We start from the raw sequence: 72,089 nt of genomic DNA on the forward strand, positions 1-72,089 counted from the left end.
TGCAACGAGCAATATGGGTTGCTAATATATCTAGGATTGTGAATGCTGACTCCCTCCACTCAGATTGTCCTGGTGGGTGATGATGTATGCTGTGCCCAACAGGCCAACTGGGCCTTTCTCTCCGCTCTTGGGACCATTTGATCTGAATGAACTGTGCCTTGAGTCTATCAACAGAATCAAGCCTTTAGATGTTCATGTTAATTATCCTACATTATAATTGTCAAACGTGACTGGCATTTAGCCTATATTTATGTCATTAAAAAGTCTCATTAAAGTTTGGCTACATTTTCTGGCGCCTCCCTCATGTCAGCATCGGTATGGACACAAGAGGCTGTAGTTAATACTATAATCTAGGCTACACTTTTAGATGTAGGAGGCAGAGCATGAAAGGGTTATAACGAATCCAGGTGTTTGTGTTGTCTGTTTCGGGAAAGTACCTGCGTAATTGTGCACCCAGCTCACTCAGGTGCTTCGCTATATCACATTTTAAATTGTCCATAAGCTTGAGTTCATGTGCACACAAAAAAAAAATCATACAATGATGGAAAGACCTGTGTGTTGTCCTTGTTAATGCAGACAGAAAAGAGCTCCAACTTCTTACATCATAGCCTAAGTTTTGTCCAGGACATTGAATATAGTTGCGGAGAGTAATTCTAGATTCAGATCATTCAGGGCGAGAAAAAACATCACCCAGATAGGCCAGTCGTGTGAGAAACTCGTCATCATGCAAGCGGTCAGACAAGTAAAAAATTATGGTCAGTAAAGAAAACTTTAAGCTTGTCTCTAAATTTAAAAAAAAACCTGTGTCAATACTTTGCCCCTTGATAACCAGCGCACTTCTATATGTTGTAAAAGCGTTACATGGTCGCTGCCCATATCATTGCATAGTGCAGAAAATACACGAGAGTTCAGGGTCCTTGCTTTAACAGTTTTTCACTGTAGTGTCCAAAACATCTTTCAAGCTGTCAGACATTCCCTTTGCAGCAAGAGCCTCTCGGTGGATGCTGCAGTGGACCCAAGTAGCGTCGGGAGCAACAGCTCCACTCCACTATGTCTCCCTGTCATGGCTTTAGCGCCATCAGTACAGATACCAACACATCTTGACCACCAAAGTCCATTTGATGTCACAAAGCTGTCCAGTACTTTAAAAATATCCTTTCACATTGTCCTGGTTTCCAGTGGTTTGCAGAAGAGGATGTCCTCCTTAATTGACCCCCCATAAATGTAACGGACATATACCAGGAGCTGTGCCAGGCCCGCCACGTCTGTTGACTCATCCAGCTGTAACGCATAGAATTCACTGGCTTGTATGCGAAGCATTAATTGTTTCAAAACATCTCCTGCCATGTCACTGATGCGTCGTGAAACAGTGTTGTTTGATGAAGGCATTGTCTGTATAGTTTTTTGGGGTCTTTTCTCCCAGCATTGTTCCAGCCATATGCCAGCAGGAAGAATTAAGTCCTACACAATAGTATGGGGCTTGCCTGTCCTAGCCACTCGGTAGCTCACCATATAAGACGCTTCTAGCCCCTTCTTATCACTGGTATCTGTTGCTTTTATACATGTCTTACTACTCAAAAGTCGTCTTTATTCTAGCTCAAAAAACTATGTGGCTTATTTTTCAAATTGTCATGTTTCGTTTCTAAATGTCTGCGCAAAAGTGAAAAAAAGTCACCCAAATGTATAGACCCGTTGGAAAATATAAATGTACTTTTTTATTTATGTGAATCACATTTTTATTTGGCGTACCCCCGACGGCATTGCTCGTACCCCTGGGGGAATACGTGCTCTAGATGGATGGATGACTGGGACATCAGGACACACACGAATTATAAAATAAACCAAAAAGCACTGTTGGGGCTTTTTGAAAAAATAAAAAATTGCAATGTGACTTCACATTGTGTTAACACCATTTCAAAATAATGTTTTCTGGCAAGAAAAAAAAACATACGTCTTAACCGTTAACTATCAGTCACTTCTATAGTTCAGATTAAATATTTTGATGTGATGAAGCAATAACAAAGGGAGAAACGCAGAGAACATTTAGATTGTCATTATAGAGACACCTACTGGATGAATGTGGCAACTCCTCGCTTGTGGCGGAGAAAGGGGCTCGTTTTCAGGCCTTGTGGGCGGGTATTGAGTGGTCATTGACATTGGCAGAACATTTCCCTTACGCGCCACTGTGTTCCTGAGAGTGTGAAGGGACACAAAGATCAGCACGGGGAAATGTCGAGAGTTTATATTGGAAGATTGAGCTATCGAGCAAGGGAAAAGGACGTCGAGAAGTTCTTCAAGGGCTATGGGAAGATACTTGAAGTTGACCTGAAAAACGGGTAACAAAATGAACGCCTCATCTCGCTCTGTGGTAGCTAGCCGCGTTGTGTTTGTGGCCTAGTCCTCGTAGTCAGGCCCAAGCCTCTTGAACCAGTGTTTTTAATTGGCGTTTATTGAAGATTCTCGTAAATTACTTTAGTTTGAAGACCTAGTTATTATATTATTATTTACTTAGTTAGTTAAGAATTTTTGAGAAGCGTTTTGCCAGAGAAGCAAAGTTGACTAGCATGGGTTAAGGAGTTAACATACTGTAGCTAGCGTCAACCGTGTTTTGCTAGCTAAGCTGCTAGGGCCACCTCGTTGTCGTGTTTGTGTTTAGACCGAGTAAACCATGTTGTTAGTTAGCAAGCCAGCTTGAACATACTAGGCGCTCTTTTCTTTGAATGAAATCGCAGCCACGTGTCAGAAGAGGTAACCTTAGTTTCACTTGTATGACTTATTGATAACTAAGCTAGCTAACTAGTTAGCATCTTCAAACAACAGTTGTATGCTAAATTGACTTGCATAACGTTACGAAAACGATTTTACTTCCTAACTGGCGGCGTGTAGATAGATACTGTTTATTTAACATAGTTACAGTAGATGGCTTGCGTTAAAAAAAAAATCAAATTGTATTGGTCACATACACATGGTTAGCAGATGTTATTGCGAGTGTAGCGAAATGATTGTACAGCCAACGATGACAGTGGCTACTGGCATTGTCGAACTTCCAGCAACTGTCATATTAATGTTATCAGGTGGACGGGACAACATTTATAAGCACTCAAACCACCAGTATGAATGGCAGTCAAAATCATTTGCTAGCTACTGTAGATAAATGGGTTAAAACACAATGTTGACTAAACTCAATATTCTCTTAGCTAGCTAACAGTACTCTAAACTATACCATACTTACAAGTGGAATTAATGTGGCCCCTTTAACAGCCTGCAGCAGTAGTGGCACAGTTTATAATATGTGGCACATGTGAGAAGATTATAAAATATTGCATTATGATATATGAAATGGTAATTTGGGTCTGGCGTTAGTAGTTTTTTTTAACTACTCACATCATTTGATCCCCAAATCTGTGCCACCTCATCTCTGGCCTAACATACTGTCTCCTATGTGTAAAGGTATGGGTTTGTTGAATTTGATGACCCCCGCGATGCAGATGATGCTGTGTATGACCTGAATGGGAAAGACCTGTGTGGGGAGAGGGTTATTGTGGAACACACAAAGGGGCCGCGGCGGGACGGCAGCTACGGCTCAGGAGGAGGAGGAGGAGGAGGAGGAGGCGGAGGAGGTGGAAGAAGTAAGTATACAATGCAGTGGTGTTTTTAACATTAGTGGGGATTTGAGATTGAGGAGGCCAACATGGCAGTGCATATTATGTGGGATAGGCCACAACTGCATAACATCTCAAGTTTGTCCTTGGTGGTTGTAGTTCATCTAATTGTGTTATTTTACGTTAACATTTTGGTTATTTAGCAGACGTTCTTATCCAGGCCGACTTAGTCAGTGCATTCAACTTAAGCTAGCTAGCTAAGACAACCACGTATCACGATTTTATGTTTCAGATATAGTTAATGCTGCCACATGAGTATCAGTTGTCATCCATTCTTTACCTAAGTGTTTTTACGTCCTGAGAAGATGCGTCGAAGTGCCATCTGTTCAAAGGCTTGTTGCTTCCTTGGGGGATAGTAGTGATGGAAACTTAGTAAAATATACACAAGCAGATACATGGTCACAGCTGCCACTGTCATCCATAATTTGGGTTGTGCTCAGCTCACTCCACATTCCCACCACACTGTAAAAGGATGATTCCACCCTAAAGTTGTTTTTTTAGAGGGCATTTCTACATAAAGATCTCTCCCATTTGCTGTAATTTCACCTAGTTTCAGGGAGAAGTGGTTGCCATTGTTCTGACTCCACTCTTGAATAGGCCACTTGTTGTCTCCTTAGCATACAAGTGTGTTGGACATGTTGCCGGTTAGGAAACCACCTTTTTCTCTAGCATTCACGGAGCTCGTACTACAGACTAAGCCCTTCATGGTACTCCACTGTAATTGTTTGACTAATGGGTGTAGAGAAGACATATTACACCGGTTAGGGAACCACCTTTTTCTCTAGCATTCACGGAGCTCGTACTACAGACTAAGCCCTTCATGGTACTCCACTGTAATTGTTTGACTAATGGGTGTAGAGAAGACATATTTTACACCTGAGTAGTTGAGGGAATTCAAATTACATGCACCACTGCCACCAATGACATGCCGTTATCTTGGGAGCCGGTATGCTTGATTTAAACTGTTACAGGGAAAGAAATGCACTTGTGTTCATTCGAATTGTCGGGGGAAAAATAGCTTGAGATTTACTACCGTAGAATATTTGCTAGATAAATGAATTGTGATTTGAATAGAATAAATGAACTAGTGAATTTGTTAGAGTAATTTGAGAATCTTGTGTCATCTGTTTTATTCAGGATTCTTTTATTTTTGTTAAAATGAATGTTGAATAATTAAAGGTAAAGATTTAACAAAGAACCTCAATGTTTTAATTAAAAGAGTCCTTTGCTGACTGCCTGCCCCTATTGCTGGCCTGGCCATGGTGTCCCCTTTCCAACCAAGAGTGTGGTTTGACCATTCTGGGCCCCTGGGCAGACCAAAAAAGGGAGCCATTGTGAATGAAGACCGCTTGTCCCATTAGTCCCAGGCCGGGTGGTGAGGATGCCATTGGGTTAGGAACAGATGTGGGTTGAGCTCTTATAGGTGCCTGAAACAAATGTGAAATGTCTATATTTAGATGTGCTAGTTAAAACTTTAACTTTAGTGTCACCGTAAGTACTGTCAAGTCAGTTTAAAAAAATAATAATTTTAGTCTAGCTTTTCATTTTGATTTTAAGTTTGTATGTACAGTTTTTGTATTCAGTTCTACCCAAACTTGAATCAGGCAGTAATTTATTTGTTTAGATTTTGTTGAAGGGAAGGGATATGTCAGTGTTCTTGATGGAAAATGTGCAGAGTTTTCTAGACCAGAGTAATGTGGACAGGTTTTGATTTCCGTTTATCTTTTTTTGTTGTTGATAGTTTTGTATGTCTTTACCTCCCCCTTCCCCGTTTTTATAAGTGACCATTTTGTTTACAGAATGTAGCTTGGAGTTTAGTATTGAGGCTGTCGTTAGTGTGTCCCCTGCCGTAATTACTGCTGCTCTGTCCTTGTAACCTTGAAGGCGGGGGCGGGTACGGGCGTGGTGGCAGAGACCGATATGGCCCACCAGCAAGGACAGATTATCGGCTGATCGTTGAGAACCTGTCCAGCCGCTGCAGCTGGCAAGACCTGAAGGTATGGTGGTGACCCGTTATTCAGCCATACTAATGATAATACTCTCTCTTCCTTATGATTTCGGGCATCCTACGTTAACGTTTGGAGAGAGAGAACATTTTGAGCCTTTTTCCGAATGTTTTTTTTACATGTACGTTTGTGTTGGGGTAACGCATTAGAGTACTCTGATTACTCTTTTGTGGTAAAGAGTAACTTAATGTGTCAGTTTGTCAATTTTAAGTAATGTTACTTTTTATAGAAGGTAAAGTAAAAATCCATGTTATTTTTGCTTCAGTCATTATTACGTGTTGGTACAGCCAGAGTTATAGATTACTGATGAGGCTATGCAAGCAATTCAAAGGTAGAGTGCGCCATCTACTGGGCATAAGAAGGAACAACGCACGCAAGGCATTTTCAGATGTTTTTTAGTTTTGGTAGCGCAAAAGTAATGTAACCTGTTACTTTCCACAGCAAGTAACATTGTAATGTAACAAGTTACCTCTAATGGGCTCCTGAATGGTGCAGCGGTCTAAGTCACTGCATCTCCGTGCTAGAGGCATCACTACAGACACCCTGGTTCGTATCCAGGCTGTATCACACCTGGCCGTGATTGGGAGTCCCATAGGGTGGCGCACAATTGGCCCAGCGTCGTCCGGGGTTGGCCGGTCTAGGCTGTCATTGTAAATAAGAATTTGTTCTTAACTGACTGGCTTAGTTAAATAAAGGTTAAACATAATGGAACTAACAATCAGTTTTAAAAGTAACTTTGCCAACACCACATAAGATTCATTGTTTACAATTGAATAAATGTCCATAAAGGCAAATGTGCATAAAAATGGCAGAATTAACATATGATGTCATTGTTTAAGCACTAGCCACTGTGTTTTTTTTTTTTTTTAACTACGGTGCGCGATAAGGTTCAATGTGCCCATCGGCACAATCTACTTTTTTCATTTGTTATTTCATTTCCGGCGCCTTGCAGCTAAAGTTGGGTTCATGTGTATACTCTGCTAATGACGGTACCAAAACAAAGTGACTGAGAGCAATGTACAATATGACGAACTTAGCAAAACTTTTATGGCGGTGCATAAATCTGAGATTTCCTGCATTTTCCCACACCATACAAGTACATAGAATGCATATATATATATATCATGACACAATATTAAATTATGTATATTAATTCAATAGGATCTTTGGTTTTCTCACCTAATCCCAACCTTTCCTGTCCTTCACCAGGACTACATGAGGCAGGCGGGTGAGGTGACGTATGCTGACACCAATAAGGGACGCAGGAACGAGGGAGTGATAGAGTTCAGGCTATACTCTGACATGAAGAGAGCCCTGGAGAAGCTGGACGGCACAGAGGTGAACGGCAGGAAGATCCGTCTGATTGAGGACCGCCCCGGGGCCAAGCGCAGCAAGCGCTCCTACTCTCGCAGTCGCAGCCGCTCCCGGTAAATAACAATGTGGGGTTGCGTCCAAAACAGCTCACTCTAGTCCACTGCTTTTGACAAAGGTCCCGATTTGTAGGTCAGTCAATCTTTAATCAGCGACTGAGTAGAATTTCTGCTCTTAAACTGTATTCAAAGGGATGTGGTGATTTCAGTTGCCCCCCCCCCCCCCACACACACACACACACACAAATGAATTGCTTTCCCACCAGTTCACAATTACATTGGAACTCACATCACCCTAACCCCTCAAGGTACATGGCTTACCGTGAATCTCCGTTCTCTTCCCTCTTGTCTCCAGGTCTCGCTCCAGGAGCCGTAGGTCCCGTAAGAGCCGCAGCCGCAGTGAGAGCAGCAGTCGCTCCCGCTCCAGGTGAGGCCCAGAGTGCATGCAACGTTTAACTCATAGACCCATACCCAAGGGTGACCCCCCCTGAACTGTGTCCCAAATGGCACCCTATTCCCTATGTAGTGCACTACTTGCAACCAGGGCTTGTAGGGCTTCAGTCAAAAGTAGAGCACTATATAGGGTGCCGTTTGGAACTATATAGGGAAGAGGGTGCCGTTTGGAACTATATAGGGAATAGGGTGCCGTTTGGAACTATATAGGGAAGAGGGTGGGACACGAAGAGGGTGTCATTTTCTGAGGGATCTCTTTGAAGACGTTTCTTTTGCAGACTTGTTGCACTCAAGTGACATCAACAGTAACACGTTACAATTTGTGGTTTTCTAAACATCTGTTTACCAAGAGCTCTTGCCTCAATATGGACCTTGTGCAGCTCCCCAGATGTCTTAGCCACCACCCATAGCACTAACTGGTTATGTCTACATTGCTGCATTTCAAGTACATATTAGTTAACTGTCTGCTCCTTTCTATTTCCCAGGGGTGCTGCCTCCCGCTCCCGTAGCCGCTCCCACAGCAAGAAGGACAAGACCAAGGGCAGCAGAGAGGAGGAGCGCACCAACGGTGCCCACAAGGCCAAGGAGGGGCGCGGGGGCCGGGACGAGGGCCGCAGCAAGAGCCGCAGCAGGAGCCGCAGCAAGAGCAAAAAGAGCAGCAAGAAAGAAGGGAAGAAGAGCAGGAAGGATGAGTCTAGATCCAGGTCCCGCTCCAGATCAGCAGCTAAGGATCGCTCCCGCAAGTCTGGCTCTAAGAGCCGCGAGCCAGCCAAGAGCGACGACGAGGGAGGTGTAGCCGAGAAGGGGGCCTCCCGCTCTCGCTCCCACACCCCTGCCGAATCCAAACCCAAGTCAAAGTCCAAATCTCCATCTCCCTCCCCGGCCAAAGCCCGCTCCCGTTCCCCCTCCGTCTCTCGCTCAGAGTCCCGCTCCAAATCTCGCTCCGCGTCTCGTTCTCGCTCCCGCTCTCTATCAGAGTCCTGAGCTGGGATAGTAACCCAGCAGTCGTGTGCCCCCCCGTTTGTTCTCGTCCCCTATCCCCCAACCCTGCGTCTGTCCCTTTTTGTTTTTTGATAAATAGTTGTAGGGAGAAAAAAAAAACAGGCTCCTCATGCTCAGTGTCTTTCACTCACACTTCCCCATTTTCTTTTAAATATACTGTGTTTTGTTGGTCATTCTGCTTCTTTTTCCAGTAGTCTCTTAATCAAGGTGTTTTGTAAAATATTAAATGTGTGAAGTAAGTTGGAGGGTATTTGCTTGGATAGATTTTTCTAAGTTGAAATGGAAATGTGCTGTAGTAAGTGTCTTAAACTTTGTATCAATACTAGCATACTGTGCTGTCAATGTTGTGCAGGGTGGTAGCTGTTGTATTCCATTGTTGCATCTTTTCACTTGTTGGGATATCCTTTTACCAGTTACTTAAAAAATAATAAAAAAACGCCTGATCTGGAATGATTTGGAGTTGTTTTTTGTCTTGTCGCTTAAATAAGATTGAAATAATACAACTTTTACCCTTTAGTGTGTGTGTGTGTGTGTGTCATTTACTGTATTTATACTGGGGTTATTACTTTTCAACAGTAACTTTTCAGAGGTATATCTTTGAATTGAAAGAAAATGGCCAAATTGTTGTAGGTTTGTCACAGAAGACATTTAGTTCTGGGTGCTGAGATTAGTGCAGTTGGAACTTACTACCACCAGCTTGGTCCCAGATGTGCAATCATGTCAATCTCTCGTAACTTTTGAGTACCACAGTATGAGTTGTCATATCCATAAAACCTAGCAGTCAAACGGGGAAATGGTTCCAATCGTTTTTCCACCATTCATTTTTACCGTAGGGGATTTCACCCTGGGTTGACGTTTTGATAACACTGTAAATCTCTGTAGGACAAGGTGACGTTTATCAATATGCATTTACCAGCAAATGAAATGCTAATGAGCATTTTCAAACCAGAGTAAATTGAGTCTAATATATTAATCAGTCACCTTGTCCAAGAGAGATTTACCTGGCCCAGGTATCCTAGAAGAATATTGACCTCATCCCGGTGTCAAGGATGCCTGGTCGTTCTTTAAAAGTAATTTCCTCACCATCTTAAATAAGCATGCCCCTTTCAAAAAATGTAGAACTAAGAACAGATATAGCCCTTGGTTCACTCCAGACCTGACTGTCCTTGACCAGCACAAAAACATCCTGTGGCGGACTGCAATAGCATCGATAGTCCCCGCGATATGCAACTGTTCAGGGAAGTCAGGAACCAATACACACAGTCAGTCAGGAAAGCAAAGGCTAGCTTTTTCAAACATAACTCTAACTCCAAAAAGTTTTGGGACACTAAAGTCCATGGAGGACAAGAGCACCTCCTCCCCACTGCACTGAGGCTAGGTGACACGGTCACCACCGATAAATCCATGATAAACAATTTCAATAAGCATTTCCCTACGGCTGGCCATGCTTTCCTCCTGGCTACCCCAACCCCGGCAAACAGCTCCGCACCCCTCGCAGCTACTTGCCCGAGCCTCCCCAGCTTCTCCTTCACCCAAATCCAGATAGCAGATGTTCTGAAAGAGCTGCAAAACCTGGACCCGTACAAATCACCTGGGCTAGACAATCTGTACCCTCTCTAAATTATCCACCGCCATTGTTGCAACCCCTATTACCAGTCTGTTCAACCTCTCATTTTGTCCGAAAACCCCAAAGATTGGAAAGCTGCCGCGGTCATCCCCCTCTTCAAAGGGGGTGACACTCTAGACCCAAACTGTTACAGACCTATATCCATTCTGCCCTGCCTTTCTGAGGTCTTTGAAAGCCAAGTTAATAAACAGATTACTGACCATTTTGAATCCCGCCGTACCTTCTCCGCTGTGCAATCCGGTTTCCGAGCTGGTCACGGGTGCACCTCAGCCACGCTCAAGGTCCTAAACGATATCATAACCGCCATCGATAAAAGACAGTACTGTGCAGCCGTCTTCATCGACCTGGCCAAGGCTTTCGACTCTGTCAATCACCGTATTCTTATTGGCAGACTCAATAGCCTTGCTTTCTCAAATGACTGCCTCGCCTGGTTCACCAACTACTTCGCAGATAGAGTTAAGTGTGTCAAATCGGAGGGCCTGTTGTCCGGACCTCTGGCAGTTTCTATGGGGGTACCACAGGGTTCAATTCTCGGGCCGACTCTTTTCTCTTTATATATCAACGATGTCGCTCTTGCTGCGGGTGATTCCCTGATCCACCTCTACGCAGACGACACCATTCTGTATACATCTGGCCCTTCTTTGGACACTGTGTTAACTAACCTCCAAATGAGCTTCAATGCCATACAACACTCCTTCTGTGGCCTCCAACTGCTCTTAAACGCTAGCAAAACCAAATGCATGCTTTTCAACCGTTCGCTGCCCGCACCCGCCCGCCCGACTAGCATCACTTCTCTGAACGGTTCTGACCTAGAATACGTGGACAATTACAAATACCTAGGTGTATGGCTAGACTGTACACTCTCCTTCAAGACTCATATCAAACATCTCCAATCCAAAATCAAATCTAGAATCAGCTTTCTATTTCGCAACAAAGCCTCCTTCACTCACGCCGCCAAAATTACCCTAGTAAAACTGACTATCCTACCGATCCTCGACTTCGGCGATGTCATCTACAAAATAGCTTCCAATACTCTACTCAGCAAACTGGATGCAGTCTATCACAGTGCCATCCGTTTTGTTACCAAAGCGCCTTATACCACCCACCACTGCGACCTGTATGCTATAGTCGGCTGGCCCTCGCTACATATTCGTCACCAGACCCACTGACTCCAGGTCATCTACAAGTCTATGCTAGGTAAAGCTCCACCTTATCTCAGCTCACTGGTCACCATAACAACCCCCACCCATAGCACGCGCTCCAGCAGGTATATCTCACTGGTCATCCCCAAAGCCAACACCTACTTTGGCCGCCTTTCCTTACAGTTCTCTGCTGCCAGTGACTGGAACGAATTGCAAAAATCGCTGAATCTAGAGACTTACATTTCCCTCACTAACTTTAAACATCAGCTATCGCAGCTGTATATATGTAACCGATGTGAAATGGCTAGTTAGTTAGCGGTGGTGCGCGCTAATAGCGTTTCAATCGGTGACGTCACTCGCTCTGAGACTTGAAGTAGGGTTGCCCCTTGCGTTGCAAGGGTCGCGGCTTTTGTGGCGCGATGGGTAACGATGCTTCGTGGGGTGTCAGTTGTTGATGTGTGCAAGGGTCCCTGGTTCGAGCCCGGGTTGGGGCGAAGAGAGGGACGGAACATACACTGTTACATATAGTCCATCTGTAAATAGCCCACTCAATCTACCTACCTCATCCCCATATTGTTTTTATTTACTTTGCTGCTCTTTTACACACCAGTATCACTACTTACACACCATCATCTGCTCATCATCATCTGCTCATCTATCACTCCAGTGTTAATCTGCTAAATTGTAATTACTTTGCTACTATGGCCTATTTATTGCCATACCTCCTCATGCCATTTGCACACACTGTATATAGACTTTCTTTTTTTCTACTGTGTTATTGACTGTATGCTTGTTTATTCTGCTGTGGCTCAGTTGGTAGAGCATGGTGTTTGCAACGCCAGGGTTGTTGGTTCGATTCCCATGGCGGAAAGAAAAAAAAAAAAATGTATGAAATGTATGCATTCACTACTGTAAGTCGATCTGGATAAGAGCGTCTGCTAAATTACTAAAATGTAAATGTTATTCCATGTAACTCTGTGTTGTTGTTTCTGTCGCACTGCTTTGCTTTATCTTGGCCAGGTCGCAGTTGTAAACGAGAACTTGTTCTCAACTAGCCTACCTGGATAAATGAAGGTGAAATAAAAAATAAAATAAAAAACATGGTTATCAAAACGTAACCCCAGGGTACGCCAACACGAAACACAGCCCTTATTTTAAAGAGTCAAAACTTCCCTATGAGAAAAATGAATGGTGGAAAAACAGTTGGAACCATTTCCATGTTGGACCGCTAGGTTTTGTGGGTATTATGACACACCTCCACTTTGGGGATCCATAGTCATGCCAAATGCAATGCAATAACATGTTTGGCGTGACAATGAGCGATAGGGATTTGGTAAGCGCAGAATCAGACTGGCAACCGGGTTACGACACAATTATCGTCCATTGCGGGCCATCGGTTTGGTGTTATGTGCCCTTGTTTAGCCACAAGATGGCGTAGTACTAATTGGACAATATTCCATCCGTGTTGACATAAATGCCCTCGCTGTCAATGAAATAACTATTCCTTAGCAATGAGAATAATGAATAACTATGCGAATATAATTGATGTCCAAGTTCAACCAATGTTTTAGTTATCACAATTAATTATTAATTGCTGCCATTAAAGCTCATTTGAATGAGTAGGGACGTATATAATTGGTATATGTATCACAGTTTCCCAGGCACATTTAAATACCTATATGATTGTATGGGTGTAGGCCTCTTCTGTTTCATGTCACTCAAAGCATGTAGAAATCTGAATTGTTTTAAGATAAGCTTAGCCTACCATATTCGTCCATGGATGGATGTATGTAGCCTATTTGAAAGGATTTCTGAGACCACTAACAGGCTAGCGTACTATTAAAATGGTCGGTTGGTCAGTCAGTCAACAGTGCGCATCTCACCTACTAGTTCACTAATAAGTCTACACTATCTATGCAAGCTGCAATCAGCTTTCTCAATACGCTATACTATAGTACTGGGAGTTGTGCACGTATTGCTGTATTTAAATAGTTTGTGTGTCTATTGTCATGTGTTCTAATTACGCGATACAAAATTATTTGCCCCCTGGGATAATAAAGACTACTCTACTCTAAAGCATAAAGAATGATCCAAAATGCACGCGTAGGCACTAAGCAACAGCAGCCTACTCAAATGCTCCATTTCTACGGAGGAGCAGTGCGCAGCGCACCAGGGTTCGTGAAGGAAAGGAGGCGCCAAGGAAAAGTAGCAGTGGGAATTCGGTCCGTTTTGTGAGGGGGCGGGCGCATGTAGCGTAAATTTTTGTCTAAGCCTTTTGAAAATGCCTATTTCCCTGCAGTAACAAACGACACCGATATAGGCTATAGAAACTTACTGAATAAGAAGAGACGGAGCACATATTAGACTGCGAGCAACAGAACCACGCACATCCTTGATCCTTCCGTTTTGGATTTAAACTATAGGCACATTAAATTGCTTGACGGATATCACAATATTTTAAGGCTATATGAGAGAACAAACCAAACGATACTGTATCGAAATGTGTCGGGAGACAATGAATACAACCGAAGAATACGGCATCAAAGGCAAGTAGGCAATAACTTTCCCCGGTAACCTTCAAAAGTAGCCTAGGCTATCACGCAGCCGGTAGTTGGAATATGATTATTACAATGAGAGAGGCAACTTCAGACAATTGACGTTGAAACATTGTAGCATCCTTTTCTGAGAGGTGTGAAGAGAGAAAGGTTGTAATTTGCTGAAGTTCAAGACAAATCAATCACGGTCTGGTTTCCCCTACCTATGCCTATTTCAACTGTGGGTTATTTTTGTAAGATTGTATATTTAGAGGAAATCAAGATGACATTTTCCCGCGGAAACCTTAATCAGTTAATTGATACAGGCAATGTATCAACAGTCAGCACCGAAGGAATGCAACACCGCTCCATAGGTTCCCCCCTTCTGCAGCCTGCTATGCCGCGACCGACATAGAACCGTTATTTGCCGGTGGCGGTGTTGCATATCTGTAACGTTTTCCCAATATGGGACTTCGAAAGGTATGATATTATACAGGGTAATTGGTCGAATACCATAGGGTTAATTTGGAGTGCGCGTAATACCATTTTGCACGCAATATGTGTAGTCTAAGTTATTGATAGGATAAGCAATGCAGATAAAATATAATAACGGAAAAATATTGCAAGCATGACGCATGCATTTACTCCTACATAGTATGTGGACCTCTCTTGCATAGCCAAGGATCTTGGCAATCATCAAAATAATTGTTTGCCCAGCATCGTGCACGTCTGGGAACAGGATTGAGAAGAAGAAAATTGCCTCAAGGGTATGTCGATTTCTATGGGGAAATAAAACATTGAAGTAAAACCATTAAAACGCAGAAACTGTCACATGACTTGAATTTTGAGAGTAGACTGTCAAATTCAGATTGTCCATGCAAAGGTTCCTTCTCTCCCTGCTATAAGTGGCTGTCTTGGGACCTTAGGCACTTAGCTAATTATATAGCCTAATATATCTCATATAGAATTCAAACCATAGATTGATCTTATTCCAATGTTATGTAATACTACTTGTGACTTGATGCCAGTGTTTGGCCATACTCCACATTCCTGACTGGCTAATGAAAGGTGAGGTCTGGTTTGCCTCATTTTATAAAGACCATATCAGTGGCCATATGAGCAGAGGGAATGATCTTGCCCCAGGAAAACAGGCAGCTAGAGGGAATGATCTTGCTCCAGGAAGACAGGCAGCTAGAGGGAATGATCTTGCTCCAGGAAGCCAGGCAGCTAGAGAGACTGTTCTTGCCCCAGGCAGCCAGACAACTAGAGGGAATTATCTTTTTCCAGGCAGCCAGGCAACTAGAGGGAATGTTCTTGCCCCAGGCAGCCAGACAACTAGAGGGAATGATCTTTCTCCAGGCAGCCAGGCAACTAGAGGGAATGATCTTTCTCCAGGCAGCCAGACAACTAGAGGGAATGATCTTTCTCCAGGCAGCCAGGCAACTAGAGGGAATGATCTTGCTCCAGGCAGCCATTCAACTAGATGGAATGTTCTTGCTCCAGGCAACTAGAGGGAATGATCTTGCTCCAGACAGCCATTCAACTATATGGAATGTTCTTGCTCCAGGAAGCCAGGCAACTAGAGAGAATGTTCTTGCTCCAGTCAACTATATGGAATGTTCTTGCTCCAGGAAGCCAGGCAACTAGAGAGAATGTTCTTGCTCCAGTCAACTATATGGAATGATCTTGCCCCAGGAAGACAGGCAACTAGAGAGAATGATCTTGCTCCAGGAAAGCAGTCAACTAGAGGGAATGTTCTTGCTCCAGGCAGCCAGGCATCTAGAGGGAATGATCTTGCTCCAGACAGTCATGCAACTATATGGAATGATCTTGCTCCAGGAAGCCAGGCAACTAGAGAGAATGTTCTTGCTCCAGTCAACTAGAGGGAATGATCTTGCTCCAGGCAGCCATCGACTAGAGGGAATGTTCTTGCTCCAGGAAGCCAGGCAACTATTCTTAGAACTATTTAGGAGCAGTACCTGGTGTAATGCTCTCATTTGGACTATAGCTAATGTAATTCAGTATCAGCAGCTTTTAACTATCCAGATCACCCAGATGGGATTCAAACCTACAACCCTCTGGTCAGGACACAGTCTGGTATCCAACCCCCGACGCTGGTCATAGTAGACTCCTTGGTCCCGTACACGGTCAGGTTGTCCAACTGATGTATAATGCATTTGACACAATAGTTGTGAGTTTTTCTGCACATAAATGATTAGGCCCAACACAAGCATTGTGGAAACAATGGTAGTGTATGACCTGCCCACCCACGGTGTTCCTCTCAACATCCATACTACTGCTGCGCCACACTCCTATGCTCCCCTAGTGCATTCCTCCAGACTCCTCTACTGCAGTACCTCCCACTCTCGCGACTGCAGTACCTCGCACGCCCCTACAGCATTACACTCCCCTACGAAGCACCTCGCACTCCCCTCTACTGCATTACCTCCCACTCCCCTCTACTGTATTACCTCCCACTCCCCTCTACTGCATTACCTCCCACTCCCCTCTACTGTATTACCTCCCACTCCCCCTACTGTATTACCTCGCACTCCCCTCTACTGTATTACCTCCCACTCCCCCTACTGTATTACCTCCCACTCCCCTCTACTGCATTACCTCCCACTCCCCTCTACTGCATTACCTCCCACTCCCCTCTACTGCATTACCTCCCACTCCCCCTACTGTATTACCTCCCACTCCCCTCTACTGTATTACCTCCCACTCCCCCTACTGTATTACCTCCCACTCCCCCTACTGTATTACCTCCCACTCCCCCTACTGCATTACCTCACGCTGCACCTCCCCCTACTGTATTACCTCACGCTGCACCTCCCCCTACTGTATTACCTCACGCTGCCCCTCCCCCTACTGTATTACCTCACGCTGCTCCTCCCCCTACTATATTACCTCCCACTGCTCCTCCCCTACTGTATTCACTCACTCTGCACCTCCCCTACTGTATTACCTCACGCTGCACCTCCCCCTACTATATTACCTCACGCTGCTCCTCCCCCTACTGTATTACTTCACGCTGCACCTCCCCCTACTATATTACCTCCCACTGCTCCTCCCCCTACTGTACTACCTCACACTGCACCTCCCCCTACTGTATTACCTCACGCTGCTCCTCCTCCTACTGTATTACCTCACGCTGCTCCTCCCCCTACTGTATTACCTCACGCTGCTCCTCCCCCTACTATATTACCTCACACTGCTCCTCCCCTACTATATTACCTCACGCTGCCCCTCCCCCTACTGTATTACCTCACGCTGCTCCTCCCCCTACTGTATTACCTCACGCTGCTCCTTCCCCTACTGTATTACCTCACGCTGCTCCTCCCCCTACTATATTACCTCACGCTGCACCTCCCCTAGTGTATTACCTCACGCTGCACCTCCCCTACTGTATTACCTCACGCTGCACCTCCCCCAATTGTATTACCTCACGCTGCTCCTCCCCTACTATATTACCTCACGCTGCACCTCCCCCTACTGTATTACCTCTCGCTGCACCTCCCCCTACTGTATTACCTCACGCTGCTCCTCCTACTGTATTACCTCACGCTGCTCCTCCCCCTACTATATTACCTCACGCTGCACCTCCCCCTACTGTATTACCTCACGCTGCTCCTCCCCCTACTGTATTACCTCACGCTGCACCTCCCCTACTGTATTACCTCACGCTGCACCTCCCCCTACTGTATTACCTCACGCTGCTCCTCCCCTACTATATTACCTCACGCTGCACCTCCCCCTACTGTATTACCTCACGCTGCACCTCCCCCTACTGTATTACCGCACGCTGCTCCTCCCCTACTGTATTACCTCACGCTGCACCTCCCCTACTATATTACCTCACGCTGCACCTCCCCTACTGTATTACCTAACGCTGCTCCTCCCCCTACTATATTACCTCACGCTGCACCTCCCCTACTGTATTACCTCACGCTGCACCTCCCCCTACTGTATTACCTCACGCTGCTCCTCCCCCTACTGTATTATCTCACGCTGCACCTCCCCCTACTATATTACCTCCCACTGCGCCTCCCCCTACTGTATTACCTCACGCTGCTCCTCCCCCTACTATATTACCTCACGCTGCACCTCCCCCTACTGTATTACCTCACGCTGCACCTCCCCCTACTATATTACCTCCCACTGCTCCTCCCCCTACTGTATTACCTCACGCTGCTCCTCCCCGTTCACTGAACCTTCTTCCAGCCAGGACAATGGCAACAATAGAGACGAAACAAGAGACGAAACAAGCAAATGTTTTAATTCATGATAATCAACTAGCTATATGCGAATCGAAATAATCTTGGTAGCCAGCTAGTTAAACAGTCAAAAATGTTTAGTAACACTAATGTTATGCAAGGTAGATGTAAACTTTTCGTGGCTAGCTAGCAACCAATTATTCATGGATAGCTAGCTAGCCAATTAGCCCTATTGAATTACTATGGACTTCACTGAACCTTCTTCCAGCCAGGACAATGGCAATAGAGACGAAACAAGATATACACAAAGCAAACATTTTACTTCATAACTATCAGCTAGCTATATGTGAGTTGTAATAATGTAGCTAACCAGGAGACCTAAAACTAAAGGGTAGATGTCAATTCTTCGTGTCTATCTGGCTAGCTAACAGACTTACTATGGCCTTGTGATTTACACACACTACAGTGGGTCTATAGTGAAGGCGGGTTAACATGCCAAAATTAACACAGCATGTATTTATTAACGTATCGAGATAAAAAAAACATTGTAGTCCGGCAACATATGAGATGTGAACAGGCAACATTTAATTCTGAAGTCTCTCTGCAGCTCAAATAATGGCCGTCATTGATTTCAAGAAATTGTGAGCGGCTTTTTTATTTTTTTTTACGAGGTTTCGTCATATTTCTGGGCAAACTTTCTGTTGAAGCTTGCATAGATGCATGCTTCAAAATATGTACAGAGTTCACATTCGAGAAGAGCACGGTAGGACGCATTTTGAGAAACACCCAATGTTTGTGTTTAATCACAAAATAAACAGTTGTATCATAACCATTGTGTTGTACAGCGGTGTGTTGTACAGCCTGACTGTATATGGGCCTTAGTGGATCATTAAAAGTTGAATCTGATCATCATCTTTCTAACTGATCTGAATCACTCTGCCTGTGTCCCAAATGGCTCCCTATTCTCTCTACAGTGCACTACTTTTGAACAGAGCATAGGGAATAGGGTGCCATTCAGGACGTTGTTGCTGTCTAAACCAGCCCTGCATCTCCATTGAGGTCAAATAAGCCAAACAAAATCAGGACGGGATCCAAAGCAGTGTTGTAAATTACATGCCACAGAGTAGAGAGAACCCTCGCTCTGAGACTCCTGCCAGAGTTTGTTATTTCAGACCAGTTGAATTGGCCACATCTAGTCGTTCCTCTTCTGGGGGACGTTTTGTTAGTTTATCTCTTCTCGATGTTCTTCAAACCCAGTGAATACATCAGAGGGGCATGGTGGCCAGGGGCATGGTGGCCAGGGGCATGGTGTGTGGCCAGGGGCATGGTGTGTGGCCAGGGGCATGGTGTGTGGCCAGGGGCATGGTCGCCAGGATCATGGTCGCCAGGGGCATGGTCGCCAGGGGCATGGTGTGTGGCCAGGGGCATGGTCGCCAGGAGCATGGTCGCCAGGGGCATGGTCGCCAGGGGCATGGTGTGTGGCCAGGCGTTCAAATGTTTAGTTGAATAATGATGAAAAAACGTACATTCCAGATTCCACTCCCGAGCATTCCACTCCGAGCATTCCACTCCGAGCATTCCACTCCGAGCATTCCACTCCAAGCATTCCACTGTGCTTGACTCTCACTTCAAATCAGTGATGACAGGTTGGGGGTTACGTAGTTCAGACAATGAGACACTTTAAAAGCAGTGCACAAAGTCACCTTCATTTAGAGTATAAAGAAAACAACCACCAGTGATGCTCTCTGGGCAGAATTACAACCATGACCTCTGAGTTTCTGTGAAACAGAACCATGTTGACATTTGATCAGATAGCTTTATTGCCCTGTACTGTTTCCCTTTCACATACACAGTTGAAGTCGGAAGTTTACATACACTTAGTTTGGAGTCATTAAAACTCGTTTTTCAACCACTCCACAAATTTCTTGTTAACAAACTATAGTTTTGGTAAGTCGGTTTGTGCATGACAAAAGTAATTTTTCCAGAAATTGTTTACAGACAGACTATTTCACTTATAATTCACTGTATCACAATTCCAGTGGGTCAGAAGTTTACATACACTAAGTTGACTGTGCCTTTAAACAGCTTGGAAAATTCCAGAAAATTATGTCATCGCTTTAGAAGCTTCTGATAGGCGAATTGACATAATTTGAGTCAATTGGAGGTATGTATACCTGCGGATGTATTTCAAGGCCTACCTTCAAACTCAGTGCCTCTTTGCTTGACATCATGGGAAAATCAAAGGAAATCAGCCAAGACATTGTAGACCACCACAAGTCTGGTTCATCCTTGGGAGCAACTTCCAAACGCCTGAAGGTTCCACGTTCAGCTGTACAAACAATAGTACGCAAGTATAAACACCATGGGACAACTCAGCCACCATACCACTCAGGAAGGAGACGCTTTCTTTCTCCTAGAGATGAACGTACTTTGGTGCAAAAAGTGCAAATCAATCCCAGAACAATAGCAAAGGACCTTGTGAAGATGCTGGAGGAAACAGGTACAAAAGTATCTATATCCACAGTAAAACGAGTCCTATATCGACATAACCTGAAAGGCCGCTCAGCAAGGAAGAAGCCACTGCTCCAAAACCGCCATAAAAAAGCCAGACTACGGTTTGCAACTGCACATGTGGACAAAGATCATACTTTTTGGAGAAATGTCCTCTGGTCTGATGAAACAAGAATAGAACTGTTTGGCCATAATTGACCATCGTTATGTTTGGAGGAAAAAGGGGGAGGCTTGCAAGCCAAAGAACACCATCCCAACCGTGAAGCATGGGGGTGGCAGCATCATGTTGTGGGGGTGCTTTGATGCAGGAGGGACTCGTGCACTTCACAAAATAGATGGCATCATGAGGATGGAAAATTATGTGGATATATTGAAGCAACATCTCCAGACATCAGTCAGGAAGTTAAAGCTTGGAGGCAAATGGGTCTTCCAAATGGACATTGACCCCAAGCATACTTCCAAAGTTGTGGCAAAATGGCTTAAGGACAACAAAGTCAAGGTATTGGAGTGGCCATCACAAAGCCCTGACCTCAATCCCATAGAACATCTGTGGGCATAACTGAAAAGCGTGTGCAAGCAAGGAGGCCTACAAACCTGACTCCATTACACCAGCTTTGTCAGGAGGAATGGGCCAAAATTTACCCACACAATAGCTTGTGGAAGGCTGCCCAAAACGTTTGACCCAAGTTAAACAATTTAAAGGCAATGCTACCAAATACTAATTGTGTGTATGTAAACTTCTGACCCACTGGGAATGCGATGAAAGAAATAAAAGCTGAAATAAATAATTCTCTCTATTATTGTTCTGACATTTCACATTCTTAAAATAAAGTGGTGATCCTAACTGACCTAAAACAGGGCATTTTTACTAGTATTAAATGTATTAAATGTCAGGAATTGTGAAAACTACGTTTAAATGTAGTTGGTTAAGGTGTATGTAAACTTGGACACACCTACTCATTCAAAGGTTTTTCTTTATTTTTGTAATTTTTTTTACAATTTTCTACATTGTAGATTAATATTGAAGCCATCAACCATGAAATAACATATGGAATCATGTAGTAACAAAAATGTTTTTTATATTTTAAATTCTTCAAAGTAGCCACCCTTTGCCTTGATAATAGCTTTGCATACTCTTGGCATTCTCTCAACCAGCTTCACCTGGAATGCTTTTCCAACAGTCTTGAAGGAGTTTCCACATATGCTGAGCACTTGTTGGCTGCTTTTCCTTCACTCTGCAGTCCAACTCATCCCAAACCATCTCAATTGGGTTGAGGTCGGGTGATTGTGGAGGCCAGGTCATCTGATGCAGCACTCCATTACTCTCCTTCTTGGTCAAATAGCCTTTACACAGCCTGGATGTGTGTTGGGTCATTTATCCTGTTGAAAAACAAATGATAGTCTAAGCCCAAACCAGATGGGATGGCGTATTGCTGCAGAATGCTGTAGTAGCCATGCTGGTTAAGTGTGCCTTGAATTCTAAATAAATCACTGACAGTGTCACCAGCAAAACACACCATCACAGCACCTCCTCCATGCTTCACGGTGGGAACCACACATACGGAGATCATCCGTTCACCTAATCTGCGTCTCACAAAGACACGGTGGTTGGAACCAAAAATCTTCTTCTTATTGGTGTCCTTTAGTAGTGGTTTCTTAGCAGCAATACGACCATGAAGGCCTGATTCATGCAGTCTCCTCTGAACAGTTGAGGTTGAGATGTGTCTGTTACTTGAAGTCTGTGAAGAATTTATTTGGCCTGCAATCTGAGGTGCAGTTAACTCTAATGAACTTATCCTCTGCAGCAGAGGAAGCTCTTCCTTTCCTGTGGCGGTCCTCATGAGAGCCAGTTTCATCATATGATGGTTTTTGCGAAGTTGTAAACAACAGCCAATTCTGGGACATAGACATGTCTTATATGGGCAGAAAACGTACATTCTTGTTAATCTAACTGCAGTGTCACATTTACAGTATCTATTACAACAAATAAATACCATGTTATTGTTTGAGGATAGTGCACTACAACAAAACACTTATCACGGCAGCTGGTTTGATGCATTCACCTCTGAAGGAAAATAATATACTTACATTCAGTAATCTTGCTCTGACTTGTCATCCTGATTTGTCATCCAGCCGTCTAGATGTGTGAAGGTTAGTGTATTTTCTGTAGGGAAGCTAAGGATCCATCATGTATGACATTCCTGGGAGAGTGTAAACTTAAATTTTTTATTATCATAGAATTTTTGTATGTTCTCTATAGTTATGTACATGAAATTGACCAATTCGGGTACATTTGTGCAAACTCCTGTCAGACTTGATACAAAATGTTGTGTAGTGATATAATTCTTCACTGGATCAGTCTGAAACTTTGCACGCACACTGCTGCCATCTTGTGGACAACATCTAAATTACACCTAAAATCCTATCTCAATGTATGGCCTTTCTCTTGCATTTCATAGATGATGAAAAAATAAAAGAGAACGCATGTTTTTTTCTTTGTTTTATCTATTACCAGATCTAATGTGTTATATTCTCCTACATTAATTTCACATTTCCACAAACTTCAGTGTTTCCTTTCAAACGGTATCAAGAAAATGTATATTCTTGCTTCAGGTCCTGAACTACAGGCAGTTAGATTTGGGTATGTTATTTTAGGCGAACATTTAAAAAAGGGTCCGATCCTTAAGAAGTTTTAATTAAATTAAAATGAATGATGGACTGTCGTTTCTCTTTGCTTATTTGAGCTGTTCTTGCCATAATATGGACTTGGTCTTATACCACCCCTAGCTTGTCACAACACAACTGATTGGCTCAAACGCATTAAGAAGGAAAGAAATTCCACAAATTAACAAGGCACACCTGTTAATTGAAATGCATTCCAGGTGACTACCTCATGAAGCTGGTTGAGAGAATGCCAAGAGTGTACAAAGCTGTCAACAAGGCAAAGGGTAGCTACTTTGAAGAATCTCAAATGTAAAATATATTTGTATTTGTTCAACACTTTTTTTTGGATACCACATGATTCCATGTGTTATTTGATAGTTTTATGGCTTCGTTATTATTCTACAATGTAGAAAATAGTACAAATAAAGAAAAACCCTTGAATGAGTAGGTGTGTCCAAACTTTTGACTGGTACTGTACACTATATATACAAAAGTATGTGGACACCCCTTCAAATGAGTGGATTTGGCTATTTAAGCCACACACGTTGCTGACTGGTGTATAAAATTGAGCACACAGCCATGCAATCTCCATAGAGAAACATTGGCAGTAAACTGACCTTACTAAAGAGCTCAGTGACTTTCAACCTGGCACCGTCATAGGATGCCACCTTTCCAACAAGTCAGTTTGTCAAATATGCCCTGCTAGAGCTGCCCCGGTCAAAGTGCTGTTAATGTGAAGTGGAAACGTCTAGGAGCAACAACGGCCCAGCCGCAAAGTGGTAGGCCCCACAAGCTCACATAACAGGACCGCCGAGTGCTGATGCGCATAGCGCGTAAAAATCGTCTGTCCTCGGTTGCAACACTCACTACCGAGTTCCAAACTTCATCTGGAAGCAACGTCAGGACAATAACTGTTTGCACCACCGGGAGCACCACCGGGAGCTTCATGATATGGTTTTCCATGGCTGAGCAGCCGCACACAAGCCTAAGATCACCATGCTCAATGCCAAGTATCTGCTGGAGGGATGTAAAGCTTGCCACCATTGGACTCTGGAGCAGTGGAAACGCGTTCTCTGGAGTGATGAATCACGCTTTACCCTCTGGGTTAGCAGATGCCAGGAGAACGCTACTTGCCTGAATGCATAGTGTCAACTGTAAAGTTTGGTGAAGGAGGAATAATGGTCTGGGGCTGTATTTCATGGTTCGGGCTTGGTCCCTTAGTTCCCGTGAAGGGAAATCTTAATGCTACAGCATACAATTACAGTTTGGGGAAGGCCCTTTCCTATTTCAGCATGCCAATGCCCCCGTGCACAAAGCGAGGTCCATACAGAAATGAATTGTCGAGATCGGTGTGGAAGAAATTGACTGGCCTGCAGAGAGCCCTGACCTCAACCCCTTCAAACACCTTTGGGATGAATTGGAACGCCAACTGCAAGCCAGGCCTAATTGCCCAACATCAGTGCCCGACCTCACTAATGCTCTTGTGGCTGAATGGAAGCAAGTCCCCGCAGCAATGTTCCAACATCTAGTGGTAAGCCTTGCCAGAAGAGTGGAGGCTGTTATAGCAGCAAAGGGGGGGACCAACTCCATATTAATGCCCATGATTTTGGAATGAGATGTTGGACGAGCAGGTGTCCATATACTTTTGATCGTGTAGTGTATACTGTATGAATAAAGAAGTCCTATGGGAGACCAGTATGGAGTCCAGGAAGTTGGGCCGTGTTCCATCATTCATTCTAAACCTTATCTACAGGGCTTTGATGAACTCAAGCCAAACGATGAGTCCTGTGGCCGCCATCTGTCTGTCTGTGTATGCATATTTACCAAACGGTGAAGAAGAAGACATGCCTTAGCCGTTAAAGAAAGACCGCTAAATATGTGATGTTGTGTAGTGAAGAAGATAGACTTCCTGTTTTTCATGGATGTCATCTGGAATGAGACTTCAGGCTACATTTGATAGTGGACGGGACATATTGATGGTGTGTGACAAAATAATCAAAGTTAATTTGACTTTTTATGTGTTTTGAGTGTTAGGCGCTGTCATCAGATCAGTTTGGTCTAGGGGTAGGGATTTAAAGGTATTGTTGCTTAGCAGCTTAAATGCAGTCAGTGTTTGAAACAGTTTCTCCATTTCACCCCACCCTGTTTATGGTCTTGTGGGCTCTCACTCTGTTTATGGTCATGTGGGCACTCACTCTGTTTATGGTCATGTGGGAACTCACCCTGTTTATGGTCTTGTGGGCTCTCACCCTGTTTATGGTCATGTGGGAACTCACCCTTTTTATGGTCATGTGGGAACTCACCCTGTTTATGGTCATGTGGGAACTCACTCTGTTTATGGTCATGTGGGAACTCACCTTGTTTATGGTCATGTGGGAACTCACCTTGTTTATGGTCATGTGGGAACTCACCTTGTTTATGGTCATGTGGGAACTCACCTTGTTTATGGTCATGTGGGAACTCACCTTGTTTATGGTCATGTGGGAACTCACCCTGTTTATGGTCATGTGGGAACTCACCTTGTTTATGGTCATGTGGGAACTCACCTTGTTTATGGTCATGTGGGCACTCACCCTGTTTATGGTCATGTGGGAACTCACCCTGTTTATGGTCATGTGGGAACTCACTCTGTTTATGGTCATGTGGGAACTCACCCTGTTTATGGTCATGTGGGAACTCACCTTGTTTATGGTCATGTGGGAACTCACCCTGTTTATGGTCTTGTGGGCACTCACTCTGTTTATGGTCTTGTGGGAACTCACCTTGTTTATGGTCATGTGGGAACTCACCTTGTTTATGGTCTTGTGGGCTCTCACCCTGTTTATGGTCATGTGGGAACTCACCTTGTTTATGGTCATGTGGGAACTCACCCTGTTTATGGTTATGTGGGAACTCACCCTGTTTATGGTCATGTGGGAACTCACCCTGTTTATGGTCATGTGGGAACTCACTCTGTTTATGGTCATGTGGGAACTCACCCTGTTTATGGTCTTGTGGGAACTCACCCTGTTTATGGTCATGTGGGAACTCACCCTGTTTATGGTCATGTGGGCACTCACCCTGTTTATGGTCATGTGAGAACTCACCTTGTTTATGGTCATGTGGGAACTCACTCTGTTTATGGTCATGTGGGAACTCACCCTGTTTATGGTCATGTGGGAACTCACCCTGTTTATGGTCATGTGAGAACTCACCTTGTTTATGGTCATGTGGGAACTCACTCTGTTTATGGTCATGTGGGAACTCACCCTGTTTATGGTCATGTGGGAACTCACCTTGTTTATGGTCATGTGGGAACTCACTCTGTTTATGGTCTTGTGGGAACTCACCTTGTTTATGGTCATGTGGGAACTCACTCTGTTTATGGTCATGTGGGCTCTCACTCTGTTTATGGTCATGTGGGAACTCACCTTGTTTATGGTCATGTGGGAACTCACCTTGTTTATGGTCATGTGGACACTCACTCTGTTTATGGTCTTGTGGGAACTCACCTTGTTTATGGTCTTGTGGGAACTCACCTTGTTTATGGTCATGTGGGAACTCACCCTGTTTATGGTCATGTGGGAACTCACCTTGTTTATGGTCATGTGGGAACTCACCCTGTTTATGGTCATGTGGGAACTCACCTTGTTTATGGTCATGTGGGAACTCAAGTAGAACACCACGTGTGAGTGTTTCCCCGGTTTTGTTTGTAGCATTTGTATTCAGAAGCTCGCCACCGACATGGTTTGGACAGTTTGTTAGAGGAGTACGCTATAACTTGAATGGTTTTCTGTGAACATTAACATAAAAAATGTAAGATTATGCAAAATGTGATAAACTGATATTTTTATTTTTTTTATCTCCAAAGAAAGGACTAAAAACATTCACAAAATACCTTTTAGTATCTCTCTCTTAAATTGAAATGTTTTTAACAAAGTATTTCAAAAGGGAAACATTTGGTTGTGTCACATATCAAAACCCTGAGAACCAGAAGATATTTTTTTTACAACAGAACAACAGAGCAACAAAGTATCGGCAGTATGAAAGTGAAAACATATTAAATGAATTCTAAGAGGCTAAGAGTTCAGCGTTTACAGGATAAGGATGCGGTGTCGCATCAGTCAAGTCAAAAAGTTGATTTAAAGTTGGCTCACAACCCACTTTAGAAGATAAAAAAAGAGGAAGAAAACAAAGTAGAAAAAATGGTTAGGGGGGAAAAAGGTGAACAATATCAACAACAGTAGAAAAAAATGGATAGTCCATAATTAATGTGTCTTCCTAACCCTTGAACCCCTCCCCCTTTCCACAGTGTTCCGATAAGGCACTGGACCGAGCTGCACCATGAAGACCCCGAAGGCCGGGTCCCCCGGGGGCCAGACACCAAGCTCTCCTTCCCCACGCCAACGAATGTCTGGTTTCAGCCTGCGGGGTCGGAAGAAAGAGGGCCTGATCCGCGGTGAGCTGCGTATCCGCTCCATGCCAGGAGCCTTCCTGGTGCTGGGGGTCATCGTGGTGGTGGTGGGCACGGCCCTGGCAGTGGCTGGGTACTGGCCCTACCGGATCCAGCGTTCCCAGCTGCTAGGAGTTGGACAACAAGGCTCTGGTTCTGTAGACGGGGCAGGAGGAGTTAGAGGTGGGGGTGTCTCTGAGCCCCAGTCATCCGGTTGGAGCTTGGGGGCTAAGAGTCTCCTGACAACGGCCAGTCTGATCCACAGTGAGCGGATGAAGCTCCTGGGACCAGTCATCATGGGCGTGGGGCTGTTCATCCTCATCTGTGCCAACACGGTGCTGTACGAGAACCGTGACAGGGAGACCCAGATGCTGCTGGCCCAGATGCGGAGCGTCATCTGTTCGGTGTCGGCGGCCATGCCCTCGGCCGACCTCTCAGACATGGCAGCAGCCAACTCCATGGTCAGACACTACCAGTGGGTGAGCAGTCTGCCTGCCACCCACCTTAACATCCTCTATCTGCAGCAGCTGGCCAGCTCAGAGCCCCTGCTGCAGACGACCAGAGGCAGCAGGGAGGAGGAGGAGAGGGCTGACTATACGTACCAGCAGGCCACCGTACAGACGGAGGCTCTACACCACCAGGACTCAGCCTCCACCCCTTCCCTCCACTCCTCCCACTCCAACTCATGCAACTCCAGCAAGATGGACTTCAACACGCGGAGGGCCGGTGGTGGTGGGCCAAGGGTAGGGGGCTTCAGCCCGGACCCCCAGCCCGCTCACCTCTTTAAGCTCAACAACTGCCGGGTGTCAGCCAGCTCCATGTCTACTCTGGGAGGGGATGACTGGGAGAGGTCGGAGGTCACGGCCACGCTGCCCAGGCGCTCCCACAGTCTGAGCTACAGGACTAACCCAGGCCCCCACGGGCCCCAGACACTAAAATGCCAACAGGAAGGGGCCATACGACCCTGGGGACCTGGGGCAGACCCAGAGAGAGTGCGGAGTGAGCCCAGCTCAGACGTGTGTGTGAACATGGTTGGGTGTGGAGGTGTGGAGCCCCCGGAGCTTACCCCCGTAGAGGAGCAGAGGCACTGCAGCTGGCCCCGGTTAGACCTGGGCTGTGCCCGCAGGTACCTGAAGCTGGACAATAAGGAGGACTCGGTGGACAGACTGCTAGACCAGTTGGAGCAGCAGTGTTCTCAGTGGGATAACAGTTTCGGCTCAGGGCCTTTCCAGTGAGAGCCAGTAAAGGTCCCATATCTCAATATGGCCCCATATCAGGGTCCTCTGTCTGTTTTTTAAAAGCAGCTTATAAAGAAAGATCCTCATGGATGCTGATATATCCACTACCGGGAGTAGGAGCTTTTTCCATTGGATCATAATTGTGCACTGTTTTCACTGACTACTGAAACCGAGAAGGGAGGCTATAACAGAAACCGTTGTAGTGAAATCCAGTTTATGTATGAAGCTGATTTCCTCTGTCTTGGGATACACAGTACAGTGTTGAGCGACTTCCAATCTAAAGATACAAACCTTTAGAAACCTTGTTTCTCGGACTTCCCATGGCGTGGATATATAAACACAAGTGTTGGAGGACTGCGGACGAATTGGATCAGTTTGGCAGACATCATTATTTAAGAGGGGAACAATACACATACTGTCAAATATGAGTTTGAAAGATTTGCCAGTCTGTTTACCGGGTGGCAGTTAGGCTTGGCACTTGGTAGTAATGTGGAGGAATCAATTTGTCTTTCATTGCCAAAGCGTTGCTTGTTTTCAGGACACAACAAGCACATCCGAATGTGGGAGGTAGAAACACATTCTAATGAGGGACTGTCTTCACTTTGCAATCAATTTAAAAACCAAACAACTGTAACCTGGTGAACGCCAGATGTGCCAATGATAACAGCTAGTCAAATAAAATATATGTCCTTAGGAGACCAAAACAGGTGCATGATGATAGAGATGTCATGTGTAATCTACATTTACATAGTTCTGCAGAATAATGCTTCAATTGGCTGTGTATCAGAACAAGAGAGAGTTAATGATAGACTGGTTAACACTTTATTTAAATGGTACGTACATAAGGACTTCATAACACATTATTAAACAGTACATAAGCATTTATTAAGTATTATGTATGGCTTATGAATGTGTAATAAATCCCTTATGTAGGTACCCTTCAACTACTATGTTGTCCGTTTGCTGTCGTTCTATTGGTTATTACCAAGGCTGTGTACCAAATGACACCCTATTCCCTATTTAGTGCACTACTTTTGACCAGCACTCATAGGGCTCTGGTCAAAAGTAGTGTTCTGTATAGGGCAGGGCTTTCCAACCCTGTTCCTGGAGAGCTACCGTCCAGTAGGTTTTCACTCCAACCCTGTTCCTGGAGAGCTACCATCCAGTAGGTTTTCACTCCAACCCTGTTCCTGGAGAGCTACCCTCCTGTAGGTTTTAACTCCAACCCTGTTCCTGGAGAGATACCGTCCTGTAGGTTTTAACTCCAACCCTGTTCCTGGAGAGATACCGTCCTGTAGGTTTTAACTCCAACCCTGTTCCTGGAGAGATACCCTCCTGTAGGTTTTAACTCCAACCCTGTTCCTGGAGAGATACCCTCCTGTAGGTTTTAACTCCAACCCTGTTCCTGGAGAGATACCGTCCTGTAGGTTTTAACTCCAACCCTGTTCCTGGAGAGATACCCTCCTGTAGGTTTTCACTCCAACCCTGTTCCTGGAGAGATACCCTCCTGTAGGTTTTAACTCCAACCCTGTTCCTGGAGAGATACCATCCTGTAGGTTTTAACTCCAACCCTGTTCCTGGAGAGCTACCCTCCTGTAGGTTTTAACTCCAACCCTGTTCCTGGAGAGATACCCTCCTGTAGGTTTTCACTCCAACCCTGTTCCTGGAGAGCTACCCTCCTGTAGGTTTTAACTCCAACCCTGTTCCTGGAGAGATACCCTCCTGTAGGTTTTCACTCCAACCCTGTTCCTGTAGAGATACCCTCCTGTAGGTTTTAACTCCAACCCTGTTCCTGGAGAGCTACCGTCCTGTAGGTTTTAACTCCAACCCTGTTCCTGGAGAGCTACCGTCCTGTAGGTTTTCACTCCAACCCTGTTCCTGGAGAGATACCCTCCTGTAGGTTTAAACTCCAACCCTGTTCCTGGAGAGCTACCCTCCTGTAGGTTTAAACTCCAACCCTAATCTAGTGTACCGGATTCTAAGAATTAGCTGGTTGATAAGGTGAATCAGGTTAGTTACAACTGGGGTTGGAGCAAAAACCTACAGGAGGGTATCTCTCCAGGAACAGGGTTGGAGTTAAAACCTACAGGAGGGTATCTCTCCAGGAACAGGGTTGGAGCAAAAACCTACAGCAGGGTCTCTCTCCAGGAACAGGGTTGGAGTTAAAACCTACAGGAGGGGGGCTCTCCAGGAACAGGGTTGGAGCAAAAACCTACAGGAGGGTAGCTCTCCAGGAACAGGGTTGGAGTTAAAACCTACAGGAGGGTATCTCTCCAGGAACAGGGTTGGAGTTAAAACCTACAGGAGGGTAGCTCTCCAGGAACAGGGTTGGAGTTAAAACCTACAGGAGGGTATCTCTCCAGGAACAGGGTTGGAGTTAAAACCTACAGGAGGGTATCTCTCCAGGAACAGGGTTGGAGCAAAAACCTACAGGAGGGTACCTCTCCAGGAACAGGGTTGGAGTTAAAACCTACAGGAGGGTATCTCTCCAGGAACAGGGTTGGAGTTAAAACCTACAGCAGGGTATCTCTCCAGGAACAGGGTTGGAGAAAAAACCTACAGCAGGGTCTCTCTCCAGGAACAGGGTTGGCGAGCCCTGGTATAGGGAATAGGGTGCTATTTGAGACGCAACCCCAGGTAATCAACGGTGAGCAAACCCTTCTCTTCCTCATGTCTACCATCCTGTTGATTTTCTCTCTGCCTCATCTCAGAGTGCATCTTGTGTTTGTCCCAAATGGCACCATACTCCCTACAGATGTAGTGAACTGCTTTTGACCAGCGGTCATAGGGCTCTGGTTAAAAGTAGTGTTCTATATAGAGAATAGGGTGCCATTTGGGATGCAGCCTTAGTGTTTACGAGGAGGGGTCAAGCCTTCCTCCGTCCAATACAGGTGAGGGAATGGAGGACAGACCAGTCAGTGTCAATGCTGTCTGTCTCTGATTAATTTTGTGGAATGAAATGGTCAGTGTTTTTGCATGCAGTTGGGGTGTGTGGGGCTACGTGATTAAGACATGTCTGGTTCCCAAGAGGACAAGACCCCCCCCCTCCACACACACACACACACACACACACACACACACACACACACACACACACACACACACACACACACACACACACACACACTGGCTGATGTGGAGAGAAGGCTCCACTGTGTTTGCAATGCCACAGTCTCTCTTTCTCTCTCTTGTCAGTGTTGCCTGTTTTGTATGGCATGTCAGTGTGACAATTTGTGTTCTAAATGTACAGTATTAACAAGCAATAACAGTCGGTCATCCAGAACAATTATTGTCTGTGTCTGGTCCTGTAGACCCACATACCAAGGCAAAGCTTTAAAAATATATATTCCAAAATCCTTGTGTTTCCTTTGTTCAACTTGGGGAATTTACGTGGCATCACTATTTCTGTGCTCAACACTGATGACCCTATTCCTCACCAGACAGGGGCTTTGCGTCTCATTGTTCCTCCCAGCTCGAGGATGTAAACCTGGGATGTGAAGCAACGAGCCTCCTAGCTGTCCCCCAGGCCAGTCCCACAACACCGCAGCCAATCAGCAGGCTTTACCACTACACAACGGATTCAAATGAGACAAAAAATGGAAGTCTGAACAACATTTTGGGATCTCTCGTATCACAATCGACTTTCTCCCCTACTATTACTTTAATCTGTGCTAAAGACTTTGACAGAGGACATCCTCGGAGTTAGATAACAGTCACCTACATTTACAAAACCACAAGTTCCTCCTCTGTGTAGATCGGCTCTCACATCATGGCTTCCTGTTGGAGCAGTCCTCCTGAGGGGTGGAGAGGAAGGAGAAATTCCCAAGCCGTAATTATTCTAAGCAGCGCTCCTCTACCAGGCCAACTCCCCCCCCCATTTATTCGATTTTATGGTTCCTTCCGGGCAGGTATGCAGTCTCTCGTGATCTTTTCTCATTTAATTGGTTGTTTACAAGATGGCTTCTGCGATTCTAACAGCTCGTAAAGCTAGCAGGCAAGACCCAGGGCCCTCTCCTGCCAAAATCACAAGGAGGTGGAGGATTACATATGTGGGAGGGGGTAGAGGGGCATGGGGGTGAGAGGAGGTGGGACAGTTACATCACCAAAAAGCCAATGGCAATTGTGCTGGCCCACTTTCCACGTTCTGTTTATCTGCTAAGCTATCTGTCACTCCATTTGGAAGGATTTACATTCGGAACAATGCCAGCAAGAATACTGTGAACCGTCCATAAGATGATTTGTCCGGTGAAGATGCTGTAAATTGTCTTCCATTGGCAGAAGGTGCTGCCCCATTACTACCTCTGATGCATTAGCATCTGGCAAACAGAGATTAACCAGCATACGTCCCAAATGGCACCCTATTCCCTATATAGTGCACTACTTTAGACCAGAGCCTGTTCCCTATATAGTACACTACTTTAGACCAGAGCCCTATTCCCTATATAGTACACTACTTTAGACCAGAGCCCTATTCCCTATATAGTACACTACTTTAGACCAGAGCCCTATTACCTATATAGTACACTACTTTAGACCAGAGCCCTATTCCCTATATAGTACACTACTTTATACCAGAGCCTGTTCCCTATATAGTACACAACTTTAGACCAGAGCCCTGTTCCCTATATAGTACACTACTTTAGACCAGAGCCCTATTCCCTATATAGTGCTAGAGTGCACTTGTTTTGACAAGGGCCCATATGGCTCTGGTCAAAAGTAGTGCACTATGTAGGGATTAGGGTGCCATTTGGGATGCAAACCCAAGTCTCTGGCCATCTGCAGTCAACATGATGTCAGGGGTTAAAGGTCAAGAGCAATAGGAGGCATCGGTCCATCACCTTTTCAGCTGATTAGTCACAGACGATGCTACTTAAAATGCTCTCCAAAGTCCTGTCTTTCTCTCTTTAGTATTATCTAGTTATCATATTAGACCAAACTACAACAACTTATGTAACCCTGTGGGTGATCAGGGTTTTGGGATTTAGAAAGAAAGCTGAAATGTGTGGAGGAGTACTTAGAAACACGACTGAAAGGTTGTTGAGTACTTTCTAAAGTCTGTTGGAATAATGCAGTCACTCGAGTACAGACTTAGTCAACTCGGTATTAACTTAGTTATAACTCGGTATTAACTTAGCTATAACTAGATATTAACTTAGCTATAACTAGGTATTATTAACTTAGCTATAACTAGGTATTAACTTAGCTATAACTAGATATTAACTTATAGGTATTAACTTAGCTATAACTAGGTATTAACTTAGCTATAACTAGATATTAACTTAGCTATAACTAGATATTAACTTAGCTATAACTAGATATTAACTTAGCTATAACTAGATATTAATTTAGCTATAACTAGATATTAACTTAGCTATAACTAGGTATTAACTTAGCTATAACTAGATATTAACTTAGCTATAACTAGATATTAACTTAGCTATAACTAGATATTAACTTAGCTATAACTAGATATTAACTTAGCTATAACTAGGTATTAACTTAGCTATAACTAGATATTAACTTAGCTATAACTAGATATTAACTTTAAGACATTAAATGCTGGTGGGTGGGGAGGACATGTCGCCCAACTCAACCCAACAGAACTTTGCAATTAGTGTAATGTGTGTGTGTGTGTGTGTGTGTGTGTGTGGGAGCTGAGTAAACGACTTCAAGCCGGTTTTAATTGTGTTTTACCACAGTCTCGTTGGCCTGTACGCAGGAGTCAATAGGATCCAGGTGTGGATGCAACACAATGCTTTCAATGGATACTAATTTACCAACAGACTGAAGAGACCAACAGGCAGGGATGAGAATGAATGTGTGAGAATGGAAGAGCTTTTGGGGGGGAAATGTTCAGACTGCATTGTGTCCCTGAACTAATCCCCCGGGAATGGGTCATTTAAAAATAAGCTTTCGGTGAGCATTGCAGTGTGTCCCAAAAAGCATCCCGTTCCCTACATACTGTAGTGCACTACTTTTGACCAACTGGTGCACTATATAGGGAATATGGTACAATTTGGGACTCAAACCCGTGTCATTCCACCTATCCGAAACTACGCAAATCTGCCCTTCAGATCAGGCTTGAGGGTGTCAGTGGAGAGCTGATGGGGTTTCTGTTCCTGCCGTAAAGAAACCTGTATTCCTCTCCAGCAGGCACTTCAAGTCACCCGGCTACTTCTAGTGAATCTGCACTGAAACCCAGGAGATTTTACAGGCTTTCCAATGAGGTAGAGACGGATTAACGACAATGTGGTGATTTATGGAGAATGTTTGCTTCCAACAATAGAGGCAAACTCTGCAGAGACTCAGTGGATGTCCAAAATGGCACCCTATTCCCTATATAGTGCACTACTTTAAAAGTAGTGCACTATATAGGGGATAGGGTGTAATTTGGGATGCAAACAGAGTATCTAAAAGGCATTACAGCATTATTCAGACATGGTGGGAGATTATCTGCATGTGATTAACATGCTCAATTACAATATGTTCTGTAGGGCCATTATCCCAGTCTCTACGGTAGCCTAGTAGGGCCATTATCCCAGTCTCTACGGTAGCCTAGTAGGGCCATTATCCCAGTCTCTACAGTAGCCTAGTAGGGCCATTATCCCAGTCTCTACGGTAGACTAGTAGGGCCATTATCCCAGTCTCTACGGTAGCCTAGTAGGGCCATTATCCCAGTCTCTACGGTAGCCTAGTAGGGCCATTATCCCAGTCTCTACAGTAGCCTAGTTGGGCCATTATCCCAGTCTCTACAGTAGCCTAGTAGGGCCATTATCCCAGTCTCTACGGTAGCCTAGTAGGGCCATTATCCCAGTCTCTACGGTAGCCTAGTAGGGCCATTATCCCAGTCTCTACGGTAGCCTAGTAGGGCCATTATCCCAGTCTCTACAGTAGCCTAGTAGGGCCATTATCCCAGTCTCTACGGTAGCCTAGTAGGGCCATTATCCCAGTCTCTACAGTAGCCTAGTAGGGCCATTATCCCAGTCTCTACGGTAGCCTAGTAGGGCCATTATCCCAGTCTCTACGGTAGCCTAGTAGGGCCATTATCCCAGTCTCTACGGTAGCCTAGTAGGGCCATTATCCCAGTCTCTACGGTAGCCTAGTAGGGCCATTATCCCAGTCTCTACGGTAGCCTAGTAGGGCCATTATCCCAGTCTCTACAGTAGCCTAGTAGGGCCATTATCCCAGTCTCTACGGTAGCCTAGTAGGGCCATTATCCCAGTCTCTACGGTAGCCTAGTAGGGCCATTATCCCAGTCTCTACAGTAGCCTAGTAGGGCCATTATCCCAGTCTCTACGGTAGACTAGTAGGGCCATTATCCCAGTCTCTACAGTAGCCTAGTAGGGCCATTATCCCTGTCTCTACGGTAGCCTAGTAGGGCCATTATCCCAGTCTCTACGGTAGCCTAGTAGGGCCATTATCCCAGTCTCTACGGTAGCCTAGTAGGGCCATTATCCCAGTCTCTACGGTAGCCTAGTAGGGCCATTATCCCAGTCTCTACGGTAGCCTAGTAGGGCCATTATCCCAGTCTCTAAGGTAGCTTATGCTGCAGTTTATTCTCTGTTATGTGATTTTAATGTGATTTTTTTTCCAATTATACAACAGCATGCAGTGAAGCAACTGAGATAAAGGACTTATATGTTAATATATGGTTGAGTTGTAGATTCCAGAGCAATTCTTTACACTCACAAATGGATCATGGTTTACTGGTAATAATGAGTCAGAGTAATAATGGTTTTAGTATGGATGACAGGACACAACGCATTCCACCTTCCTCCCCTTGTTATTTGTAGCAGTGGCTCACTCGGTTCATGGAAGAACCACTCAGTGTCATTCAGTAAAAGGGTGGCTTTTAGGACCTAAGGGTTCACAGTGATGTTAGGGAGCGGTCGAAATTTACACATTTGTCCCCCGGAGGAAAATGGGGGAGGGTAATGTTTTTTCAATTTCAGTTAGAGGATGGGTTTATAATTGATTAAATGCCATATTGCTCAGGGTTTGAGAATGAGTTGCTTATTATGTCCCGATGATGCCCCTCATCCCTGATTCTCTGCTGGGCGTTCTATATCAAGTAAGCATAGTTTGGTCTCAATCGAATCATCCATAACCTATATTATAGGTTATAGGCCTAGGCTATACGAAGAGCATAGTCAGAGAATCACAGGGCAAAGTTATATTTCTATGCACTTCCTTCCTGAGTTTTTTTGCACTGCTGGGATGATGTCTATAAAACTAGGCTACACTGCATTACACACTGCAATGGATAGGCTATCACGAGCCCTGGCCTTCCCTGCTCTTACTGATGTAAACCATTTTGTGCTGCCTAACCAATGGCTGTGCTGTGTACACTGGCACTTCAGGAAGCGAGTCAAAGGCTTCTTCCAAAAAGTATTATTTATTTGTAAAAAAAAATGCAATATCTGTGTGCACGGACTAGGCCTACTGGTGTCCTGTTCAGTTTGAGGGAGGACTAGGCCTACTGGTGTCCTGCTCAGTTTGATGGAGGACTAGGCCTACTGGTGTCCTGTTCAGTTTGATGGAGGACTAGGCCTACTGGTGTCCTGTTCAGTTTGAGGGAGGACTAGGCCTACTGGTGTCCTGTTCAGTTTGATGGAGGACTAGGCCTACTGGTGTCCTGCTCAGTTTGATGGAGGACTAGGCCTACTGGTGTCCTGTTCAGTTTGATGGAGGACTAGGCCTACTGGTGTCCTGCTCAGTTTGATGGAGGACTAGGCCTACTGGTGTCCTGCTCAGTTTGATGGAGGACTAGGCCTACTGGTGTCCTGTTCAGTTTGATGGAGGACTAGGCCTACTGGTGTCCTGTTCAGTTTGAGGGACGACTAGGCCTACTGGTGTCCTGTTCAGTTTGATGGAGGACTAGGCCTACTGGTGTCCTGCTCAGTTTGATGGAGGACTAGGCCTACTGGTGTCCTGCTCATTTTGATGGAGGACTAGGCCTACTGGTGTCCTGCTCAGTTTGATGGAGGACTAGGCCTACTGGTGTCCTGTTCAGTTTGAGGGACGACTAGGCCTACTGGTGTCCTGTTCAGTTTGAGGGAGGACTAGGCCTACTGGTGTCCTGTTCAGTTTGATGGAGGACTAGGCCTACTGGTGTCCTGTTCAGTTTGATGGAGGACTAGGCCTACTGGTGTCCTGCTCAGTTTGATGGAGGACTAGGCCTACTGGTGTCCTGTTCAGTTTGATGGAGGACTAGGCCTACTGGTGTCCTGCTCAGTTTGATGGAGGACTAGGCCTACTGGTGTCCTGTTCAGTTTGATGGAGGACTAGGCCTACTGGTGTCCTGTTCAGTTTGATGGAGGACTAGGCCTACTGGTGTCCTGTTCAGTTTGAGGGAGGACTAGGCCTACTGGTGTCCTGTTCAGTTTGAGGGAGGACTAGGCCTACTGGTGTCCTGTTCAGTTTGAGGGAGGACTAGGCCTACTGGTGTCCTGCTCAGTTTGAGGGAGGACTAGGCCTACTGGTGTCCTGCTCAGTTTGAGGGAGGACTAGGCCTACTGGTGTCCTGCTCAGTTTGAGGGAGGACTAGGCCTACTGGTGTCCTGTTCAGTTTGAGGGAGGACTAGGCCTACTGGTGTCCTGTTCAGTTTGAGGGAGGACTAGGCCTACTGGTGTCCTGTTCAGTTTGAGGGAGGACTAGGCCTACTGGTGTCCTGTTCAGTTTGATGGAGGACTAGGCCTACTGGTGTCCTGCTCAGTTTGAGGGAGGACTAGGCCTACTGGTGTCCTGCTCAGTTTGAGGGAGGACTAGGCCTACTGGTGTCCTGTTCAGTTTGATGGAGGACTAGGCCTACTGGTGTCCTGTTCAGTTTGATGGAGGACTAGGCCTACTGGTGTCCTGTTCAGTTTGATGGAGGACTAGGCCTACTGGTGTCCTGTTCAGTTTGATGGAGGACTAGGCCTACTGGTGTCCTGCTCAGTTTGATGGAGGACTAGGCCTACTGGTGTCCTGCTCAGTTTGATGGAGGACTAGGCCTACTGGTGTCCTGCTCAGTTTGATGGAGGACTAGGCCTACTGGTGTCCTGTTCAGTTTGATGGAGGACTAGGCCTACTGGTGTCCTGTTCAGTTTGATGGAGGACTAGGCCTACTGGTGTCCTGTTCAGTTTGATGGAGGACTAGGCCTACTGGTGTCCTGTTCAGTTTGATGGAGGACTAGGCCTACTGGTGTCCTGTTCAGTTTGATGGAGGACTAGGCCTACTGGTGTCCTGTTCAGTTTGATGGAGGACTAGGCCTACTGGTGTCCTGCTCAGTTTGATGGAGGACTAGGCCTACTGGTGTCCTGCTCAGTTTGATGGAGGACTAGGCCTACTGGTGTCCTGTTCAGTTTGATGGAGGACTAGGCCTACTGGTGTCCTGTTCAGTTTGATGGAGGACTAGGCCTACTGGTGTCCTGTTCAGTTTGATGGAGGACTAGGCCTACTGGTGTCCTGTTCAGTTTGATGGAGGACTAGGCCTACTGGTGTCCTGTTCAGTTTGATGGAGGACTAGGCCTACTGGTGTCCTGTTCAGTTTGATGGAGGACTAGGCCTACTGGTGTCCTGTTCAGTTTGATGGAGGACTAGGCCTACTGGTGTCCTGTTCAGTTTGATGGAGGACTAGGCCTACTGGTGTCCTGTTCAGTTTGATGGAGGACTAGGCCTACTGGTGTCCTGCTCAGTTTGATGGAGGACTAGGCCTACTGGTGTCCTGTTCAGTTTGATGGAGGACTAGGCCTACTGGTGTCCTGTTCAGTTTGAGGGAGGACTAGGCCTACTGGTGTCCTGTTCAGTTTGATGGAGGACTAGGCCTACTGGTGTCCTGTTCAGTTTGAGGGAGGACTAGGCCTACTGGTGTCCTGTTCAGTTTGAGGGAGGACTAGGCCTACTGGTGTCCTGCTCAGTTTGATGGAGGACTAGGCCTACTGGTGTCCTGCTCAGTTTGATGGAGGACTAGGCCTACTGGTGTCCTGTTCAGTTTGATGGAGGACTAGGCCTACTGGTGTCCTGCTCAGTTTGATGGAGGACTAGGCCTACTGGTGTCCTGTTCAGTTTGATGGAGGACTAGGCCTACTGGTGTCCTGTTCAGTTTGAGGGAGGACTAGGCCTACTGGTGTCCTGTTCAGTTTGATGGAGGACTAGGCCTACTGGTGTCCTGTTCAGTTTGATGGAGGACTAGGCCTACTGGTGTCCTGTTCAGTTTGAGAGGAAGAGCTTGAAGATGAGGAGGAGGACCAGAGGTAAGCTTGCTACTCCTATAATTGATTTGAATAAAAACAATATATTTTGTTGCCCATAATGAAGATATTTATCAGAGTTATTGACCTCAAAAGCCATTATTGTAGTACTTTACATAACTTACATTACTATGATGCGGCTGCCGTGGAGGTGGACATGGGTGCTGAAAATAGGCTAATTTGAGAAGCCTAATTCATTTAAACAGTCTCCATTTTAATTTGAGGCTACTAACAACAGGAGGGCTTTGTGTTGGAGCCGATTTCTTCCTATTCAAGAAATAAAAGAGGTAGGCCTACCTGTTTGACAGACAAATTATGGTCTACTATCCATAGATTTTTCTCAACCAATTCCAACATGCGCTCCTTAAATATCTCAGTGTCAGTGGGCTTGGTGTGTTATGTTAAAACCATGGCTCCAATTGAAGAGGTATGTGAGGGTATTTGAGGGTATTGATGCTTAAAGCATAGTCCTACCCCTTGTTAACTTAAGATTTAGAAAACAATGTAATAGACTGCTTTATATAATCAGGTCCATGACGTCGCTTTAGTCTGCAATGTTTTATGCAACAACAACAAAAAAGCTGTAAGAAATCCCGGGGACAGACGTGACTCCGATGCATTTGGGATATGTTTGGTCTGTCTCTATGACGTTCAGAGGCTGCGCTACCAGTTTGAAGTTTTAATGCCACATGCACAACAGGCTATTAAACAACATACTAACTCTAAATGAATCAGGAGCTGGCCAGGTAGTCTTACCTAGACTGTATTATTAGTGTTATTTCAAGGCTATAGCCTGACACACTACAGGCTGGCAAGGAGCACTCAGCATTTCAACAACAACACATCAACAACAGAATTTCAACAACATATCAACAACAACACATCAACAACAGCATTTCAACAACATATCAACAACACATCAACAACAGCATTTCAACAACATAACAACAACATATCAACAACAACACATCAACAACATATCAACAACAACACATCAACAACAACACTTCAACAACAACACTTCAACAACAACACATCAACAACAGAATTTCAACAACAGATCAACAACAACACATCAACACATCAACAACAACACTTCAACAACATATCAACACATCATCAACAACAACACTTCAACAACAACACTTCAACAACAACACTTCAACAACATGCCTATACATTTAGGCTGTATAATATTTAGGCTGTATATACATCGCATTTAGGCTGTATAAAATGAAATGTAAAAAATAATGACTTAGAGTTAAATAATAATGAAACAAAAAATGCCTTATTAGGCTATACAGTCATTCTACAGTGTCGTATTAGGCTATACAGTCATTCTACAGTATCTTATTAGGCTAGACAGTCATTCTACAGTATCTTATTAGGCTAGACAGTCATTCTACAGTGCCTCATTAGACTAGACAGTCATTCTACAGTGTCTTATTAGGCTAGACAGTCATTCTACAGTGTCGTATTAGGCTAGACAGTCATTCTACAGTGTCTTATTAGGCTAGACAGTCATTCTACAGTGCCTCATTAGACTAGACAGTCATTCCACATCCAGTCATTCTACAGTGTCTCATTAGACTAGACAGTCATTCTACAGTGTCTTATTAGGCTAGACAGACATTCTACAGTGTCTTATTAGGCTATACAGACATTCCACATCCAGTCATTCTACAGTGCCTCATTAGACTAGACAGTCATTCTAGTGTCTTATTAGGCTAGACAGTCATTCTACAGTGTCTTATTAGGCTAGACAGTCATTCTACAGTGTCTTATTAGGCTAGACAGTCATTCTACAGTGCCTCATTAGACTAGACAGTCATTCTAGTGTCTTATTAGGCTAGACAGTCATTCTACAGTGCCTTTGAAATCACTTTTAGAAACAGGAGTTTGGCCAGTCTTTGGTTTGAGGATCATGTGGTGAGCTATGCATGCCTAGTTTGTTAATTTAGCCTAGCAGATGCTCTCGTATCCCCATGCCCTGATCACAGTAAAAACAAATCTATTTTGTAACAACAATATCATGGAATGAAATAGAATACATTAGACAATGATAGTTTCCCTAAGTGAAAAAAAAGGGTATATAGACATCCCTAATGATATACGGCTGCTGTGTTAAACAACAAATGTATTTTTCTTGAATTCATTGATGATCAGATACATTTGTGACTCGTTCTATTGCGGGGGGGGTTTCTCCTCTTTTTAAAATATTTTTTATTTTTACAGTTAATAGAAAACCTTAGCAGTGTTCCAAACTTAAGGACTATCGTCTTTTTTAACAACATGTATAGAATGTACATGTTGTATCCAGTGCTGCAGCATGCGCTCATTTGTTGTCATGCTCTGTTGTGGTATGAAACAAGATTCTGCTCGTCTCCAGTCGTGTAAAATGATGTAGAACTGCATGAAATGGGTTTATAAAAGGCCTTTTTTTTCTCTCTCTGACCGCAAATAATAGATTCATCCAGTGCTTTTACTATAATGGAGATCTTTTCACCCCTACCTTTTGTCCGTGGTGGTCTGCGAATCCACAACTGTCATACAAGTCATTGCTTGTATGACAGCCAGCTGGCGCTCTTTGATGATGCGTGCCCACGCACAGGGAAGCAGGGAGCCTTGCAAGCTGATGACTTGGCTCACAGAAAGATAAAAGCATGATGGAAAAACATAAAAAAAACATTTCCTAGTAAAAGTACAGCATCATTGTGACTAGAACTTTGGTTATGCCAACAGTCAAGCCCATCACTTGAAGCAAGCTTGAGATTAGTGTCACAGATCAATAGTAAGACATTCCCCTGGCAGGGGTATTTTTTCCTGTTCCATGAGATGGGATTGTGCAGCTGTATCATAGTATTATCCTTCTTTTATTTTGTTGTACTTCTCTCTGACTACACAGATGGATTTCCCTGGCAGAAATAACTTACAGTATACTCCAGGGTTTCCCAAACTCAGTTTTAAAAACTCAGTTTCCAAAACAGTCCTCGGGATCTGAGAGCAAGGTAGAGAGAGGTAGAGAGAGAGAGAGGTAGATAGATAGAGAGAGGGGGGGGAGTATACCAGCATTTCCCAAACTCAGTTCACGCGATCCCAATGTATGCATGTTTTGGTTTTTGCCCTAGCACTACACAGCTGATTCAAATAATCAACTAATCATCCAGCTTTGATAATTTGAATCAGCTGTGTAGTGCTAGGGCAAAGAACAAAACGTGCACCCCTTGGGATCCCGAGAACTGTGTTTGGGAAATGCTGGTATACTACCTTGCTCTCTCTCTTTACTCTATCCCCCTCTATTTCTGTCTCTCTCTCTCCCCCCCTCTCTCTCTCTACCTCTCTCTCTCTACCTTGCTCTCTCTCTTTACTCTATCCCCCTCTATTTCTGTCTCTCTCTCCCCCCTCTCTCGCTCTACCTCTCTCTCTCTACCTCTCTCTTTACTCTATCCCCCTCTATTTCAGTCTCTCTCTCTCTCTACCTCTCTCTCTACCTTGCTCTCTCTCTTTACTCTATCCCCCTCTTTCTGTCTCTCTCTCTCTACCTCTCTCTCTACCTTGCTCTCTCTCTTTACTCTATCCCCCTCTATTTCTGTCTCTCTCTCTCTCTCCCTACCCCTCTTTCTCTCTCTCTGTCTCTCTCTCCCTCCCCCTCTATTTTTGTCTCTCTTTTCCTCCCCCTCACTTTCTGTCTCTCTCTCGCCTCTTTCTTCTCTCTACAGCTTGTCTAATTTTTCATGATTATCACGGAGCATCACACACTCCCCCACAGAGAGCAACTGGAGACGGCCCATGGGTGTGTGTATGTATGAGAGTGTGTGTGTGTATGTGAGGGGGCGAAAGAGGAGGGGGCTGGCGCTCTGCAGTGTTCTGAAACTCCTCACTGTCAAATCAGGATTCAAGACACAACCGACCCGCAGAAGACTCTCAGTCTTTGACTATCTCATGCTGTAATTACCCAGGCTCCCATGCTGTCTGTTCTGATTCCATCACCTGGACTCCACCCATCAGATCACACGCTGTAATTACCCAGGCTCCCATGCTGTCTGTTCTGATTCCATCACCTGGACTCCACCCATCAGATCACACGCTGTAATTACCCAGGCTCCTATGCTGTCTGTTCTGATTCCATCACCTGGACTCCACCCATCAGATCACACGCTGTAATTACCCAGGCTCCCATGCTGTCTGTTCTGATTCCATCACCTGGACTCCACCCATCAGATCACACACTGTAATTACCCAGGCTCCTATGCTGTCTGTTCTGATTCCATCACCTGGACTCCACCCATCAGATCACACGCTGTAATTACCCAGGCTCCTATGCTGTCTGTTCTGATTCCATCACCTGGACTTAGACCTAGTTGATGCTGTTGCTATGCAACCTCTTACTAGCTTGTTAGCGGAAAAATGTACTACCTAGACTTCGGGTGTGTTCATAAATTCAATCTGGAGTGCCAGAGTGCACTCTGGGCATTCATAAATTCAGGGCGTTGTCAGATTGTCTGTTTGTAAATTCTGAGAGTGTTGCTCTCGGAGCGTTCAGAGTGCACACTGGACGCTCTGACCGAGGAATAGGGTGGATCCAAGCGTTCTGACCTCACAACGCCAGTCAAGCACCCAAGCTAACTGGCTAACATTGGCTAACTTACTAGCTACTTCCAGACACAAATGAGATAACACCTCACTCTGACCATTTTACTCACCTTAGCAGAGCTGGTTAGGCTGTTTACATGTTATCCAGAGCGTTGGTGACTCTAACTGTGCTGCTGGCAACAATTGCATTACGCTTTTTTTGCCGACGTTTACCGACACCGGCCACATTCAACGGGTGTTGAGCGTTCGTAAAGTCATCAGTTACTCGTCTGACTGTGCACTCTGGCACAGTCAGACCAGAGTGCTCTGAAATCGGAGTAGATAGCCAAAGCGAATTTACGAACGCACCCGAACCACTATACCACTTAGCTAAGCTATGAATGACGTGAATAATCAAGTCAATAAACGTTGGGTAGTTAGTTAGATAGCATAAAGTAAATATACTGGTAAGTTCGATGTATTAGTAGCCAACTAACGTTACAGTAGGTAGTTAACATAACCGGTACATACTGCTGTAATGATATGCTAAGCGGTTCGTAAGGATAGAGTAGCTAACAAATTGTCAGCCAACATAACGTGTAACACAACTTATTTGAAAAGTCCTTACTTTATTACATTGCTCAACATTTTCTTAACATTTGTCATAATTAATTAAAGCAATGAATTTGTGAGGAATTGCATTACGGGCCCTAAAAGCACAGAAATAGTGTCTATTGCTTGTATACTTTGTATATTAGCGTATGTTGCATGACATCGGGAACTTTTGACGTACGATCTATATCCATACTATCTATATCCATACTATCTATATCCATACTATCTATATCCATACTATGACTAATAAGCGTACTACATACTCAATTTACATCACAAATAGTATGGTTAGTGCGGTTAGTATGAGTATTCAAACACAGCTAGGGTCTTTGTCCCAAATGGCACCCTATTCCCTATTTAGTGGACTATTTGAACCAGAGCCCTATTGGGTCCTGGTCAAACACAGTGAACTATTAGGGAATAGGGCCCTGGTCAAACACAGTGAACTATTTAGGGAATAGGGTGCCATTTGGGAAACATCCCCTTCTTTAGATGCTACAGTAGGATGTGAAGAAGGGAGAGAGACAGTTCTTCTTTAGATGCTACACTAGCTGTATGAGTCAGCCTGCACTAGGAGCAGGGAGAGTATTTGAGTCTCAAATTGCACCCTATTCCCTATGTAGTGCACTACTTTTGACCAGAGCCCTATCAAAAGCAGTGCACTGTATAGGGAATAGGATGACATTTGTGATACACCCTGAGAATCCATTCTTCCATAGCCTGAGGGACAGTTCATTTAATTTCCACCTGAGTAGAGTCTCTAATGCGGCAGTTTAGATAAGCATACCATCGCTGAGCTGGTGACCACCACCACCACCACTAGGACTGAGACACACTGGCAGATTAGAGGGAGGTTGGGAGGGTTCCTGTGACTGTTTGTGAAGCAGGTGTGTTTTTATGGTGTGTTAGATTTTATGGGTGGGCGTTTTTCTTTCCGTGCTCGTTTATGTTAGAGAGGGTTGACTACGACTTTGTCTATATCTGTGTATATTGGGTCGGTTTATGGGTGTGTGTGTGTGTGTGTGTGTGTGTGTGTGTGTGTGTGTGGCCAGTCGGTGCAGTATGAAGGTGGCTTGTTTACCATTAGTCTAAGCGTTCCAGCTGTTCTGGTGTTGTGCGGTGTGTGTGTGTTGTGAGGAGAAGAGAGGTGAAGTGATCGCCTCCGTTATTCAAACAGAATATTCTAACCCCATCAGCCAGAACCCCCCTCTTCCCCTCCTCAACCCGCCCATCTGTCCTCCCCACCCCAGCCCTGTCTGTCGTCCCCAACCCACCCCAGCCCTGTCTGTCGTCCCCAACCCACCCCAGCCCTGTCTGTCCTCCCCAACCCACCCCAGCCCAGCCCTGTCTGTCCTCCCCACCCCAGCCCTGTCTGTCCTCCCCACCCCACCCCAGCCCTGTCTGTCCTCCCCACCCCACCCCACCCCAGCCCTGTCTGTCCTCCCCACCCCAACCCACCCCAGCCCTGTCTGTCTGTCCTCCCCAACCCACCCCAGCCCTGTCTGTCGTCCCCAACCCACCCCAGCCCTGTCTGTCCGTCCCCAACCCACCCCAGCCCTGTCTGTCCTCCCCCCAACCCCACCCCAGCCCTGTCTGTCTCTGTCCTCCCCAACCCACCCCAGCCTCTGTCTGTCCTGTCTGACTGTCCGTCAGCCCTGTCTGTCCTCCCCAACCCACCCCAGCCCTGTCTGTCCTCCCCAACCCACCAGCCCAGCCCTGTCTGTCCTCCCCTCCCCAACCCACCCCAGCCCTGTCTGTCCTCCCCACCCCACCCCAGCCCTGTCTGTCCTCCCCAACTCACCCCAGCCCTGTATGTCCTTCACCCCCCAAACCCACCCCAGCCCTGTCTGTCCTCCCCTCCAGTCCTCATCCCCTCCACCCTTCTCCTTGAATTATTATGACATGTAAACACCTTATATTTTTAGGACATGTATTCACCTTAAATGATTTCGACATGTAAACACCTGGTGGCGTTCCAGCCGTCAGCTGAGCAAGCCTTCCCATTTAGCTGTCAGTGATTTCTGACCGTATGCGTCTTAGAAGTAGTTTTCAAATACAAACTGTATATGTCCCAACTCAGAATAAAATATGCTTCCCAAAGATAACATGGTAGCAGTGGTAGAATGTTTATTTTGATAGGCGATTTTCTGCATTTATCAAGAGTGGCGTCAGGAAACCAAATTTCAGATATTTTCATGTAAATAGGATTATTACGGTAAATCGTTCTTCTTGCAAAGCATGTAAACGTTTTAATCTAACTATTATATTAATCTGACTATCCACAATAACCGCATTGCCGTGTGCATGTAACCATACTTACTAATTATTCTCCCTCAGCAATGTTCCCTCTAAACTGCGCCCGTAATCGCGCACCTCTTCCAGGACTGCTGCGCAGAAAAAATGCCAGGCGGGTTAGAGCCCGAAAGGGATTTAATTTATTTGAGTTCGCACTATATAGACCGACGTTTTTTTCTGTGATCGAAAAATCATTATATCAGCCCCTTTTCAATGCAACAACCAAAACAAATGTAACTTTGCAAGATTGAGTCTGTGATTTTGTTGTGGGCAGAACCAGAGCGTAACGAGTAGAATTCTTCTGGCGCGGGTAGCCTACGAGCTGTCTTTCAATCACCTGCGAGGGTATGCGCTTTTCAGATCAGTTCAGAGCGCAGAGTCGCGCGTTTGCACCTTTTGTTGATATTCATTGCTAGTTAGCGAGTTATTAGCCCAGTTATAGAAAAGTACAGGTCAGCAATGGGGAGTTACTGGTTCTTACAAGAGAACAAATCGTGTAGGCTATATTTTCAAACGGTGTATTGTAAAGCCAGACAGGTAAAAAGCTTTGGTCTTAAAGGGGCAGTGTTGTATTTTGAGACCAGTTTGAATATGCAAACAAGTCAACAGGCAGAGGAGGATCCGACATTGTCCAATTCTCTGTATAGTAATAATAATCATGCACAATACAATGCAATTTACAGTCACCTATTTGGCCCATGGTGTTACAGACCAAGTAAAAAACAATTAATGGCAAGCCCTTCACAACGCAGAAAACGTTTTTAAAAAGTGCCATGCAATGTAGTCCTTCACTGAAAACCACATATAGACTACTGTAGGCTATATCATAGAAATTAAAAGCTATTTCCATGTGAAAATGTTATGGGATTTGCTCCGTTGGTTTTGTTGGTAGGTCTACATTATGCTCCAATAGTCCGTTTTAGACCACCAAAACAGCACAGCACACAGCCACATGATGACATTGTCAATAATTCCCACATTCACTCTTTCTCACTGATTGGGATTAAACTGTTGTCCGATTAAAAAAAAATATAAAAAAATAAGCATACTGTATGTAAGCCTCTCTCTCTCTCTCTCGCTCTCTCTCTCTCTCTCTCTCTCTCTCTCTCTCGCTCTCGCTCTCGCTCTCGCTCTCTCTCGCTCTCTCTCACTCTCTCTCTTTCTTCAGTGAAGTTGCCTTCTGCATGACATGGCCAGTTGCATTCAGACATGCCTAGCTAGCTAACTTTGTTCTCTGTTAGTGATCCCCAATTGTGACTGCACTGAAGACCCTCCCAGGACCTGACCCTGTTTCATAATGGATGATACAGTATGTTGGCTCACAGAAATACAGCCTGACGTACGCATGCATAAACACCGACACACAAACACACACATCCCAAAGGTCAGAAAGTCAACCGCGCCCGGGCACCATACATCAATAATAAATGTAATTATTTCAGTAGCCATTATGACACAACTATTTTAACATGGGGACTTAGGGCCAAAAGGTAAAGTAAGATCGTCATTTAAAAACTGCAGTTGCAATTTTTTTTTATTGCATTGCTTGTAACAAATGACTAAATGGCTCTCAAAGGCCTTGAGTTAAGCAGTCCTGATAGATTTTACCCCCATCATGATCGTCTAATGTGCAACAGGGAGAATGGCTGAGGGCAAATAGAATGTTTAATGCCGAAGCTAAAATCATGCTCAAATCAAGTAGTGCACTATATAGGGAATAGGATGGCATTTGGGACCTACCCCCAGTCTTACTACAGACCCTCTGTAACAGATCAATAACCTGATTGATCTGCCGGCTTGATCCATATTGAACTAGGATCCATCTGAGTTCTTTTATATTTTCATGATCCTTCTCATTGTGTTTGATTATTCATATAGCAAATGTATATATATGATGATTCTAAATAATATCGAAGGGCTTTAGGGATTTTCCAATCTCGGTACATTGAGGAGAGAGTCCTGGAGATATAATGTGCCTGTAAGTGATGAGCTCATAAAAAGAGAAACAATCATGGACTTAGATTCTCGTCCACAGGAGATTTCTGGCCGACAGCCCTCTTTAGACCCCGGGGGATATCGGGCCGACAGCCATCTTTAGACCCCGGGGGTTTCTGGCCGACAGCCCTCTTTAGACCCCGGGGGATATCGGGCCGACAGCCCTCTTTAGACCCCGGGGGATTTCGGGCCGACAGCCCTCTTTAGACCCCGGGGGATATCGGGCCGACAGCCCTCTTTAGACCCCAGGGGATATCAGCCGACAGCCCTCTTTAGACCCCGGGGGCCCAGGGCCGACAGCCCTCTTTGGGCCCGGGGAATTTCAGGCCGACAGCCCTCTTTAGACCCCAGGGGATATCAGCCGACAGCCCTCTTTAGACCCCGGGGGATATCGGGCCGACAGCCCTCTTTAGACCCCGGGGGCCCAGGGCCGACAGCCCTCTTTAGACCCCAGGGGATTTCGGGCCGACAGCCCTCTTTAGACACCGGGGGATATCAGCCGACAGCCCTCTTTAGACCCCGGGGGATATCAGCCGACAGCCCTCTTTAGACGTCTATGAACATTTTAATATGGACTCAAACCCGTCCCATTTAAATCTCTGATGCCGGCCATTCGAAAGCCTGCCAAAGGGTGCATCGTAAATATTCCCTACGTAGTCCACTACTTTTGGGATGGAGCCTAATGCTAGTAGAGAAGTAACAGCTGATCCTGTATGAGGGCACAAACAAGCTAGCCAAAGTTGGTTTGGGTTCAGTTTGACAAGTGATGCAAGGCTGAGGAGAGAGAGAAATAGATGTTACAGCGCCTTCGGGATGTATTCAAACCTCTTGACTTTTTCCACATTTTATGTTACAACCTTATTCTAAAATGGATTAAATTGTTTTTTTTCCCCTCATCAATCTACACACAATACCCCATAATGACAAAGCAAAAATAGGTTATTCGACATTTTTGCAAAAAAATGAAATATCACATTTTAATATTCAGACCGTTTAGTCAGTACTTTGTTGAAGCAACTTTGGCGGAGATTACAGCATCGGATCTTCTTGGGTATGACGCTACAAGTTTGGCACACCTGTGTTTTGGGAGTTTCTCCCATTCTTCTCTGCAGAACCTCTCAAGCTCTGTCAGGTTTGATGGGGAGCGTTGCTGCGCAGCTATTTTCAGGTCTCTCCAGAGATATTCGATCGGGTTCAAGTCCGGGCTCTGGCTGGGTCACTGAAGGACATTCACAGACTTGTCCCGAAGCCACTCCTGCGTTATCTTGGCTGTGTGCTTAGGGTTGTTGTCCGGTTGGAAGGTGAACCTTTGCCCCAGTCAAGTCCTGAGTGCTCTGGTGCAGGTTTTCATCAAGGATCTCTGTACTTTGCTCTGTTCATCTTTCCCTCGATCCTGACTAGTCTTACAGTCCCTGCCGCTGAAAAACATCCCCACAGCATATTGCTGCCACCACCATGCTTCACCGTAGGGATGGTGCCAGGTTTCCTCCAGGTGTGACGCTTGGAATTCAGGCCAAAGAGTTCAATCTTGGGTTCATCAGACCAGATCTTGTTTCTCATGGTCTGAGAGTCTTTAGGTGCCTTTTGGCAAACTCCAAGCAGGCTGTCATGTGCCTTTTACTGAGGAATGGCTTCCGTCGGGCTACTCTGCCATAAAGGCCTGATTGGTGGAGTGCTGCAGAGATAGTTGTCATTCTGGAAGGTTCTCCCATCTCCACAGAGAAACTCTAGAGCTCTGTTCGCGTGACCATCGGGTTCTTGGTCACCTCCCTGACCAAGGCCCTTCTCCCCCGATTGCTCAGTTAGGCTGGGCAGCCTGCTCTATGAAGAGTGTCGGTACCCTTTGTTTTTGGTACCCTTCTTTATTTGTATTGGTTTTAAATCTTTTTAATGACATGTTATCTTATTAACACTTTGTTCTAGCTAGCTATTTGTGTAGGTAGCTATCAAGTAAACACAATGATATGCCTCGACACAATCCTGTCTCTGAGCTCTACGGACCATTCCTTTGACCTCATGGCTTGGTTTTTGCTCTGACATGCACTGTCAACTATGGGACCTTATATAGACAGATCATGTCCAATCAATTGAATTTACCACAGGTGGACTCCAGTCAAGTTGTAGAAACATCTCAAGGATGATCAATGGAAACAGGAAGCACCTGAGCTCAATTTCAAGTCTCATAGCAAAGGGTCTGAAAGCTTATGTAAATGAGATATGTTTTTTTTAAATACATTTGCAATGATTTCTAAAAGCCAGTTTTTCTCATTGTCATTATGGGGTGTCGTGTGTAGATTGATGAGGGGAAAAAAATAATTGTATACATTTTAGAATAAGGCTGTAACATAACACAATGTGGAAAAAGTCAAGGGGTCTGAATACTTTCCGAATGCACTGTATGTGGAGGAAGAGGGAGAGAGAAGATATGTTATTTGGAGAGAGGGAGAGAGAAAGAGAGAGAGAAGAGATGTTATTTTGAGGGAAAGAGAGCGATGATATGTGAAGGGAGAGAGAGAAGGGATGGTATTTGGAGGGAGAGGGAAGATAAGAGGATTTAACTGTCTGCTGAAGCCGAGAACAGTCTGCAATGAGAAGGTTGTTTTCACTGGGAAAGTAATTGGAGTCAGTTTATGTCTAGTCATGACAGGAAGAAAACACAGTTGATGAAAATAGTTAAGCTTGTATAAGTAGAACAATTGAAATGTGTAACTATTTTAGAAACAACAATCATTGGTATTAAGATCACAGATATAACAACAGTTGAGAACAACAGGTCTACAGCTGCACCATCGAGAGCATCCTGACTGGTTGCATCACTGCCTGGTATGGCAACTGCTCGGCCTCCGACCGCAAGGCACTAAAGAGGGTAGTGCGTTCGGCCCAGTACATCACTGGGGCAAAGCTTCCTACCATCCAGGACCTCTATACCAGGCGGTGTCAGAGGAAGGCCCTAAAAATTGTCAAAGACTCCAGCCACCCTAGTCATAGACTGTTCTCTGCTACCGCACGGCAAGCGGTACCGGAGCGTCAAGTCTAGGTCCAAGAGGCTTCTAAACAGCTTCTACCCCCAAGCCATAAGACTCCTGAACATCTACCCAGACCCATCTTTTACGCTGCTGCTCGTCTCTGTTTATTATCTATGCATAGTCACTTTAACTCTACCTACATGTACATATTACCTGAACTAACCTGTACCCCGTGTATATAGCCTCATTACTAACCGATGCCCCCGCACATTGACTCTGTACCGGTTCCCCCTGTATATAGCCTTCGCTGTAGCTCAGTTGGTAGAGCATGGTGTTTGCAACGCCAGGGTTGTGGGTTCAATTCCCACGGGGGGCCAGCACAGAAAAAAAAATAAATTATGAAATTAAATGAAATGTATGCATTCACTACTGTAAATCCCTCTGGATAAGAGCGTCTACTAAAATGTAAAAAAAATAATATTTTACTGCTGCTGTTTCAATATTTGTTACTTATATTTTCAATTTTTTACTTAGACATTTTTTTACTTAACACTTCTTAACGCATTGTTTTTTAAGGGCTTGTAAGTAAGCATTTCACTGTAATGTGAACATTTTGATTTGATTTGCAGCTGGCCTATCTAGTGGAAAAACAGCTCCATTCTGCCTCCATGGCAAGACTCATGACAATAACTATCAACCTTTCCACTGTGTCAGGGTCAAAGGTAGTGTCAGGGTCAAAGGTAGTGTACTATATAGGGAATAGGGTGCCATTTGGGATGCTGACAGGTATACCCCACTGGGACAAAACTGCTATTGCCTGGCTGGGTGTAAACTTTGTTTAAAGTGCATATGTGATCTTTATTTAACCAGGCAAGTCAGTTAAAAACAAATTCTTATTTACAATGACAGCCTAACAGGGAACTGCCTTGTTCAGGGGCAGACTAACAGACTTTTACCTTGGGGATTTGATCCAGCAACCTTTCAGTTACAAGCCCAATGCTCTAACCACTAGGCTACCTGCCGCCCCTGGCCATCTTGTTCACCTCACTAGGATAGGCTCAAACCACTGTAAGGTTATTTATATTCACACTCAACTGTGAGTTATTTCTCTGAGTTTAGAGTTTTGATTCTTCTTTTCTGACAGCCTAACTTCTCAAGCATCTTTCATGGTTTGTGTATTTTGCCCTGGCTTCTGCACACCATGCAAAATAAAACAGGAAGCAGAAAAGGGACTATAAATACATATAGATTAATGCTGAATAGGACGAAACCTAGAAATCCCTCTGCATTGGAAAGCGAATGGAGTGGCGGAGATATGAAGCTTAAAGTCAAGGCTGGTTTACTACTGCTGAGTTATGATGTCTTTATTACTCAATTATTTTTCGCACATCAACGGTGAAGGTTTAATCTTTCTTTACAAAAGCAGGCAGAGGCATTTTCTTACAGGGCCTTGATCCTTAAAGTTGAGCCATCAGAATGGCTGTGGAGATCAACCCAGGTGATTTCAACATGGCTGATTAAGTGAGGAGAAAGCTTTAGTGAGGCAGACTCCCGGGGCAGACTATCCATAGGGCATTTCGGGCAAATGCCAGATGGGGCTGGTGAATTTTTAACCCAGTGGGCCTGTCTAAATTAGTTTTTTGGGGGGGGGAAATGATCATTTTTGGGATAATAATGGGGTAATAAGTGGAAGAAATGGGCCAGTATGTTCAAAATGCCAGGGTCCATTTCTGGTTTCGGTCCATCCCTGAGCACCTCTCACCCAAACACCATTCCAGGACTTTTATTCTCTCTGGCTTAGACGTGTGTGTGTGTGTGTCATGCAAAATTATTTTTGGACTTTGCAACCATATCATGCCATTCCGATTGGAGTCTAAGGCTAGTCCAAGATGCAGTCAGTGGAACGTGCATTGATGTGCACATTTGGTCATTGGGGCCTGCAGTGTGACTGCATTACCATAGCACAGTAAGCTCTGCAGTATTAAATATTAAAGTATGCTTTGTTTTGGAGACACCTGTACCACATTGTTTGAGGTTCAACTAAAACTCTTATCCCGTGAGAAGAACTGTGACATAGCAAAGTGAATGTTCTAATGTTTTTATTCTCCTCTGTAGAAAACTAGTTTCTACTGTTCACTGAGCCATTCCCTTCTGTAGAAAACTAGTTTCTACTGTTCACTGAGCCATTAGTCTCTGTAGAAAACACATTTCTACTGTTCACTGAGCCATTCCTCTCTGTAGAAAACTAGTTTCTACTGATCACTGAGCCATTCCCTTCTGTAGAAAACTAGTTTCTACTGTTCACTGAGCCATTCCTCTCTGTAGAAAACTAGTTTCTACTGTTCACTGAGCCATTCCCTTCTGTAGAAAACTAGTTTCTACTGTTCACTGAGCCATTCCCTTCTGTAGAAAACTAGTTTCTACTGTTCACTGAGCCATTCCTCTCTGTAGAAAACTAGTTTCTACTGTTCACTGAGCCATTCCCTTCTGTAGAAAACTAGTTTCTACTGTTCACTGAGCCATTCCCCTCTGTAGAAAACTAGTTTCTACTGTTCACTGAGCCATTCCCTTCTGTAGAAAACTAGTTTCTACTGTTCACTGAGCCATTAGTCTCTGTAGAAAACACATTTCTACTGTTCACTGAGCCATTCCTCTCTGTAGAAAACTAGTTTCTACAGATCACTGAGCCATTCCCTTCTGTAGAAAACTAGTTTCTACTGTTCACTGAGCCATTCCTCTCTGTAGAAAACTAGTTTCTACTGTTCACTGAGCCATTCCCTTCTGTAGAAAACTAGTTTCTACTGTTCACTGAGCCATTCCCTTCTGTAGAAAACTAGTTTCTACTGTTCACTGAGCCATTCCCTTCTGTAGAAAACTAGTTTCTACTGTTCACTGAGCCATTCCCTTCTGTAGAAAACTAGTTTCTACTGTTCACTGAGCCATTCCCCTCTGTAGAAAACTAGTTTCTACTGTTCACTGAGCCATTCCCTTCTGTAGAAAACTAGTTTCTACTGTTCACTGAGCCATTACCTTCTGTAGAAAATGTGCATCTACAGATCACTGAGCCATTCCTCTCTGTAGAAAATGTGTTTCTACAGATCACTGAGCTATTCCCTTCTGTAGAAAATGTGTTTCTACTGTTCACTGAGCCATTCCCCTCTGGAAGTATCCTCAATGGCCTACAACAGCTAAGTGCTTAGTGGGTAAATGTACACACGCGTTAACAATCCCCGACCCTCCAATACGCTCTGACATTGACATTAGGCAGACGCTGGGGGAGTGTGTTTTTTGGTATAATATTTTTAGCCTGGGAAGGAAATCAGAAACACAGATTGCTATGTGACAACAACAGAAACACAAAGGTCCCGCTTCATCGCTCACTTTAGTCTCTGTCAACCATAATCTCTTCCTCTGTCTCGGTCCTGGGCTTCTGGCGCTCTCTTTCTATGCGTCCCAAATGGCACCCTACTCCTTATATAGTGCCATACTGTTGACAAAAGGAAAATCAAAAGTAGTGCACTATATAGGGTGAAATTTGGGAAGCATCATTCATCACAGCCTCAGCCACCTAAATGAGGAGGGAAATAGAGGAGAATCGGAGTGAATGAGTATGCATGCACCTCCACTTCTACCTTAGCTCCTCTCTTGACTCAAAACAAAGAATTGGTCCTCCTGGATCAAATGGAGGATCTGCAGCGGACACACTGCAGCAGGAGAGGAATGGGTTCAGAGGAGCACTCCTTATCACATGAAGAAGAGGAGTCTGACAGAGAGGGAGGGAGGGAGGGAGGGAGGGAGGGAGGGAGGGAGGGAGGGAGGGAGGGAGGGAGGAGGGAGGGAGGGAGGGAGGGAGGGAAAGAGAGGGAGACAGAAAGAGAGAGAAAGAGAGGGAGACAGAAAGAGAGAGAAAGGGATGGAGAGAGAGAGTGATAAAGAGAGGGTGTAGAGGTAGAGAGGGAGGGAGGGAGGAGGGAGAGCACTGATTGGCCCATTATATTCCTAACTAGAGCCCTAGTCTGTGGTATACTACCCTAGGGGTCATTTATCTAACTCCCCTTAGCCACTAAACACCTACAATACCACCCATACGTCGCCTGAAAAGGTTACACTGCTGAGACAAATTGATTTACAATAACAACTAGCTCCCCTTGCTGATAAGCTCATGTTAATATTTCTGGGGTTTTTTTGTCGGCAGAAGGGAACTTGCAAAGGCAGACAAAAAGCTGTGGTAACACAGGCACACAGAGCAAATGAATGAATCTCCCTTTCGCTCCGGTTTCAGTGTAATATTATTTTAACAGTTCTTCAATTTGTTTTCGCTTGACTCAGGTGCGAGAGGAACGATGGAGTCATTTGAATGGTATTGTTTCATGTAATTGAATGTTGAGCCTGTCCAGAGCTGGGCTGGGCTGGTGGAAGGTTGGTAGGAGAAGGAAGCAGGCTGTTGTGTCCAGAACCTGATGAAGGTACTATAATGTAATGTAGAGAATAGAGTGTCTTCCCAGCGGAGGGACACACATCAGAGAGACTATAGTTCCTGTTATTGTTCAGAATTCTCCCCTCTACTCAGATCCACTGGCAACACCACACTCCTCAACTATTCCCAAATGACACCCTATCCCTGATTTTAGTGCACAACTAATGGTGCTGGTCAAAAGTACTGCTCTACACCGATCAAAAGTACTGCACTACACTGATCAAAAGTACTGCACTACACTGGACAAAAGTACCGCACTACACTGGTCAAAAGTACTGCACTACACTGGTCAAAAGTACTGCACTACACTGGACAAAAGTACCGCACTACACTGGACAAAAGTACCGCACTACACTGGTCAAAAGTACTGCATGACACTGGTCAAAGTACTGCACTACACTGGACAAAAGTACCGCATTACACTGGACAAAAGTACTGCACTACACTGGTCAAAAGTACTGCACTACACTGGTCAAAAGTACCGCACTACACTGGTCAAAAGTACTGCACTACACTGGTCAAAAGTACTGCACTACACTGGTCAAAAGTACTGCACTACACTGGTCAAAAGTACTGCACTACACTGGTCAAAAGTACTGCACTACACTGGTCAAAAGTACTGCACTACACTGGTCAAAAGTACTGCACTACACTGGACAAAAGTACTGCACTACACTGGTCAAAAGTACTGCACTACATACAAAATTCACTACATTGGAAAAAAAAAACTAGTGCACTATGCTGGTCAAATGTTAGGCACTACACTGGGGATAGGGTGTCATTTGGGATGTAACCTTTAACATGACTACGTCAACGTTGCTTGTCTCATGGTCTTGTCAGTTGCATCATGGGCGAAAGTGACTTTGAGATCAAAATGGTCTTTGTCTTGGTAAGGGAACAGGATGTGCGTCTGAAAGCCATTTTTGGGGGCAGATTCATTTCTGCAGTGAATGTTGAAAACACTCATATCGACTGTACATGATTAAATCACATTTTACAGCAATAAAACAAATGTTCTAGACTGAAATCTGTGGGGGGGAAACAATTTTCTGCAATATCTCTGTAACTGCCAGTGTGTCTGTCTGCCAGTGTTGTACATAGTGATCGTTGTCATGGCATTTTTCAAACTTGCTGATGCTATCGGCTACTGTCAAACATAATGGCAACGTTATCACAATGTCAGGGCAACATTGAGATAATGTTCTCCTTTATCACGAGAAGTTAAGCTGAGCAGCACTCCGGCTCCGTCTGGACCTTCTGATGCAGAGTCCCAAATGGTACTCTGATCCCTATATAGTGCACTACTTTTCAACAGAGCTCTATGGGTTTCCCTATAGGCTCTGGTCAAAATTAGTGCACTAGGGAATAGGGTGCCACGAATAGGGTGTCATTTGGGACGCAAGCCAGAGATTCTACCACAGAGTCCTGAGGCGACTGTCACAGAGCGCTGCAGTTAGTGGTTATCTCGGGAAAACTCCCCCCCGTCCGTCCGTCCATCCTTCCGTCCTTCCACCCGCGATAAAGACTTGGAGCTGGAGTCTAGAGGCAGAGCTGGGGATATGAGTTAGGCTAAAGGACAGGCTGAGTCTACTCTGTCTGAAACCAGAAAATTGAATAACTCTATTTCCAAAACCTCTCCAAGAAGGGGGTGGAGATGGGATTGAATGAATGTCACTGGAACGCAATAAGTTGTGTCGTTAACAATGTTGTAATGCTGGATCTGACAGAATTCTGTCCTTTCTATGATACTGTAATACACCTCCTGGTAGGCAGAGTAAATGTTCTGCCTCCAAACCCTCTAGTCAGATCCTCTAGAAACCAGATCCCGTAGAAACCAGATCCTCTAGAAACCAGATCCTCTAGAAACCAGAACCTCTAGAAACCAGATCCTCTAGAAACCAGATCCTCTAGAAACCAGATCCTCTAGAAACCAGATCATCTAGAAACCAGATCCTCTAGAAACTAGCCTAATGCTGTGCTCTCAACCAGATGTATTTGATATATGACACTAAGAACCAGAGGCTAAGATCTGACAAATAAAACATTTATTGACATAATAAAGTAACATCTTATCTCCGTCCGAAATGGCACCCTGTTCCCTATGGGTTTCCCCAATTGGTCCTGGTCAAAAGTAGTGCACTATAAAGGGAATAGGGCTCCATTCGGCGTGCAGCCCTTACTTTCCTAATGGTCTCTCTGACGGGCAGACAGCTGCCGGTAAAACAGGAAGACTTGTCAGGGCCTGAGGTGATGTTTTGTGTCTGCATTCTGACCTTGACTAGCTGAGCAAACAGCCCACCGGCAAGAGGACAGCTAGGTCAATCTCACAGTTAAAGCTTGAATTGTTAATATTGAAACTGCAATGTAAACAGCGAACAGTTTTTTTCCCCTGTGACATCATTTCACACACGATAGAACAGCACAATATGTACTGCAATTGTTTTACCACGTGGTGTGACGCTCCTCAGCTCGGCAACAAGAAACAATAACAACGTGATGGGGGCCAGTGGTGCTGTTTCCTCCTACTGCGGGTTCCATCTTTAAGTCTGGTGCTGTTTCCTCCTACTGCGGGTTCCATCTTTAAGTCTGGTGCTGTTTTCTCCTACTGCGGGTTCCATCTTTAAGTCTGGTGCTGTTTCCTCCTACTGCGGGTTCCATCTTTAAGTCTGGTGCTGTTTCCTCCTACTGCGGGTTCCATCTTTAAGTCTGGTGCTGTTTCCTCCTACTGCGGGTTCCATCTTTAAGTCTGGTGCTGTTTCCTCCTACTGCGGGTTCCATCTTTAAGTCTGGTGCTGTTTTCTCCTACTGCGGGTTCTATCTTTAAGTCTGGTGCTGTTTTCCCCTACTGCGGGTTCCATCTTTAAGTCTGGTGCTGTTTCTCCTACTGCGGGTTCTATCTTTAAGTCTGGTGCTGTGTACGGATGATCTAAGCCATGCGCCCAGAAAAACACAACGGAAATGCACACACACACCCAAACACACACAACTCCTTTGAGGGGAGGCACCAGTGCACACACACAGAACCATGTCTTGAAAAGAAGCCTGTCAAATGAAAGTTAAAAGACAGTTAAGGGAGGAACCAACCCCACAGTCCTACTCTACATTCCCTCCACGTATCACACCAGGACGCAGCTGAACCAGGCAGGAATCCAAAAACCAACCCCACAGCCCTACCCCACAGTCCTACTCCACAGCCCTACCCCACAGTCCTACTCCACAGCCCTACCCCACAGTCCTACTCCACAGTCCGTCCTACTCTACAGTCCTACTCTACAGCCCTACCCCACAGTCCAACTCCACAGTCCGTCCTACTCTACAGTCCTACTCTACAGTCCTACCCCACAGTCCTACCCCACAGTCCTACTCTACAGTCCTACTCTACAGCCCTACCCCACAGTCCAACTCCACAGTCCGTCCTACTCTACAGTCCTACTCTACAGTCCTACCCCACAGTCCTACCCCACAGTCCTACTCTACAGTCCTACTCTACAGTCCTAGGTGCTACTCCACAGTTCTACTCCACAGTCCTACTCTACATTCCCTCCACGTATCACACCAGGACGCAGCTGAACCAGGCAGGAATCCAAAAACCAACCCCACAGCCCTACCCCACAGTCCTACTCCACAGCCCTACCCCACAGTCCTACTCCACAGTCCGTCCTACTCCACAGTCCTACTCTACAGTCCTACCCCACAGCTCAACCCCACAGTCCTACTCCACAGTCCGTGCTACTCTACAGTCCTACTCTACTCTACAGTCCTAGGTCCTACTCCACAGCCCTACCCCACAGTCCTACTCCACAGTCCTAGGTCCTACTCCACAGTCCTACTCTACAGTCCTAGGTCCTACTCCACAGTTCTACTCTACAGTCCTACTCCACAGTCCTACTCTACATTCCCTCCACGTATCACACCAGGACCCAGCTGAACCAGGCAGGAATCCAAAAACCAGCCCCAGTAACACTACATTAAGCAGATCAGAGGAAATGCACTCTGTAAGCTACTTACTACACAGCTGCCCAATAATTCCACCCAGAAGTGACACTGCCACATTGGCTGTGTCTCAAATGGCAACATATTCCCTATATACTGCACTACTTTTGGGTCTGTTATTCACTATATAAGTAGTGCATTATATAGGGAATAATGTGCCATGTTGGACACAGGCATTTTCTCCGTCTCTCGGGAGTCGGGTTCCATCCCCATCACTACACCTTCCTGACAGCCTATCAGGAGCAAGGAATAACATGTCTGCACCACTTTGTCGATGGGATTAACGAAGACGGGCATTTCCTTAGTCCGTCTTGTGGTAAAGCCTCTTCTAAATATGTATGTTGAATATTAGTTCCTTTGGTGACCATTTTACTGTAAGAACAAGATGCTCAAGTACTAAGTCATAAGTAATGCAGCAGAGTGTTGGAGGATGAATTTTCCACCGGCTCAGCAACACTCAACTCACCAGTTTGCTCTCCTCAGAGTGCTTGTTTTCACTGGTCAACAGAGGCTTAGACATATATACTGTTACTCTGACATACTGCTAAATCAACAGCTTCGACTGCCTTGTCTGAGCCTTGTTATTCATTTTTGATGTTAACTAGGGCGACATTTAATGTTACTAGACATACAACAAATTCAAGTCAAAATAGCCACAAAAAAAAAGGTTTAAGATGTTAGTCATAACTTTGTCATAGCGATGTGTGTAAGGTGGACACAAGCAGACAGGCCACACCTTTTACACACAGCAGCAGTATTACTGTTGTAGTAGTAGCGGTAATAGCGGTAGTAGTGGTAGTAGTAGTAGTCGTAGTAGCTGTAATAGTAGTAGTACAAGTAGTAGTAGTAGTCGTAGTAGCAGTAGTAGTGGTAGTAGTAGTATTAACAGTAGCAGCAGTAGCTGTAGTAGTAGTACAAGTAGTAGTAGTAGTAGTAGTAGCAGCGGCAGTAGCAGTAGTAGCAGCAGCAGTAGTAGTAGCAGAAGCAATAATAGCAGCGGTAGTAGTATTAGCAATACCAGTACCAGTAGTAGTGGTGGTAGTAGTAGTATTAGCAGAAGCAGCAGTAGCGGTAATAGTAGTAGTACCAGTAGCAGTAGTAGTAGTAGTAGTGGTAGTAGTAGCAGCAGTAGTAGTAGTAGTGGTAGTAGTGGTGGTAGTGGTGGTTGTAGCAGTAGTAGCGGTAGTAGCAATAGTAGTACCAGTACCAGTAGTAGCAGTAGCTACAGTAGTGGTAGTAGTAGTAGTAGTAGTAGTAGTGGTGGTGGTAGTAGTGGTAGTAGTAGTAGCAGTCATAGCAGTGGTAGTAGTAGTAGCAGTAGAGGTAGTAGCTACAGTAGTAGCAGTAGTAGCGGTAGTAGTAGTAGAAGCAGTAGCTACAGTAGTAGCGGTAGTAGTGGTAGTAGTAGTAGAAGCAGTAGCTACAGTAGTAGCAGTAGTAGCGGTAGTAGTAGTAGAAGCGGTAGCTACAGTAGTAGCAGTAGTAGCGGTAGTAGTGGTAGTAGCAGTAGCAGTAGCAGCAAAAGCAGTAGCAGTAGAAGCAGCAGTAGTAGTAGTAGAAGTACCAGTAGTAGTAGTAGCAGTATTAGTAGAAGTAATAGTATTAGTAGTAGTATCAGTAGTTGTGGCAGCAGCAGCAGCAGCAGCAGCAGTAGTGGTGGTGGTAGTATCAGTAACAGTAGTAGTAGCGGTAGTGGTAGTAGTAGTAGTAGTAGTAGTAGTAGTATCAGTAGTAGTAGTAGTAACAGTAGTAGTAGCGGTGGTGGTAGTAGTAGTAGTAGTAGTATCAGTAGTAGTAGTAGTGGTAGCAGTAGTAGTATTAGCAGTAGCAGCAGTAGTAGTATCAGTAGCAATAGTAGTAGGAGTAGTAGTAGTTGCAGTCGTAGTAGTAGTTGCAGTCGTAGTAGTAGTAGTATCAGTAGAAGCGGTAGTAGTATCAGTAGTAGTGGCAGTATTAGCAGTAGCAACAGTAGTAGTAGTAGTATCAGGAGCAATAGTAGTAGGAGTGGTAGTAGTAGTAGTAGTAGCAGCAGTAGAATCACTCCAGTATTTCATTGAAGGGTTCTAGTGGAGTGAAAGTCTGTTCTGGCAACAGGCTGGATGTATGCATGTCAGAGCCTGTTAGAAGCAGGGTTGGCAGGTAGGGAGAAGGCTCAGCTTGGAGCTCGAGGCTGGTTCAGTGAAAAAGTAGTGCACTATGGGACGTAGCCCCTTTCTGAGGGATCAAGCCCAGTACATACCGAGCCATGTAACCCAGTCTGAGTGACAGCACTTACTTAGCCTTCACTCTGCCCCAGGAAACATCAACACCCATTCTCTAGCCCTGCCATGATGCCATCACAGGCTACAGCCAAATGGCTGACTGACTGACTGACAGCAGCACGTTGCCCATAACGTGTGTGTGGGCATATGTAGTGTGTGTGCGTTGGGGTATCAGTGTAAGTACTGTATGTGTGGGTAGAGTCCAGTGTGTGTGGGCATATGTAGAGTGTGTGCGTTGGGGTATCAGTGTAAGTACTGTATGTGTGAGTGTGTGGGTAGAGTCCAGTGTGTGTGGGTAGAGTCAGTGTAAGAGAGTTACTATAAAAAAAAGGGTCAATGTTGGTAGTCTGCTATTTAGCAGTCTTGTTTAGAAGTCTTATGGCTTGGGGATAGAAGCTGTTCAGGGTCCTGTTGGTACCATTTACCGTGTGGTAGCAGAGTGGACAGTCTGTGGCTTGGGGATAGAAGCTGTTCAGGGTCCTGTTGGTACCATTTACCGTGTGGTAGCAGAGTGGACAGTCTGTGGCTTGGGGGTAGAAGCTGTTCAGGGTCCTGTTGGTACCATTTACCGTGTGGTAGCAGAGTGGACAGTCTGTGGCTTGGGTAATGGACCGTCTGTGGCTTGGGTAATGGACCGTCTGTGGGTAACAGGGTAATGGACAGTCTGTGGCTTGGGTAATGGACCGTCTGTGGGTAACAGGGTAATGGACAGTCTGTGGCTTGGGTAATGGACCGTCTGTGGCTTGGGTAACAGGGTAAGCGCTAACACCCACTCAGCAACATATTAGTTGGTAACACTGACAAAAGACCAAGTTGGTACATTGTGTTTATACACAATATAAAGGAGTACAACTTTTTGGTATTAGTAAAAGTACTGAACTGCCTTTCGTTGTTAAAAACAATTTAATCAGGTACAGTGCCTTTGGAAATTATTCAGACCCCTTGACTTTTTACAAATGTTACGTTACAGCCTTATTCTAAAATTGATTAAATAGTTTTTTCCCCCCTCATCAATCTACACACAATACCTTATAATGACAAAGCAAAAACAGGTTTTAAGAACTTTTTGCTAATGAAATATTACATTTACATAAGTATTCAGACCCTTTACTCAGTACTTTGTTGAAGCACCTTTGGCAGTGATAACAGCCTCGAGTGTTCTTGGTTATGACTCTACAAGCTTGGCACACCTGTATTTGGGGAGTTTCTCCCATTCTTCTCTGCAGATCCTCTCAAGCTCTGTCAGGTTGCTGGGGAGCTATTGCTGGGGTGTTGCTGGGGAGCTATTTTCAAGTGTCTCCAGAGATGTTCGATCGGGTTCAATCCGGGCTCTGGCTGGGTCACTAAAGGATATTCAGAGACTTGTCCCAAAGCCACTCCTGCATTGTCTTGGCTGGGTGCTTAGGGTCATTGTCCTGTTGGAAGGTGAACCTTCGCCCCAGTCTGAGGTCCTGAGCGCTCTGGAGCAGGTTTTCATCAAGGATCCCTCTGTACTTTGTTCCGTTCATATTTGCCTCGATCCTGACTAGTCTCCCAGTACCTGACGCTGAAAACATCCTCAAAGCATGACGCTGCCACCACCATGCTTCACCGTAGGGATGGTGCCAGATTTCCTCCAGATGTGACGCTTGGCATTCAGGCCAGAGTTTAATCTTGGTTTCATCAGACCAGAGAATCTTGTTTCTCATGGTCTGAGAGTCTTTATGTGCCTTTTGGCAAACTCCAAGCGGGCTGTCATGTGCTTTTTACTGAGGAGTGGCTTCCGTCTGGCCACTCTACCATAAAAGCCTGATTGGTGGGGTGCTGCAGAGGTGGTTGTCCTTCTGGAAGGTTCTCCCATCTCCACAGAGGAACTCTACAGCTCTGTCAGAGTGACCATCGGGCCTTGGTCACCTCCCTGACCAAGGCCCTTCTAACCTGATTGCTCAGTTTGGCCGAGCAGCCAGCTCTAGGAAGAGTTCCAAACTTCTTCCATTTTAAAAATGATGGAGGCCACTGTTTTCTTGGGGACCTTCAATGCTGAAGAAATGTTTTAGTATCCTTCCACAGATCTGTGCCTCGACACAATCCTGTCTCGAAGCTCTACGGACAATTCCTTCAATGGCATGGCTTGTTTTTTGGTCTGACATGCACTGCCAACTGTAGGACCTTATATAGACAGGTATGTGCCTTTCTATATCATGTCCAATCAATTGAATATACCACAGGTGGACTCCAATCAAGTCGTAGAAACATCTCAAGGATGATCAATGGAAACAGGATGCACCTGAGCAAGGGTCTGAATACTTATGCTTTTTATTTTGTATAAATTTGCAAAAACGTCTAAAAACCTGTTTTTGCTTTGTCATTATGGGGTCATCATTTTTTTTCATCCATTTTAGGTTAAGGCTGTAACATATCAAAATATAGAAAAAGTCAAGGGGAATGAATACTTTTTATATTTTTTAAATTATACAGTGTGTGCTAATGAGGTAGGATAAGGGAGGTAAGGCAATAAATAGGCCATGGTGGTGAAGTAATTACAATATAGCAATTAAACACTGGAATGGTAGATGTGCAGAAGATGAATGTGAAAGTAGAGATCTTGGGGTGCAAAGGTGCAAGATAAATAAATACAGTATGGGGATGAGGTAATTGCATGGGCTATTTACAGATGGGCTATGTACAGGTGCAGTGATCTGTGAGCTGCTCTGACAGCTGGTGCTTAAAGCTAGTGAGGGAGATATGAGTCTCACTTTCTGAAGGCATTGTATGTTTTAATTATATAAAATTGTTTTTTCAAGAAAGGATCCAAGAAGAGAATAGGCCTATTGTACTTGAGACGACCTGGAAATATCTACACACACTCATCCAATTTCATCCACACAGTCACTAACACACAGACTACCCCCCCTCTGAGGTGATAATTGGGGTGTTTTCCTAAACCAGTTAGCTTCTTATAACATGGGACAACGGGGCTGTGGGGCAGCCAGCACTACGCAAGTGCATCGTCTCTCCTTCCTCTGTTTCTCTCTTCCTCGGTCTCTCTCTCTCCCTCTGTGTCTCTCTCTCTCCCTCTGTGTCTCTCTCTCTCCCTCTGTGTCTCTCTCTCCCTCTGTGTCTCTCTCTCCCTCTGTGTCTCTCTCTCCCTCTGTGTCTCTCTCTCCCTCTGTCTCTCTCTCCCTCTGTGTCTCTCTCTCCCTCTGTCTCTCTTCCTTTGTCTCTTTTCCTCTCTTCCTCTGTCTCTCTTCCTCTCTCTCTTTTCCTCTCTTCCTCGGTCTCCCTCTTCCTCTCTCTCTCTTTCTCTCCTTCTCCCCCCCTCTCTTTCTCTTCCTCTGTCTCTCTTTCTCCCTATCTTCCTTTATCTCAGCCTCTCCCTCTCTTCCGCTGTCTCACCCGAATATCACGTCTACAGCCCTTATGGTAGATTATATTAAAATGATTTTAGGATAATATTACATTTGACCTCAGGTATCAAGGCATTCGAAGCCGAGCATTCGCCAGTAGTCTACATTAGCATAAACTGACATTGAACTACCTCGTTTCGTGCCTACTAAAATATGTCTCAAACATGAGGCGTGCCATGTGTTTTCAATATTAATATTTCAGATTGGGGGAAGAGCATGCGGTAGAAAAGAAAAAGGCTTTGATTTGCTTCAAAAAGCTTTAGTCTTTAGTATTTAGTCCCAAATGGCAACCTATTCCCTATATAGTGCACTGCTTCCGACCAGAACCCTGGCAGGGTTATTCACCAAAGAGATATGTTACAGACTGGGAGGGTTATTCACCATAGAGATATGTTACAGACTGGGAGGGTTATTCACCATAGAGATATGTTACAGACTGGCAGGGTTATTCACCATAGAGATATGTTACAGACTGGCAGGGTTATTCACCATAGAGATATGTTACAGACTGGGAGGGTTATTCACCATAGAGATATGTTACAGAGTGGGAGGGTTATTCACCATAGAGATATGTTACAGACTGGGAGGGTTATTCACCATAGAGATATGTTACAGACTGGGAGGGTTATTCACCATAGAGATATGTTACAGACTGGGAGGGTTATTCACCATAGAGATATGTTACAGACTGGCAGGGTTATTCACCATAGAGATATGTTCAAGACTGGGAGGGTTATTCACCATAGAGATATGTTACAGACTGGGAGGGTCATTCACCATAGAGATATGTTACAGACTGGGAGGGTTATTCACCATAGCGATATGTTACAGACTGGGAGGGTTATTCACCATAGAGATATGTTACAGACTGGGCAGGGTTATTCACCATAGAGATATGTTACAGACTGGCAGGGTTATTCACCATAGAGATATGTTACAGACTGGCAGGGTTATTCACCATAGAGATATGTTACAGACTGGCAGGGTTATTCACCATAGAGATATGTTACAGACTGGCAGGGTTATTCACCATAGAGATATGTTACAGACTGGGAGGGTCATTCACCATAGAGATATGTTACAGACTGGCAGGGTTATTCACCATAGAGATATGTTACAGAGTGGGAGGGTTATTCACCATAGAGATATGTTACAGACTGGGAGGGTTATTCACCATAGAGATATGTTACAGACTGGCAGTGTTATTCACCATAGAGCTGAGGGCAGGAAGACCTCTTTGTTAAATGGCCCTCCTGGTGTAAAGTAGGTGACAGTATCTGTCACACCACAGTCTGATGTACGAACACATTGTTCTCTGGGAAGGCACACTGTTCCCACTGTCCCATATAAAAGACTGTGTACATGCTATCTGTTACCATTGGGCCTACACAGTGTCCGTATGAAAACGATGCTACTGTAGGGAAAGTGGAGCAGGACAGGTGAGGAGGAGAGATGAATAAAGAGATGATCCGCCCCAAATGGCCCTATATAGTGCACTACTTTAGACCAGGGACCTATTCCCTATATAGCGCACTACTTTAGACCAGAGCCCTATTCCCTATATAGTGCACTACTTTAGACCAGAGCCCTATTCCCTATATAGTGCACTACTTTAGACCAGAGCCCTATTCCCTATAGAGTACACTACTTTCCACCAAGGCCCATAGGAGTCTGGTCAAAAGTAGTGCCTTCAGAAAGTATTCAAACTTGACCTTGTAAAAATGTTGTTGTTTTACACCCTGAATTTAAAATGGTTTATATTGAGATTGTTGGTCACTGGCCTACATACAATACCCCATAATGTCAGATTGGAATGATCTTTTCTGACATTTTTACAAATTAATTGGATCAATAAGTATTCAACCCATTTGTTATGGCAAGCCTAAATAAGTTCAGGAGTCAAAATTTGCTTAACAAGTCACATAATAAGTTACATGGACTCACTATGTATGCAATAATAGTGCTTAACATGATTTTTGAATGACTACCTCATCTCTGTACCCCACACATACAATTATCTCTAAGGTCCCTCAGTCGAGCAGTGAATTTCAAACACAGACTCAACCACAAAGACCAGGGAGGTTTTCCAATGCCTCGCAAAGAAGGACACCTATTGGTAGATGGGTAAAAATACAAAAAGCAGACATTGAATATCTCTTTGAGCATGGTGAAGATATTATTTACACTTTGGATGGTGTATCAATACATCCAGTCACTACAAAGATACAGGCATCCTTCCTAACTCAGTTGCCGGTGAGGAAGGAAACCGCTCAGGGTTTTCACCATGAGGCCAATGGTGACTTAAAAACAGTTACAGAATTGAATGGCTGTGATAGAAAGCTGAGGATGGATCAACAACATTGTAGTTATTCCACAATACTAACCTAAATGACAGAGTGAAAAGAAGGAAGCCTGCACAGAATAACAATATTCCAAAACATGCATCCTGTTTGCAACAAGGCACTAAAGTAATACTGCAGAAAATGTAGCAAAGTTATTCACTTTTTGTCCTAAATACAAATCCAATACAAGACATTACTGAGTACCACTCTCCATACTTTCAAGCATAGTGGTGGCTGCATCATGTTATGGGTATGCTTGTAATAGTTAAGGACTGGGGAGTTTTTCATAAAAAGAAAAATTCAATGGAGCTAAATACAGGAAAAATCCTAGTGGAAAACCTGGTTCAGTCTACTTTCCACCAGACACTGGGAGATGAATACTGCTTTCAACAGGACAATAGCCCAACACTGCACTGGAGTTGCTTACCAAGAAGACAGAGAAAGTTCCTGAGTGGCCGAGTTACAGTTTTGACTTAAATCTAAGGCAAGACCTGAAAATGTTTGTCTAGAAATGATCAACAACCAATTTGACAAAGCTTTAAGAATTTTGAAAATAATAATGGGCAAATGTTGCACAATCCAGGTTTGGTAAGCTCTTAGAGACTTACCCAGAAAGACTCACAGCTGTAATCACTGACAAAGGTGCCACTAGAGGTGTGAATACTTATGCAAATAAGATATTTCCTTATTTCATTTTCAATACATTTGCAAAAAATGTTTAATTCAGGCTGTAACACAACAAAATGTGTAATAAGTTAAGGATATGCATACTTTCTGAAAGCACTGTAGGCAATATGGTGCCATTTTAGTTGAAGGCAGTGTGTCCATACAAACTGTAATCCAGTCAATAGTAATTCTAAAAGCAACATCTTAAGTGTCTATAGACACCGTGTGTCATGACTCTCCTGTGAAGATCTGAAGGATCAGGTTACAGTGGGTCCGCTCTACAGCGCCCTCTCTCTGGGGGGAAGTTGGCTGTTTTATGACGGTCGTAAAATACCTGCAGGAACTCTCTCTCTCCCACACAATTAATGGGAAGTGAAAAATCAATTCGCTACAACAGAGAGAGATTATGTATTACTGTGACATCAAAAGGTTGAATAATGAAACAATATTTCTGTAATCCAAACAGTTGGAATGGTCCGTGGTTACTCAAAGAACAATCCTGTCGTATTTGTTACTAATTTGTGATGTATACTAATGATTGTATAACAACATAACTGTATCTCTGAATGTGTATATTTCCCAGTTGGCAGGTTCACGTCCAAATGTTGGGGAACTTATATGATTAAATATGAAACTATTTGTGAGAAGATGTAATGTGATGTTAGCCTTCTAAATGAGAGAACTGTTTTTCATATAAAGTCTTAACCAGTCAGTAACCACACCCACGTGAGCACAGACATTATGTCAACATCATGGAATGCCCCCTTTTCCCAGAGTGAATGAAACTCTTTTCTAGCTAAATTTACATTAGACCAGTGGGACCGACAGTGTGAGCTGGAAGGTACGAAATGGTTAGAAACGCTGAAACTTTAAAACAGAGAAGAAGAAAATCTCTATAGACCAGACAGCGTGAAGCGGTGGCTACGTGCCTGAGAAATAGTTTAAAACTAAAGACCAAGCAGGCGGATGGTGTGAACCTGGACGTCACGAATGGTTAGACTCTACAAGACCAGAGAGCATGGAGCTGTAGCAACATGTTGAATGGTTGGCAATTTAAATGGCTACCTCTCTGTAGACCAGTTACGTGCAGTGCCAGCTGAATACGTTACAAATGGTTAAGAAATCTACAAAACTAAAGACTACACATTCACAGTCTGTAGCTGTGTATGTAAAATAGTCTAGGAAACTCGACCAAAGATGAGAGAAGAACATTTCCCTATCAAATGACCATTGGTACGTGTGATGTATCCATTATAACAGACACTCCAGGAAATCTGAGAAGCTCCAGATACAAAAGACATTGTGACTTCTGGGGAACACAACCAGAGACTTCTGATGAATTATTCTCCACAGAAAACGGACCAGGCGATTTCAACAGAGAGAGATGACAAGACATACAAGCGTAAATATGTACATTGCAATTATTTTCGAATGTGCAAGTATTAGCATTTCCATGAGCATAGTTATCAACTGTATGTAGAGGGTCCATTCTGTCTTTCCCGCTCTTTATCTGTCCCCACCCCTTTCCATTTTCTACCAAGCCGTCATATCGGGTTAGTCCAGTAGGGACTTTTCATTTCATTGTGTAGTAATCCATGTGTAAGCTATCCTGTTTGTGTGTGTAATTCTGTGTGATTATTTAGTTAGTTAGTAAATAAATAATTAAGCCAATTTGTATATCGCTGATTCATCATTTATGCTAGGGTTTGTGCAGATATCCAAGAGTTTTGCGACATTCAGAATGAGACTGATAAAAGATAACAATTAATTAATGACTGATTGATGACTGAAATGTAAGAGATCTTTATATTTTTAAGAGTTCATTCAGAAAACTGTAACTTGTTAAATTAACTTTTTTCTGTGGTTCCTCAAGATTACTTCTTCATTAATTGTTATATGATTAATTTAATTGCGTAATAATTAAATGTAGTTAATTGATTTCATAAAATAATCATCATCACATTAATGACAGCAAAGACACGACATGCAAGTGTCAATAACACGAGTGCAGATTTGCGTGTGCAAATTCTCTCAGCGGCATGACGTCACAGCCCAGCTCATAACTGAAGGAGCAGGGAATTCTTCACCATAAGTGTTTGTGTAAAATAAGAGTCTGTCTATAACATAAATCTATTTCTGTAGGATTGGTAAGGATGTTACAGTGCATTCGGAAAGTATTCAGACCCCTTGACTTTTTCCAACTTTTCTTACGTTACTGACTTATTCTAAAATGGATTAAAAAAAAAAAGAATCCTCATCAATCTACACACAATCCCCCATAATGACATCACAATCCCCCATAATGACATCACAATCCCCCATAATGACATCACAATACCCCATAATGACAAAGCAAAAATAGGTTTTTAGAAATGTTGGCAAATATATTACACATAAAAAACTGAAATATTACATTTCAATAAGTATTCA

General features: G+C 44.6%; 2 protein-coding genes across 2 annotated transcripts; both read left to right on the plus strand.

Moving 5' to 3' along the window:
- The first annotated feature begins 2,044 nt into the window (after positions 1-2,044).
- LOC106570648 (serine/arginine-rich splicing factor 4) lies at positions 2,045-8,943 on the plus strand. Its single transcript, XM_014143119.2, has 6 exons — positions 2,045-2,336; positions 3,451-3,629; positions 5,547-5,659; positions 6,878-7,095; positions 7,394-7,465; positions 7,977-8,943. The coding sequence occupies exons 1-6, from the start codon at positions 2,230-2,232 to the stop codon at positions 8,473-8,475; spliced, it is 1,188 nt and encodes a 395-aa protein (XP_013998594.2). The 5' UTR covers positions 2,045-2,229; the 3' UTR covers positions 8,476-8,943.
- A 4,472-nt stretch (positions 8,944-13,415) lies between these two features.
- LOC106570649 (transmembrane protein 200A) lies at positions 13,416-29,994 on the plus strand. The gene is made up of 2 exons (XM_014143120.2): positions 13,416-13,808; positions 27,480-29,994. Exon 2 carries the CDS (start codon positions 27,512-27,514, stop codon positions 28,853-28,855), a length of 1,344 nt encoding a protein of 447 aa, XP_013998595.1. The 5' UTR covers positions 13,416-13,808; positions 27,480-27,511; the 3' UTR covers positions 28,856-29,994.
- Positions 29,995-72,089: the final 42,095 nt, after the last annotated feature.

The sequence above is a fragment of the Salmo salar genome, chromosome ssa14 (genome assembly GCF_905237065.1).
Source record: "Salmo salar chromosome ssa14, Ssal_v3.1, whole genome shotgun sequence".
Taxonomy (NCBI): domain Eukaryota; kingdom Metazoa; phylum Chordata; class Actinopteri; order Salmoniformes; family Salmonidae; genus Salmo; species Salmo salar.

What these genes read in the sequence shown, in the direction of transcription:
- LOC106570648 (XM_014143119.2), top strand. Translation starts at nt 2,230, where the DNA reads ATGTCGAGAGTTTATATTGGAAGATTGAGCTATCGAGCAAGGGAAAAG. An exon ending in GAAGTTGACCTGAAAAACGG is followed by an intron (nt 2,337 to 3,450) that starts GTAACAAAATGA and finishes CTATGTGTAAAG; the next exon opens with GTATGGGTTTGTTGAATTTG. An exon ending in GCAGCTGGCAAGACCTGAAG is followed by an intron (nt 5,660 to 6,877) that starts GTATGGTGGTGA and finishes GTCCTTCACCAG; the next exon opens with GACTACATGAGGCAGGCGGG.
- LOC106570649 (XM_014143120.2), top strand. Translation starts at nt 27,512, where the DNA reads ATGAAGACCCCGAAGGCCGGGTCCCCCGGGGGCCAGACACCAAGCTCT.